Here is a 72,089-nt window from a genome sequence, read left to right as displayed (position 1 = left end):
CGTGTAATACCAGCAGCTCAGGAGGCTGAGGCAGGAGGACTGCAAGTTCAAGGCCTCACTGAGCAACTTAGTGAGGCCCTCAGCAAATTAGGAAGATCTTGTCTCAAAATATAAAAAAAAAAAGAAAAGAAGAAAAGAAAAAAAAATAGAAAGGGGCTGGAAAGGTGGTTGAGTTAGTTAAGCATCCCTGGTACCAAAAAAAAAACAGGAAAAGTAAAAAAAATACTATAATTGAGAGATACTAAGCAAAGAATTTTGGGGGTCTCTCTGTATTATTTCTTAAAACTATAAGTGCATCTCCCATTGTAAAATAAAAAGTAAACACAAAAAAGGCAACACAAAGAGGCACTAAAGACCACAATTCTGCTGACGGGAGGTGAACCATGCATTGGCACAGGAAAGAGCTCAGCTTTCCCAGAGGCAGATGTTTATGAACCCTCGTATGGCCTTTGCTGTGGCTATTCCACTTAAGGGACTTCATCCTAGGGAACACTCTAAAAGAAGGCATGTCAGAAAGGTATGTTGTTTGCCTAGAAAGAAGTTTATATTTCAAAGCAGATGGTTCTTGCAAAGCAAGATATATATATATATATATATATATATATATATATATATGTATGTGTATATATATATATATATACACATATATATATTATATTGTTTATTTAACTGTAATATAATGATATCATTAAAAGAATCTATTCAAAGATTAAATGAAAAGTCGTATATGATATAACATCAAATGAAAAAAGAAAGAGACCACTCACCTCCAACTTAACAAGGCTATAATAAGCACTTGTTGAATGAATGAATGGTGAGAACCGTGAATTCTGCAAAGTCCTGCACGTAAGCCCAAAATGCAGCACAAAATGCGGGAGAGGCCAAGGCAAATGCAACTGTAGCATTTAAGTCAAAAGTTATGTTGGGTGAATTTTTCTTGCAAAAGTATCCAGGATTTTTCATAGAGGAGTGTATCATCCTTGGAGAAAAGGAAGACCGTGGAACACCAGCTCCTTGCAGGGATCCACTCTGTTCCTGAGGATGTAGCCGACTTAAGGGAACAGTGAAAGCCAGTCCAGCTTGGAATTTCCAGGTAAATATTATCTCACAGGACACTGGTTTTTGCTAATGTACACTAGGAATTAGGGGCAATTTGCATTATCTGTAGAAAGCTGCTTTCTTACAGGCACGCCAATTTCCTTGGGTCATACACTGGGACAAAGCAACCTATGTGGATGTGGCTTCTGTAAACTAACCTCTAAGACCCCTCCCAGAGCAACTGGTGCAGATCAGAGCACCGTGGAGAGGGAAGTGCTTGGGCAGATGGCCACCACGGCACAAAGCACAGGAGAGAAGGGAGGAAGGCCTGAGGGCAGCGGACGTGTGGCCACTGGGCTTTCTGACAAGCGCCTGTTGGCTCCTAACCCCTGGATCTTCCTTGTAAGCCTTTCTCAGTAAACCTAATGTTTTATGTCCCATGTCTGGGTGCGTTCTTTGGTGTCTCAGCAACCTATCCCTCTGCCCTAGAACTGAGGAAATAAACCAATATGGTAGGGATTGTTCTGATAAAATGAGCATTATGTTAAGAGAAAACCACCAACACCTTGTTACGATGTGATCATTACATTCCTAAGCAACCTCTTGCTATTAAGAACATATAGCAATCTGTGTGAGCTCCCAACCCTCCTTGGGCAGGGTCCTTATCTGTCTTGGCCTCTGTTGTATCTCCAGCACCTAGAAAAGTGCCTGGCATGCAGTAGATACTTTAAAAAATTTAATGAACAAATAATTTTATGAAAGCAATTCTTTTAATAGAGGAAAAGTAGAAGATGCCTTAGAAGATGTCAGTTTTGCAAGTTTCTTCTAGGAAACTAAACCATAAAGTCACAGTCATGTGGCCTTAACAAAAGAAATACTTTCTTGGAGATATGTCATTAGGTGACTGATTAGTTGTGCGAACCTCAGAGAATACACTTACACAAACCTAGATGGCATAGGTCAATCATTGGATCTGGCTTCTTGTGCAATCAAGATACTTGGTAAACATGAGATGTATGAGCTTCTGCTTCTGGTGTAGCATAGCACAGTTTTATAGCAAACTTTAAAACAAGGAGTTTATTCTAAGAAATGATCAACAAAGTGTAAATACACAAACCAGTAACTAATCATTCAGCATCATGATCCGGTATTACAGTACGGAACGTACTGTGCATAATTGTGTGTGTTACACTTTCAGAGAACTTTCTGCAAAACAGGTTTATTTGCACCAGGACTGAAAACACATGAATAATACATTGTGCTATTACAATGTTACAATGGCTGGTAGGAATTTTTTAGTTCCATTATAATCTCGTGGGACCACTACCATATACGGCCTGTCCTTGATCAGAACAATGTTAGGTGATGCATGATTGATTATATTTAGAACTAAAGTTTGAACATATGTAGCCTCAAACTTAGAGTTACAGTTCCTGACCTTACTGTAAAGTCAAGCATTGGATGATCTTGACTCTTGAGGTTTGGACCTTACACAGATTAGCTAATTTCCTTTACTTAATAACCATGCCAGCTTTTTATAGCTGTGACAAATACCTGGGAAAAACAACTTAGAGGACAAAAGATTTATCTTGGCTCACGGTTTCAGAGGTTTCCATTCCTGGTTGGCTGGCTCCACTGTTTGGGCCTGAGGTGAAGTAGAACATCATGGTGGAAGGGTGTGGTGGAGGAAAGCTGCTAGTTCATGGCAGCTGGGAAGCAGAGGGAGGTCAGGGACATGATAAACCCCTCCAGGGCGCACCCTCAGTGACGCACTTCCTCCAGTTGGGTTCCACCTCCTTCAGTGTCCTCCATCTTCCCATAGTCCATTCTGCCATGATGGATTAATCTTTTGATGAGGTTAGTGCCCTCATGATTCAATAATTTCCTAAAAGCCCCACCTCTCTTCATTGGTGCCTTGTTGACCAAGATTTCAAATACGTGAGTCTGTGGGGGACATTCCAGACCCAAACCAGGACAATAATCAAACCCCAGGCCACTCCCACAAAGGGCTGGGGCACACCTTTTCCCTTGATTAGGCGCAGATTCCCCATCATCCCTACTGGAACCACAGAGGTCTGACTTACATTCTATTTCCTCATTGCTGATGGCAGTACAGTCCACTTGAGCTGTGAAATGTCCCCTGTGAGAGGAAGCCTAGACAAGGGGCTGTTCAGAAGTTTATGTGAGATGCTCACAGGTGGAAAAGAGATACAAGTTTGGTATGAGGCTAAAATCATTTATTTTTGCCCCCGTTTCAACCATGAGACAAATATTTATAGAATGAAGCTTGCCAGGCATTGTTCTAGCTCTGGGATATAGTGTTGAGACCAGGCTGTGTCTGTTGATTATCTTTTGTTTTCTTTTACCCTGATCTGGGCATCTACTTCCTCAAGGAGCAGGATTCCATCCTTCCTTTGATGGGGTTGTGTGTGTGTGGGTGGGGGGACAGGGCCAGTGTATGCATTCAGTGGGATGTCGAGCAGCCAGGATTGCTTAGGAAAGAGTGGGGGGCTCTTTTTATTTGAGTCCTGCACTGAGATGAACTGATGCATAGCCTGGAGTCAACATTGGCAGGCCAAATCATAGAGAAAAAGAGGAAATTAGGGAAAAATGGCCAAGTCAATTTAGAAAAAGGAGAGTAAAGAGAATGATTTTCTACAAGATATCAAGGCATAGTATAATACAAAATCACAGTAATGAAGGCATCATGCTACCCATATAAGCACTAACAAATACACACATGGGAAAGAACAGAAGACTTAGTAGACTTAAGAAGCAGGCTTATTAGATAGTAGGTGATAACACAAGCCAATAAGGAAAAGATGGGTTGGTTAGGAGACGGTGATGTGAAGTCTCATTCAAGATAAGGAGAGAAATAGAGGTCGACCTTGCATCTTGTCTTACACTCTATACACTTCTCTTCAAAATCAGCTTCACCAGAAAAGTTAGTAGGAAGACGACCGTCAGAGAAGAAATGTGCAATATCTGAAAGCAACAAGGGAAGTCTAGAAAACACAAGAAACTCCCGAAAATCCTCAGAAAATCAAAGAGCAGGCTAAGGATGTCAACAGGCAGTTCGTAGAATGAGAAACGTACACAACAAGGTGCCTTTACAATATGTGAATTTGGCAAAAATCAGCAAAAGGGGCAGTGTCTATGGTGGAGGGAAGGGATTGCTCATGTGGGTATCTGAAAGATGCTGGCAACATTCATTCAATTAGACACACGTTTACCCTATATCCCAAGCACCCCAGGTGAATTTCACCCAGAAACATGACAGCACATTTCCAAAGATACACATAAGGACATTCTTCAGAGAATTTATGATGCACCTGTTTTCATTGCACGAAGGTGGATGAGCTAAATATCTTGCATTGATAGTTTGGAGTACTATCCAATAACTTTATATAGAATGCATCATGTACACAGTTAGCAACATTGTGTCATCCTTGGAGAAAAGGAGGGCAGGAAGTGCCCCTCTCCATTTCCCACCCAAGTTAAGGGGAAGGTGAGGGTGAGCCTGAGCTGAAACGTCCAGATATACTTGATCTCAAAGGACACTGGCTTTGTCTTATGTATGCTAGGAATCAGCACGAGTTGGCATTACCTGTAGAGAGCTGCTTTCATGCATGAACGTGCGTGTAGAGTGCCGGGGAGAGTTCGGAAATGAAAAGTTGCTGTTTGAATCTACAAGGCTTTGTGGTGGCTCGGTTATTTTGTGCCCAGCCAGACTGCGGCATTTGGTGAGCCAGCCAGAAGGACAAGGACAGTCCTGTGAGCACCAAGGTGATGAAGGTTACAGCAATTGAAAAGGGGAAATCCACCATCTGGATTCAGCGGTGGGGGACCCCCAGGATGTCCCTTCACCTCAGTGTCTGTGTGTGGGACTGGCAGCTATTATGGATGTTTGTGGGCCACTGTGTGAGGGCATGGATTCCCTGCCCCATGGATTGGGGAAATGTTATTTATAGGTGAGCAGTAGGGTCTAAAATAAAGGAAAGATCTGTGTAAGATTGTAGGAGCTGGGGGCGGCCCCTCCTCTGGCAGTGTGGGCGGCAACATAGGCGGAGCTTCCCTTGGGGCTGAGTACTTGGATGTACTTCCCCCACTGGCGTCAGAGGCAGCTGAGTGGGGAGAAGCAGGGGAGGTCTCCTGAGCCTCTCCCTGGATGGGGCAGAAGGCCCTGTGTGTCCTCCTTCCTTCAGGAAGCTGGCAGCCGTGGTTGAGGAGACCAGGGCTGGGCGTGGGCCCAGTGCATCTGTTCACGCCTTGTGGGTACAAATTGCCCATGGCCCAGGCAATGGCAGCTTGGCAGAGGAATGGACGAGCCACTGCTGGGATGCGGGGGGTGTGAAAGAGGAGGCCAGGTGCTCCCGGCATGGGGGTGCTGCAGTGTTCTCTACTGCTGCCTCAGGCACAGGCAGACACGCACAAACACACGCATCAGGGTACAGAGAAAGTCGTCTTGGGGTGTACCTGTTGATCCCTGACACAGCTGCCACAAGCGTGTAAGGACCCTTCGTGTCCATCCTGGGCATGTTGGGACAAGGTAATTCCTACCGTGCAACTCTGGGAAAGACATTCAAGGAGCTAAATTGAAATTCAGTGGCCCGGATTTTAAGTTTAAAGATAATATAATGTCAATCTCCAAGTCCTTTCTCCATTTAGAGAAAGCAACTCAGTGGTGACACATCTCCAAAAGAGAAGATGGGACATCAACACCTTCAAATTGCAAAGACCTGGGCTCAAGAGGTTGTTGGGTTGGCTAAAGTGACGTCATCTGCTATTATAGATAAAGTCCAAGCTTTCTCTACCCTAACTATTCCTAAACAGTTGCAGACCTTTTGGGGATGATTATGGTACTGGTGCCCCTTCATTCCACATTAACCCAGATATTAAGACCATTGTGCCATTTAGTAAAAACAGGAGGCCCACTGGGACTGGGAATCTAAATGTCTCAAGGCCCTTTTCCAAACAAAACCAATTATCAAGCAATTACAAGCCTAGGACCTATTAATCCAAGAACAACCCCAAGAATCGAATGTCTCTAGCTATCCTGATGAATTTAGGTGGAGCCTAGAGCAATGGCAAGGCAACAGATGAGCTCCCTTAGGACTCTGGTCTCAGCTATGGTAGGGAGCAAGGATGTGGAAAGACTTTTGGGAGTCAAATGATTGTGTCAGGTAGTGGCACAAGGCTATGCTTTTCCACCAGGCAATCAAGAAGTGGATAAACTAGTTGAGTTAGGTGGTTGGACAACATGCCAGTTGAATACACATTGGCCTGGCTATATAGACCATGGGTCATAGGGAAAGAGAAACCCTCTGACCCATAGCAAAGTAGGAGCTCTCAAAAAGATACTTGGATATTGTGCACATGTGACTCTTTCCTTGTCTGTTCTATAAAGCAGTCCGGGATAATGTGACATGGGATGGAGCCTGGTAGTCACTTGCACAATGATGGCAGGTTGACTTCTTTGGGCCCTTGCCACTATCAGAGGGCGGCAGGCTTGCCTTCCGTGTGCAGACACACCTACTGGACTACGCCAGGCATATGCTTACAAAAGGAGGCAGCCATCATGGTCTTGAAATACTTTGCACCATGCATGGCACCGCTACAGACATAAACAGTGACAAAAGAACATATCTACTGGCCCCAGGATGCAAGGATGGGCCAGGAATTGGGACATACGTTGGCGTTTCCTCCTACCTTAAAATCCAACCATAGCAGGACTAATCAAATAAATGAATGGCTTGCTAAAACAACCAAAGGGAGAAGACAGACCCCTGGTCATGTGGACAAAGTGGCTATGGACAGCCATCAAAGCCCTCAGTGAACACTATGTTGGTGCACAACCCATTGCTACCAGATCTTGGTGCAAGGACCTGATAACACTCCTGGATTCAAGCGACAGTACTTAGAGAAGACGCTTGCATTTCACACATGGGAGCACAGAATAATTTACTGTGGAGAGCAGTGACTGGAGCCATGGTTTCATGGCTGCGTTTGCCTGGGAACTGCCTGTGTGTAGGTGCAGGTCAAGATGGCCCAGTTGCTATGGTGATGCCTGGCCAGAGGAGACTGTGTGCGAAGGTGCACAGCTGTATCAGTCAGAATCTTGAGCTTGGGCACCAACTCCCAGGAACAGAGAATTCTGGGCGTGATAGGATGACCTCATGTCTTGCAAGTTTCACTGTGACCTTCAGATTGCTTGCTTTTCTGAAATTTTTCCACAAATAATATTTTGATGAAACCTGTGTAATAAACATGCTGAGCTAGCTCTGGTGTCAGTCGATCCCCATTAGTGCTTGTCTGCCCACCAGGTCCCAGCTTTTCCTCTCTATCTGTGTCTGTTTGTCTTTTCTTCCTTTCTCATCACCCCTCACCAGTTTCTGAATTAACAGTCACGTTGGTTGCAGCAGTTTACTATTGCTGCTGATGCAGGACCTGCCACAAGGGACCCATATGGTCATCTGGCCATGGGATGGCAAGTAGGGTCTTGATGATGTGGGTTACTAGGTCCATGGGGGAAATGACAGAAAAGCCTCCTGCAATTATGCAAGCACCTTCTTCTAATAAAATTACTAACCCAGGGACTTTAATCTCTAAAGGAAGATATGCATCTCATTGTGGTCTCTAACCACCTGACCGCTGTCACACTCTTCTTTGCCGAAACCACAGGGACCAACAGGGCACAGAATGTGGTACTGTAAACCTATTCTCACCCAAAATGATCCAGTTGCTTGTGTAGCATTTGCCTTTGTTAACACCTTCTAAAAATATTTTACATGTTGCCCTTGGAGCAAATCTGTTTGCAGGATAGGTGGAGTCTGTTGTGGAAATACAGAGTGAAACAGATTGCTGGGTGTGAAGTCAGCTGCCTTGCTGTCCTCTACCAGTTTCCTGTGGCACCTACACCTGGCCACCTTGGTGCACTGGATGGAAGTGAATGCTAAGTTAGAGTAACACCCACTGCTCATGAACCTGGCTGAACAAAGGCCCTGTGGAATTCCACTGAAATTTACCTTCTTCTAAGGTCACCAAATATCCTGTCTTTTGCTTGGTACAGAAACAAACATGACCAAGCTCTTTGGGGTGTGCTATGCATTACACCTTGAGGTGGTTAGAGCAACACAGCGGGGAGAGAGAGGGAATGTTCCTCTTTGTAAGGAAAAGAACAACAGCAGCAACACCTCTCTACCCTTTGTTAATATGGGATGGACAATCGATGTCCATCCATTCTTGGCAAAGGTAGGACTCGAAATCTTACTATCTGATTCCCATGGAAGGATTTTCCCTCTGCACTTCATGCTTTGGCCACCTGGAGGCACTTTCACTAGAACAGACCAGCAGGGCATCTAGAGATTTTTTTGGCATCCATTATTATTATTTTTTTAAAGAAAAAAAATTATGTATTTATTTTTGTAGTTGTAGATGGACAGCATGACTTTATTTTATTTTTATGTGGTGCCAAGGACTGAACTCAGTGCCTCACACTTGCAAGGCAAACACTCTGCCCCGGAGCTACAGCCCCAGCCCAACATCCATAGATTTAAGGATGGTGGACAGATTAATCATCCATGTGGATAACCCCTTGTCTGCTTGAAAGCAAAGCTATCAATGGTGAGGTGGGCTAATTATCTTAGGACATGAGCAAAGAAATCAACAGTGCCTGTTGAAATAGTATGCATACAGAGGAAGAGCATCTTTCTATACTAGTGCTTAATGACACACAGTCAGTGGCAAGAGCCCCAGACCTATTATTCATGTGGACAAAGTTCAAATCTTGGTCCTGATATTCATCACTGGAGACCCTGGGCAATATTGGCCTTACTGTACTCAACAAATACCTATTGAAGGCTTATCATGTGCCGTGTATTATCCCATCACATTGGCTACATCTTGAAAAATACAGAGTAAATCCCTGGTCTGGGGGGGCTCCCATCCCAGCAGGTTCCTGGACAGTTGGAGCTATCTCAACTTGGAGATGATGGCCGACGCTGGAGGTGTTACTTTAACTAAATATTTTGCACCATGGGATCCATAGCAATGGTTTCTACTTGCAGCCAGTGGCCACATTGGACCCTGCAAATGCTTTATAGATTTGTTCCCAGGAATTTTCTTTCACAACACCTAATTTCACACAGGCAGGTGCTTCCTCAAACCTACTGCTTCATCAGCTCCATCTGGCCTTTCCCGCCTCAGGCTCGGCTGGCTTGTCCGCGGCTCACCCAGACTTTTTGGGTGCACATTGCAGCTGGCCCCAGCCCTCGGAGCTAGTGGCAGTCAGTTCTTTTCCTTTTGCTCAGGTAGAGCAGGGGAGTATTTTCTTCTGACATTTCTGTTTGCGTGCACATTTTGAAGAACGGCACCTTTGTGGAAGTCATTATCGGAGGCAGAAGTGTGCAATCTGTGGGCTGTGGTCACCAGGCCTCCCTCATGGGAGCAGATTGGTTCTGGGAGCCTACTTTCAGAGGAGAAGGGCCACAAAGGAGCAGTTATGTGATCTTGGCCAAAGTGCTTATCTTGCCCGTGTCACTTTCTCTTTTTGTTGATGGGAAAAATTCTCCCTTCTTTTATTGGAAGTCTCTTCAAGGGGAAAACCAAACACCAAAGGATTTGTCTCCCTTCCTCTGCTGTTGTTATGGTGTGACTCCACGGATTTCACAGGAGGAGTTGGCCAGCACAGGCCCAGATTAAGAGAAGAGGGGCTGGGACTCAGAGTCCAGACAGGAAAGAGCAGACTTACAGCGGTTAATTGTACAGAAGGTATCAAAGAGAAGGTGAGACCAAATAAAGAAGAGATGATCAGACACACACAATCATGTTCTAGATCACCTAGGTCAGGGAAGAGTAAGAGATGGTCAAGTTCAGAAAGTCCAGCCGGGGCAGGGATCAGAAACCTAGCTGGACCACGGCTGGGGAGGAAGATGGTGGTCACTAAGGACAAGTCTAGGTGGTATGCAATGTGTTAAGAGAGAAACTGGAGGCTAAGCCAAGGTATGGCTCAAGGCTGTCTCAAGGCACGAGACTTCTGTAGCCTGGTGGGAGCCAGGACAGGTCTCAGAGCTGTCTGGTGCCCTGAGAAGTGGAGACAGGTAAGTTCATGAATCTAGATGAGGAGCTGGTTCCTGACACATTCATGTGGACATCTGGTTCCACCTGCAGGCCAGCTTGGTGCCCACACCCTATCTTCTATTTCTGGCACCTGTGGGACATCAACTTCCTATTGCTTGTCTTCCCAGAGTCAAGGAACCAGGCAAGAACAAAGGATAGAGAGTTAGTGGGTCAGAAGCTAGGGCTGCCAGAGGAAATCATAAGGAGCCAGTTCTTGGAAAGCAGAGCAGAGTTTCAGGGGCCAGAAAAGCCTCAAATATGAAAGATTCTTAGGACTGTAAAGTGTGCATTGGGTGAGGTGGATAATGGCAAATGGGAAAGAACCTAGATCCAATGCTGGCCTTTATCAGTGACCATTATTCCCTCCTGACCCTGGTCAAAGGATATTCCACATGGGCAGGCCCCAGGCTGCTGCCCCCTACCTGCGCAGGCAGCTGAACTTAAGGTCGCTTGTGTGAATTTCCAGGGACACCAAATAAAACACAGACACACACTTTACCTTTAAACAGGCTTCAGGACGGCTTCTCCACTCTCGGCCTCAGGCTTCCCAAATGGGAGAGCAAGAGAAATTCACGAGAGGCTGGGCTTTTATTGGGCGGACCCTTGTTCTTAGAAAGTTCTATCCAAAAAAAGGCCAGAAGGGGCAGGGTTATAAGGGACAGGTGAGTGTAATTCAACTCCAGGGGTCACACCTACATCTGAAGACATGCCTTTGACTTCCTGAGCTGGGACAATGCCCAAGTCACCACAAAATGTAGTGATCCGTCAGAGCCTCTTGCTTCAGAGCTGGAAGGCGTCATTCAGAGCGGCTCCCCACACCAGGCCAATGACTGGGGAACAGGAACTCTGATTTGCTGGTAATGAGGATGACGAGGGCAAGGTTTTGGGGTAGTTTATTCAAACACAGTGCTCTTGCCTATGCCCCTGTTGGTTCAGGAGGTTGCCTAGAACTTTGGAGACAGACTTGCTTGGTTTGCAATCTTGACCTCATCACTACTCTCTCTGGAACCTTGAGCAAGTCACTTAATCTTTTGAAGATCAATGTTATCATCTTCAAAATTTAGGAAGTAATAGTGTCCACCACACTGGATGGTTGTAGAATTAATGAGCTTGTGTACACAAGAACTGGGGGCAATGCCCTGTGCATTGTAGGTTCTCAATAAATGTCAGAGTCACAAACAATACAATTGACGTCAGCACATCACCATTGCACGTGGATCTGCCTGTGAATTCACTAGGATATTTATTTATTGGGACCTTCCTCCTCATAGTCCTGGAAACTGACTCTTAGCTACTCCTTCAAATAGTTTCCTGTTGCAGGTGATGAGGCTCTTTAATCTCCGATTCCTTCACCGAGGAAGCTCGTTCATCTTCAGACTCTTGTCTTCCCCTGCTCCATCCCAGCAGACCCTCCCTTTAACAATCCAGTTGTGTCAGTAGGAACAAGCTGGCCTTTATAATTTTAATAATTTAATAATTATAATAAGAAGTCATTATGAAGCAGCAACTTCTGAGATGAATTTGAAGCACCCGAACCGGCTCTCCTTAAAAGATAGAAACTTTTTGTAAAACGGAAATGTATCTGGCACCCTGATATAGGGAAGGGAGAAAAGCAAAGCTTTCTTGTTGAAGCATGATTGGAGCTCTACCCCTGACCAGCCCCAGCGCTCCCCTGAAACATAGTCCCAAACCACCAAAATACCCATATCTGGGACAAGACAAAGCTACTGGCCACTCATCTCCACTTCTGCATATGGAAGATCAAGTTTTTTTTCTGTTTAAGTCTGAGGTCTTGGCTGTTGGCTTTTCAATGTACCTGTTTCTCCACAACCATCTTAATCACCAGTTGGCCTGGGGTCCCTGTGCTCTACCCTCAAGAACCCTCACTGCAGTCCTGCCTGAGGTACCACCACCACTAGGTGGCAGTGTACCCCAAACTAGCCGCTTCAATTTCTAAGGAGCAGTGTTTTAAAGGGTTGACCTCACAACCTCAAGTTAGAGGTAGTAGCAGCAAGTTGGAAGATGGAATGAGACACAAGAAAGACGCAATTTGCAAGTAAGTCAGTGTATAGGAAAGGGGAATTTTCCTCACTCAAGGAAGGATCAGACTCCGATGGAAAGGGTCCAGTCCCCCGTGGGATGGCATACAAGCATAACAAGGAAGGCAGAAGGTCATAGGCAAGTTTATAATTCACCCTTTTGTTTAAAATCAGCCATGTGGTGCTGTGGAAAATTACCCTGATGCAATAGTAGCCCAAATACTATCTCACAAGAAACTCCAGAGGTTACTGAACAGCAGAGACTTCAGGTCAGATTCAAATGGTCTAGTCACAAGGTTTAAGTCCATTTAAAACATAACAATAAGCAAGGAGAAGGAGATGAGGAAGTTAACCCAGGGAGGATAAGGTGCCAGGAAGCGGAAAGTTCACACCTGCCCTGGTCTGTGTTATGCAGTGTTCACATGCCCTCTACCCCTGCTGCGTCTCCTTGCCTGCTGTCCGACAGGTAGAGTCCCTGGGCCCACATCCAGCCTGGATCTCCCAGGGAGGTGCAGGGGCAGGAGTACCTGCTGGTGCAGTAGGTCGCTCACTAACCTGCTGAATTGCTATCAATTTTATCTGGAGAGCAGACATGTAGGTCCAGAATGGGGCCATATTGGGTCTTACCAATGGGTGACCAATTTAGGATGACTTAGCTGTCAATCCAGTGTGTCATGCTTATGACTAAGGACGTCATTTTCTGTTCCTTTCTTTCTGTAAATGTTACTCTTGTTGGATTCTATCAGATATTAATGCATTCTATCATTAATCTCTTTAAGCAGTAAGTGGGGGCTGTCTCACTCACTGTCTATATTGAACATGGCACATGCTTTCTTCCTGGTTTCTGGAATCCTTGTTAACTGGCTGCCCATACCCAACACTCCCTAGACATTTTGTTCATATGTCAAGGCCCTGATTGTTTTCCCTTTATATTTGACACTTTTTATGCTCTGTCTATCCTTTTATTTTAAGGGACAGAATAGAATATTCTTAAATAATAAAGCAAACCCCCTGATACAGGCTTCTGTTTTCCACCCTTATAATGGGTAAGAATTTTGCACCACCGGTCTCACAGGAAGGAGCCTTCATTTCTTTCCAAGAGTTGGGTGATAGAAAACCATTAAAAGGAGAGTGAGTGGAGAGATGTGAAAGGAGGGGTGTCCTATGGTTGCTGGAAGCTCTCTGATTTGTGGGCTGTGATGGTTTGTAAGCAGGGGATGGAACTTGCCTTTGGAGTAAGATTTGAATGGAATCAGATTAAAACCAAATTGGATTGGAGTGGATTTGAATCCCAGCTCCATCCACCTCTTGACAACACAGTGTGGACAAATTGCTTCAGTAGTCAGCTTCCCTGTCCTTAAAAATGGCCCCCATAATGGTCTCAGAACTCCCCTTCTCCACCAGTCCTGGGGTCTCTGTGTCCTGGGGTAACATGAAGGGTATGGAGGCTGCAAAATTCAAGGAGATCTGAGTCCAAGATAGTTTCAAAGAAATGAACTTCATGCAGATATATATCAAGTGTGTTTTCTCCACACTTTTAGAAATTCTACCCCCTCTCATTAATACCTCCATCTGTATCTTCAATAAGCATAATTAAAGGAGCAAGAGATGAGTTCTCATGTCACTCTCATTCCAGGTCATGTGCCATCATTATTCATCCATTTGATGAGCATTTTAAAAGTGCCTACAATGTGTGACATTGGGGACACCACAGTGAATGAAATAAGCAATCCTTCCCTTTCTGGAATTGTAATTTCATTGGGGAGTCAGAAAATAAAAGACACCCAAAGAAATACAATTCTTAATTCTAAGGTGATTGAAAGGTGAAGAAAAATGTTGCAGCTTAATCAAGCCTTGATTAAGCTGCAACATTCTGTGAAGTCATAATTAAAAGGCACTGGGGCAGTTAAAAGAATCTTTCTATTAAATCCAATTGTGCAATCTAATTGTCACTCCTTAACTCATCTATTTTATGACTTCCACTTTTTTAAAGGTTTTTAAAAATACATAAAACTGAATATCTAAAATAGGAAATGAAGTCACAAAACATGAATTTGAATAAGTTGTCAAATACCTCAAATATCCCCCAAATCCAGAAAGATGGCATCTATACTATTTCTACTAAATAACTGCCTAACAGGCCTCTATAAAGATTTTCATTTTCCTAGAATTTTCTTTTTGGCTTCATATGTTCTGATCATCTCTCTAGATAACGACCATTTTATTTTTTCCTACAAAGAATTAAAAAGATAAGCTAGATTTTCCTCTAACAGAGTTGATAAAAATGTATGTTTTATTATTCTGAGTTGGAGTGTCTAAATCACACACCTTCAGACACAGATGTACTCATTTATTTTTGCAGTATTAGTACAAGATTGTATTTTTCAAACACAAAATCTGAAAAATCATATTTCACTTAATTCTCATCAATAAAACTATGGTGCATTTATAACTTTAAAAAGTGCCGCAGTCTGGCTGGGCACAAATGCCGCAGTCTGGCTGGGCACAAAATCACGAGCCACCACACAGCTTGTAGATTCAAACAGCAACTCTTTATTCCCGAACTCACACCAGCCGTCTACAATCACGTTCTGGGGAAATCCATGTTCTCTGCCCTAATCCACCCCCACTGGGCTTCTGTCTCCCAAAAAATACTGTCTGAATCCCGTGAGAACTCAAGGGGAACTCAGGCAGCAGGATACGCCCTATTCCCAGCAGGAATAATCTTAAACCTTAAACCTGGAACCTAAACCGGGAACACCCTAAACCCGGATCCGCCCTGGTCCTTGAGCAAGGTCACCTACATGCAATGTCACTGCAAAATGTCCTATTTTCACGAGTCCTTCCACTAAGCAACATGGGGTACGCTGGCAAGGAAATTGTCATACCTACTTGGCTAATGGCTCCCAGCAAAAAAGAGAGACACAAAAGAATAAACAGAGATCAATAGAGATGTGTTTGGGATATGGACTCTCATTAGATCATTAGATCTATTAGGTAATTGGATCATTACCCTGCTGATGTGATGGCCATGCCTGTAATTCCAGCAACTTGGGAGGCTGAGGTAGGAGGATTGCAAGTTCAAGGCCCACCTGGTCAACTTAGTGAGGCCCTATTTCAAAATAAACAACAGAAAAGGCTGGATGAAGCTCAGTGGTAGAGCACGCCTGTGTTCAATCCTCAGCACCACAAAAAGAAAAAGGAAAACAAAACCTAAAGGCCTTGCTATGGCTTGGGTGCAAGGTTGCAGGAACAGGAAGAGTGATGGGTAATTCCAGGTATTCTCACAGAAGGGATGATGGTGCAATTCATGGAGGTGAGGAGGTGTGGGGGAGAAATGGGCAGAAAAGGCATGTTGAGAGGGTTGTTGGAGAGAAAGAGAATGACTCTCAGGGCTGCCCACACTTGCTGTGGCTGACTCAGTCATCACTAATCTCAACAAAATGAAACTTCTGCAGTCAAGCCCTAGGAAATCTTTAACTGCTTGAACCCATGATTATGACATGTACCATTTCCTTTTTCCCTTTTCAAAATATTTGCAGTATAGTCTGTTCATTGGCCAGTCTCCAAAATGGCACCAGCATCATCGCTAGGTCAGAGGTCAGGGATTCCGCTGGCCACATTCCATGCTCCCAGGAGGAGGCAGCCATGGGAAGTGTTCCTCTACCACTGAAGATGGTGACCCCTTTGAAGTGCACTTGGAGAGCAAGGGGACAGGGCAGGTGGACACCTGACCAACCAGCGATCCTAGACGTGGACCGTGGAGTAGAAGTGGAAATCTATACAGAGACTGCAAAAATTGAGCTCAAACCATTGGAGATGGAACTGCGATACCCACCAGACCTTTCGGAATCTATCCTTAACCATTTTACCCACATGAAGAGAGAGGAGATGTGCGACACCAATGAGAATCGATGCTCGGGTCTTGTCTGCCCTGTGCGATTCACCACTTGGAAGGTCTTCCAGCTGTGTGGCTTCTTCAAGGCCAAGGAGTTGATCAAGCAATGCAGCTCCATCTCTCCCCACTCATACCTCAGCCAGTCCTTGGCTGGGATGTGCCTGGCCCAAGGCATCCTACCATCAGCCCCATCAAAGGCACATTGGAGCTTTTCTTCCAGAACTGATCTCATTTGGTGTGGGATGACACCCAACAAGTCAACGAGAGATTCCTCTTTAGCTTGGTAGCATCTGGACTGGTTTTACAATAGACTATTACTAGAGTCACCTAAGACAAAAAATGGCAGTTACCTAGATGAAGTCAAAGCCAGCCCTGGGCTTCCTCCTGGGACCTATTTGAACCACGTTTACTTTCCTTCTTCCACTTGCTCTGGAGCTTGGGTTTTTACTCTAGTTCTTTTATCAAGATTTGTATGGTGATGCTGAAATCGTTTCATACTGATGATTCTTTTGGGGTTTCCCTAAACTTTCTCTTGGACCTTAGCTGAAATGTTTACATAGAGTGTGGTGACATCCTCTTGTAAATTTATGTCTCTTAAAAGGCTCATGGATGTGACTTCTTATAAGAGTAAGCTTGGAACTGTAGACTTCTTAAAGAAAATCTGGGCAGTCAGATTCCTGAGTCGAACACTGTGACGAGAGATCAGATCTGAAGATCTGATGACCATGAGTGGTACTGGCAGCTAAGGGAGAGGAAAAGAAGAGAATGGGATTCTAAGGCCCATCCCAAAGCCCAACATTTGGAAGGGAATAGGGGAGGAAGAAGAGGTGGAGGAGGGGGAAGAGAAGAAAAAGGAAGAGAAGGAAAAGTAGGAAGAGGAGGAGGTGCAGGAAGAAAAGCAGGAGGAAGAAATCTTATCCTTTGATAGTCCTTGGTTTCCAAGGCCAACAAATCCATCTTGGCTAGAATTCTTTGGCCCAAGACCATGTGCACATCTAGAGTAGATGTTACGTATATGGAAACCAAGTATGAAAACAACGTGAGTTTTTCTCAAGAAAGCCATGAAAGCAAAATGTGCACAGTGTGCAAAATTACAAACAAAGGGTTGAGGACAAGGTGAAAACTCCAGCTCTTTTAATTCTAACAGAAAAAAGGCAGCCCCTAGTTTGATTTTACTTTGTTTTTGTGGTGCTGGAGAAGAGAATCCAGGGCCTTGACCATGCTAAGCACATACTCTACCGCTGAGCTACACCCCCAGCCCCAAGTACTTGCTAAGAACTCCTCAGCCTCTTTTCTTTCCTCCTGTTTTTTTTTTTTTTGAGACAGGTCTCACTACATTGCCCAGGCTGGTCTCCAACTTCAAGACTCAACTGATCCTCCTGCTTTAGCCTCCCCAGTAGCTGTGACTTCAGGAGAGCACTGTGGTGACTAGATTGGTAGCCCTTAGTCTAAGGACTGGTGAAGAAGGAAATGGATTCAGAATCTCCCCCCACCACTCCATCTGTACGCTGGCTGCCCAGCCAGGCATTCCCATTCTAGATGACTGATGACTCCCACATTTCTCAACAAGTAACACCTGCTATGGATGATGCTTGGAGGATGGACACATCATCAAATGCCTGGTACAGTGCCTGGCAGGTAGATGGAGGTCAACAGGTGTGTGAGCTTCCTCTCTCCCAGTGCAAGATAAACACGGTTCTGGAGGGTTGAGAGTATTAGTGAGAAGAGAAGATTATGTTTATTATTGGTCTTTGATTCTTCTCCTGATACGCCCAAATCCCTGACATGGCTAATGATTATCTGAATAGTTCCATCATCTTCCTGAAGATTATCTTCCCAAGATCTAAGCCCAGGTCCTCATCTCTTCTGATGTCTCCAGTGAATTATCTTCCAGCTGCCTTACGACCAGCAGAACCATATCTACCATTCCTCACCCCCAGTGCTTTGTTATTAATGGTTTCTGTTTCCCACCTCATTATTTTCCTTTTTTGGAGAGACAATATTTCAAATGACACCCATTTATCTCTGGACATAAGGGCAAAATTAAGGAAGTGGCCGAGCCCCAAATACATACCTGAGAGCTTCAAGAAAAGAAGTTGTGTCTTTGAGGAGGCTGCCTTTTAGGAAGGCAGCATATTTAATGTTGTATTAGTTAGCTTTCTGTTGCTATCAAAAATACCTGAGATAATCAACTTGTAAAGGAAAAGGTTTGTTTTGGCTCACAGTTTTGGAGGTTCCAGGAATATGAGACAGGGCCATAACTTATGTTAAAACCTTTGATCCATTGACCCCATTGCTTTGGGGCTAATGGCAAGGCAATGCATCGTGAGAGGGAGTGGTGGAACAAAACTCTTCACCTTATTGACAGCAAGCAAGAGAGGAGTGGCCTGGGGTCCACACTCCCCTTACAGGGCACACCCTCAATGACCTAAAGACCTCCCACTAAGCCTCAACTCTTGAAGACTCCACCACTTCCCAGTAGGCTATCCTGGAGGTCAAACCTTTAACACATAGGATTTAGGTGGACAGTCAAGATCCAAATGAAAGCAAGGAATCAGAGGAATACTTTAAGTTAAAAACCTGGCCTCTTGTGGTTGATAAAGACGTGGTCCTCCAGTTCCCTGAGCCCTTGTCTTTTGAGCGATGAGCACGTTGTGCTTTGAGATGAGACCAACCACTTAAATAGATGCTGGCGGACTACGGAGGGCCGGCACCTGGCACCACATTGAAGAGGCTTTCATGGCTCCAGCAACACTTTTGTTCTTTAGTAGGTTTCCTTCTCTCGTGCCAAGATTATGACATTGCTACCAGTTTCATAAAGAATCAAGGAGTTTCTCCAAAACCGAAGAACAGCGACTCTCCCTCCAGGATGGCAGGCACTTCTCTCACACTCTAAGACACATCCTGGAGATGAAAGAGGAAGCCAATTAGTCCCCACCTCCTCCAAGTCTCTGGTTGACAAAAATCCTGAAGGCAGAAGCAGGATTGTCACAGCAGTTCAAGCTAACCAATTCTCTAGCTTCTCCAAGTGTGTCCTGGGCCAGCAGCATCAACATTGCCTGGGAGCTTGTTAGCAATGTAGATTCATGGATGTGGACTCACTGTGAGGCGGTTGTGGCAGCCTGGGATGGCTAGAGTGGCGGTTGCCTGGGGGGTGTGGGAAGAGCTGTCTGGAGCCCAGGTGTTGCTGTCCAGCGCTGGAGTCCCAGTGAGTACCAGAGGACTTGACACATTCCTAGTTAAATTATACATTCTGTGCAGAAGGAGGTCAGAGCTTTCTTGAATGTAAAGGAGTTAGGTGGCAGTTAATGTTACAGACACCAAAGTAGTCTCCAGAGATTTATTTTTATACATCAATTATACAGACATTAGTGCAACTCCTAGCTCCCCCCTCCATCTACAGGGGCTGAAAAATGATTAGGGTTCTTCAAGAATACACAGCAAAGAGCCTGCTGCTGAAAAATTCTCACAACCTGCCCAAATAACAGCGAATTCCCTCCAACACAAGATCTAATCTCACCTGAGCCTAACAGACCTTCAATTCATAGAAGTGGAGAGAGGAAATCCCCATAACAAAAACCAGGCTCCAAGCATGAGTAATCATAGGGGAACGTTGGGTCCCCCCCTTTGATATCTACATATATATCAGAAAGAGAGAAAATTTCTAGAATAAAAAAAATCTATAAAATAAGGACACGTTTATAAAAGAGGAAGGGGACTCCACCTCAATTGATGCACAAGTTCAAGACCTCTGAAAACATGAGAAAACAGGCAAACAGGCCTCCTCCCACCAAAAAAACCTCAGAGTCCTCCAAAAAAGGATCTCACAGATACAGAAATGAATCAAATTCCAGAGAAGGATCATAAAAAACTGATTATTAAAATGTTCATTGAACTTAAAGAAGCTCTAGGGAATGAATTAAGAGAACAAATGCAGGAGATAAAATAACATTTCAATAAAGAAATAGCAATATTGAAAAGAAACCAATCAGAACTCCTGGAAAAGAAAGATACAAGGAATAAAATTAAAAATTCACTTGAAAGCATCACCAACATTTTAGATTGTGTAGAAAATAGAACTTTAGCCCTTGAAGACAGAACTTCAGGCCTTGAAGACAGGCTACATGAATTTGAATATACAGAATACAATAAAGGGAAAATAATAGAACATAGCCAGAATATACAGGAACTCTAGGACATCAAGAAACCAAACGTAAGATGCAATGGAATAGAAAGAACATGGAAATACAAGTTAAAAGCATTTAAGAACATTTTCTTTTTGTATTTGAATCTTTTTTTTCTTTTTTTTAATTTATTTTTTATTAGTTGTTCAAAACATTACAAAGCTCTTGACATATCATATTTCATGCATTAGATTCAAGTTGGTTATGAACTCCCAATTTTACCCCAAATACAGATTGCAGAATCACATTGGTTACACATCCACATTTTTACATAATGCCCTATTAGTAACTGTTGTATTCTGCTACCTTTCCTATCCTCAACTATCCCCCCTCCCCTCCCCTCCCATCTTCTCTCTCTACCCCATCTACTGTAATTCATTTCTCTCCTTGTTTATTTTCCCATTCCCCTCACAACCTCTTATATGTAATTTTGTATAACAATGAGGGTCTCCCTCCATTTCCATGCAATTTCCCTTTTCTCTCCCTTTGCCTCCCACCTCATGTCTCTGTTTAATGTTAATCTTTTCTTCCTGCTCTTCCTCCCTGCTCTGTTCTTAGTTGCTCTCATTATATCAAAGAAGACATTTGGTATTTGTTTTTTAGGGATTGGCTAGCTTCACTAAGCATAATCTGCTCTAGTGCCATCCATTTCCCTGCAAATTCCATGATTTTGTCATTTTTTAGTGCTGCGTAATGCTCCATGGTGTATAAATGCCACATTTTTTTTATCCATTCATCTATTGAAGGGCATCTGGGTTGGTTCCGCAGTCTAGCAATTGTGAATTGTGCTGCTATGAACATTGATGTGGCAGTATCCCTGTAGTACGCTCTTTTAAGGTCTTCAGGGAATAGTCCGAGAAGGGCAATAGCTGGGTCAAATGGTGGTTCCATTCCCAGCTTTCCCAAAAATCTCCATACTGCTTTCCAAATTGGCCGCACCAGTTTGCAGTCCCACCAGCAATGTACAAGAGTACCCTTTTCGCCACATCCTTGCCAGCACTTGTTGTTGTTTGACTTCATAATGGCTGCCAATCTTACTGGAGTGAGATGGTATCTTAGGGTGGTTTTGATTTGCATTTCTCTGACTGCTAGAGATGGTGAGCATTTTTTCATGTACTTGTTGATTGATTGTATGTCCTGGTCTGAGAAGTGTCTGTTCAGGTCCTTGGCCCATTTATTGACTGGGTTATTTGTTATCTATTACAGAGCAATAGTAACAAAAACAGCATGGTACTGGTACCAAAACAGGCAGGTGGACCAATGGTACAGAATAGAGGACACAGAGACTAATCCACAAAGCTACAACTATCTTATATTTGATAAAGGAGCTAAAAGCATGCAATGGAGGAAGGATAGCATCTTCAACAAATGGTGCTGGGAAAACTGGAAATTCATATGCAACAAAATGAAACTGAATCCCCTCCTCTCGCCATGCACAAAAGTTAACTCAAAGTGGATCAAGGAGCTAGATATCAAATCAGAGACTTCGTCTGATAGAAGAAAAAGTTGGCTCCGATCTACATATTGTGGGGTCGGGCTCCAAATTCCTTAATAGGACACCCATAGCACAAGAGTTAATAACAAGAATCAACAAATGGGACTTACTTAAACTGAAAAGTTTTTTCTCAGCAAGAGAAACAATAAGAGAGGTAAATAGGGAGCCTACATCATGGGAACAAATTTTTACTCCTCACACTTCAGATAGAGCCCTAATATCCAGAGTATACAAAGAACTCAAAAAATTTAAGAACATTTTCAAGGGGCTGGGGCTATGGCTCAGCGGTAGCGCACTTGCCTGGCATGTGTGAGGCACTGGGTTTGATTCTCAGCACCACATATAAGTAAAATAAAGGTCTATCAACAACTAAAAAAATTTTAAAAAATCTTAAAAAAGAGAACATTTTCAATGAGATAGATAGAAATGAAAAATTTCCCCATGTTAGAAATGAGATGGACATCCACATACAGGAGGTATATACAGGATCCCAAACAGACCCATCAAATCAAATGAGAAATTCTCCAAGATACATCATAATCAAAGTGCTTAACAGAAAATAAGGAAAGAATATTAAAAGTTGCAAGAGAATAACAACAGGTCACATTTGGTGGCAAACCAAAAAAGGCTCATTTCTTTTTTTTTTCTTTAAGCTTCTTTTCTTCTTTTTTTAAAATTGATTTTTTAAAAAAATAAATGACAGGGGAATGCATTACAATTCTCATTACACATATACAGCACAATGTTTCATATCTCTGATTGTATATAAAGTATGTTGACACCAATTTGTGTCTTCATACATGTACTTTGCATGATGATGTCTATCACATTCCACCATCCTTGCTAATCCCCTGCCCCCTCCCTTTCCCTCCCACCCCTCTGCCCTATCTAGAGTTCGTCTATTCTCCCATGTTCCCCTTCCCTACCCCAGTATGAATCAGCCTCCTTATACCAGAGAAAACATTTGGCATTTGTTTTTTTTAGGATTGGCTGACTTCACATAGCATTATCTTCTCCAACTGTATCCATTTACCTGCAAATGCCATGATTTTATTCTCTTTTATTGCTGAGTAAAATTCCATTGTGTATATATGCCATAAGTTGGTAGAGTGCTTGCCTTGCATGCACAAGGCCCTGAGTTCAATCCCCAGCAGCACCACCACACACACACAAAAAGGCTCATTTCTGATTTCTTAATTCTGACCCTAAATCAAAAAGGACTTGGAATTAGATATTCTAAGCTCTAAAAGAAAACAACTGCCAGCCAAGTTTACTATACCCACCAAGTTTACTATACCCACCAAAAAAAAAAAAAAATTCATGAAAAAAATAGACTACAAGAATGCATGACCACCAAGCCAGTACTACAGAGAATACTCAAAGATAACCAGCCCACAAAGGAAATAAAAGACAAATTCTAAAGTTCCTAAAGCTCCTAAATAGAGGAAGATAAATAGAAGAGTAATCTACTAATTGAGATTCAAGATAGTAAATATATATAAAAAAAGGCAGGAAACCACAAACACACATACATTCTAACACTGAATGTTAATAGTCTCAACTGCCCAATCAAACAATGTAAGTTAGCAGAATGGGTCAAAAAACAAGGTCCAAACTATACGCTACTTATAAGAAACTCAACTTATAGGCAAAGACACACAGGCTGAAAAGGATGGAGAAAAATATTCCATATAAATAAACTCTGAAAAGAAGCAGGAGTTAGCTTTTCTCATATCTGACAAGGCAGATTTCAAGCAAAAACTAATCAAAAGAGGCAAAGAAGTCTATTACATGCTGATAAAGGGAACACCTCCCCCAAAAAAGATATAATGATAGTATACATTTATGCCCCAAATGTCAGTGCAATCAATTACATAAAAATGCCCCATGACATTGAATCTCAGGTTGCAACACAATATTGTGTGATTTCAACACTCTCTTGTCACCAATGGACAGTTAATCAAAACAAAATCAATAAAGATATTTCCAACCAAAGTAATACTATAAATCAAATGAACCTAATAGGCAACTACAGAATATTTCACCCTCAGACAGCTGAATTTACCTTGTTCTCAGCAGCTCATGGAACTTTTCCAAAATAGATCATATTCTAGGCTACAAAGCAAATCTTAGCAAATACCAAAATCTGCCTCCTGTCAGATCATAATGAAATGAAACCAGAAGTTAACAGCAAGAGGAATAATATAAAATACATAAACACATGGAGATTGAACCATACTTACTTAAATGGAAAATGGTTCAAAGAAGAAATGAGGGTAGAAATCAAGAAATTCTTAGAAACAAATGATAATAGAGACATAACATATCAAAATCTCTGGGGCAGTATGAAAATGGTTCTAAGAGGAAAATTTATAGCACTGAGAGCCTACATTTTAAAAAGTAGAGAGATAAATAAGCTTATGGTCTACTCCAAGAGCTTAGAAAAAGAACAAACTAACTCTAAAATCAGTAGAAGAAAAGAAATAATTAAGATCAGAGCAAAGATTGGGGAAATTGAGAATGAAAAAATAATCACACAGGATGAATGCAACTAAAAGTTGATTCTTCAAAAAAGATAAATAAGATCAATAAACCCTTAGCCAAACTAACCAAAAGAAGGAGATAGAAGACCCAAATCAATGACATTACAGGTGAAAAATGAGACATCGCCACAGACCCTTCTGAAATCCAAAGGGTCATCAGAACCCATTTCAAAAATTCATATTCCAGGGCTGAGGTTGTGGCTCAGAGGTAGTGTGCTTGCCTAGCATGTGTGAGGCACTGGGTTTGATTCTCAGCACCACATATAAATAAATGAATAAAATAAAAGGTCCATCAATAATTAAAAAATATTTTTAAAAAATTTATATTCCAATAAACTGGAAAATCTAGGAATCATTGACAAATTTCTAGACACATATGACTGTTTAAATTGAACTAGAAAGACATAGAAAACCTAAGTAGACCAATATCATGTAATGAAACAGCAATTAAAAGCCTTCCAAAAAAGAAAAGCCCAGGAAAAGATTCATTCTACCCAACCTTTATAGAGTAACTAAAAATGGTCTTTCTCAAATTACTTTATGAAATTGAAAGAGAAGGAACACTCCCAAATACTTTTTATGAATCTAGTATAACCCTGATGCCAAAACTAGACAAAGATGTGTCAAGGAAAGAAAACCACAGACCAACATCCTGAATTAACACAAATGCAAAAATCCTTAATAAAATATCAGCAAACTGCATTCTAAAACACAAGAAGAAGATAACACATAAAGATCAAGGGGTTTCATTCCAGATACGATTGGTTGGTTCTACATTCACAAATCAATAAATGTAACTCACCACTTAAGTAGAATTAAGAATAAGAATTTTATAATCATATCAATAGATGCAGAAAAGGCCTTTGATGAAATCCATCACCCATTTATGTTAAAAACACTGGAGAAGGCAGGGATCTAAGGAAATTAGTTCAACATTGTAAAAGCTATTTATGACAAACCCAAAGCCAACATCATACCAAATGTAGAAAAACTAAAAGCATCTCTTCTAAAATCCTGAACAAGAAAAGGATGTATACTCTCACCAATTTTATTCAGTGTAGTCCTTGAAATATTAGCCAGAGTGACAAGGCAAGAAAAGGAAATCAAATGGATACAAATTAGAAAAGAAGAAGTCAATCTATCTCTGCCTGACATGATCCTATATCTAGAAGACCCCCCCCCCCAAAAAAAAAAAAACGCTACCAGAAGATTCAATGCAATCCCCATCAAAGTACCAATGAAATTCCTCACAGAATTAGAAAAAAAAATTTAAATTCATTTGGAAGATTGAAAGACCCAGAATAGCCAAAGCAACACTAAGAAAGAAAAGTGAAGCAGGAGACACCACGATATCTGATCTGAAATTATACCACAGTGTTGTAGTAACAAAAACAGCATAGTATTGGCATCAAAACAGACAGAAAGACCAGTGGAATAGAATAGAAGACCCAGAGACAAACTCACATGCTTACAGCCATCTGATACCTGACAAAGACTCCAAAAATATATTTTGGAGAAAAGACAGCCTTTTTAACTTGTGCTGGGAAAACTGGGTAGCTATATGTAGAAAAATGAGACTAGATACCTATCTCTCATCCTGCCTAAAACAAAAATCAAAATAAATCAAGGACTTAGGAGTTAGACCATAAACCTTACAAGTGCAAGAATAAAACATAGAATAAACACTCCATTATGTAGGTTCAGGCACCTTCTTTCTCAACAAGACCCCTAAAGCTCAAGAAACAACATCAAGAATCAACAAATGGGGTGCTATCAAATTGAAAATCTTCTGCATAGCAAAGGAAACAAGTAAGAGCATGAAGAGAGAGCCTACAGAATGGGAGGAAAATCTTTGCCAGCTACACCTCCAATATGGGATTAATATCCAGAATGTTTAATGAACTTAAAAAACTGAACACTGAAAAAACAAATAACCCAATAAATAAATAGACGAAAATGCCAAACAGAAATTTCTCCAAAGTGGAAACAATTGGCCAACAAATATATGAAAAAAATGTTCAAAAGCTCTAGCAATCAGAGAAATGCAAATCAAAACTACACTGAGATTTCATCTTGCTCCAGTCAGAATGGCAATGATCAAGAATATAACAATAACAAATGCTGGTGAGTATGTGGGGGCAGATGTACACTTGTACATTGTTGGTGGGACTGGTGGCTAGTACAATCACTCCGGAAAGCACTATGGAGGGAGATTCCTCAAAAAACTGAGGATAGAACCACCATATGACCCAGCTATCCCACTCCTGGGTGTTTTCCCTAAAGATCTAAATTTGACATACTACAGTGGTACCACCAACTCAATGTTTATAGCAGCACAATTCATAATACTTAAGTTATGGAATCAACCTAGATGCCCCTCAATAGATGAATGGATTAAGAAATTGTTGTATACGTACTCAGTGGAGTTCTACTCATTTTTCATAAGAAAAATGAGATTATGACCTTTGCTGGTAAGTGAATGGAACAGGAGAACACTATGCTAAGTGAAATAAGTCGCACTCAGAAACTCAAAGGTCAAATGTCTTCTCTCCTATGTGGAAGCAAGAGTAAAATAAAGGAAACAGGGAGGGAAAGAGGGAATATAAGATCTGTAGGGTAGAAGGAGATCAAGAGGCAATGGGAAAGGGGAGGCAATGCAGAAAGAAATCTTTTTTGTTGTTGTTGTTGGTTTTTGGTAGTGGCACTGGGGGTTGAACCTGGGGCCTTGGTGTCACGTTGTGCTTTAGCATGCTTTCTCACGATGCTTAATAACACCGAGTACCCTGCCATGTGGGTACTGGCCATGGACGTTCATCCCCTTCTCATGAAGGCGCTCCTTAAGTCTTTGCTCATTTTTTTCTATTCCGTTTTATAGCCTTCTTGCCACGTAGAAGCTCTTCGTATGTTCTGAATATGATCCAGTGGTTGGAAATACGTATTGCAACTCTCTTCTTTCTGTGGGAGGACTTTTTTCTAAACAGTCCTTTGATGAGCCAAGGTCTTCGATCTTCCTCTGGTTCAGTTCATTGTTTCTCCAAGTCCAGGCTTAGTGCTGTGAATGTCCTCTAAGAAATCTTTGCCTACTTCAAGGTGGCCAACGTGCTGTCTGTGTTTTCCTCATCTGTCACATTTTGATCCACACTCCATCTGAAATCCATTTTTGTGTTTATTGTAGTGTTGAAAAGTTCATGCTTCTGCACAGCCCTGCAGACCCATTTTATCAAATATCATGTATGTGTGGGTCAGTTTCTGGACTCTATATTTTGGTACTTTGGTCCTTTGGTCTATCCTTGCACTGATATCACATTTTTAATAACAGTTGCTATCTAATAATTTTAATATCTGATAGTATGAGCCTTCTTGGTTCTTTCTTAGTCTTCCCCTGTAAATTCTTTTTTTTTTTCTGTCTACAAAAGGGATTGAACTCAGGAGCACGGAATCACTGAGCCACATTCCAGCCTTATTTTGTATTTTATTTAGAGACAGGGTCTCACTGAGTTGCTTAGTGCCTCGTTTTTTGCTGAGGTTGGCTTTGAACTTGTGATCCTCCTGCCTCAGCTTTCCAAGCCACTGGAATAACAGGTGTGTGCCACCGCACCTGGTTTTCCCTGTAAATGTTTAAAAGTCAGCTTGTCAATTTCTGTTAAAAAAAGAAAAGATAAGTTTTGATTGGAAATGAATAAAATCAAAACATCAGCTTAGGGAGAATTATTATTTTTCACCATTGAGTTTTCCTACTCACAAAAATGTTATTCTTCCATATATCTGATGGTTCTGAAAGTTCTCTCAATAGTGTTTTACAGTTGTCAGTATAGAGATCTCATGTAATTTTCAAGATTTATTCCTAGGTATTTGAGTTTTCTACATGTGCTGTGATTTGGTTAAGTGTCCTCCTAAGGACCATGTGTTAAAAGTCTTAGTCACCAGTCTGTGGCACTGTTGGGAGCTGGTAGAATCCTTGAGATGGCACCTAGTGGGAGGAATTGAGGTCATTGGTGGTGTGTCCTTGAATTGGATATTGGCACCCCAGGCCCTTCCTGACTCTTTCACTTCCTGGCCACCATGAGGTGAGCAGCTTTGTCCCCCCACATACTCCCCACCATGATCTACTGTCCTGTCGTAGGTCCAAAGGGAAAGGGACCAACTGACCATGGACTAAAACCTCTGAAACTATGAGACAAAAGAAACTTTTCCTACTTTTAAGTTAATGATCTCAGATATTTTGTCACAGTTACGGAGAGCTGGGGATTGAAGGTTTTGCGTATGTTAAGCACGTGCTCTACCAATGAACTACACCCGCCCCCCCCAGCCTTTGTTATGCTTATTTCTTGAAGTACTAAAAATTATTCTGAGGTCTGCAAACAATAATGAAGAATCCTTGATCTATCTATCTATCTGTCTACTATCTATCTATCTATCTATCTATGTACTATCTATCTATCTATCTATCTATTTATTTATTTTTAAGGCAAAGGTCTCATTAAGTTGCCTAGGCTGGCTTCCTACTTGTGATCCTCCTGCCTCAGCCTCCCAAGTTGCTGGCTTTCAGGTGTGTGCTACCATGCCTGGCCAGAATCCATGCTTAAAATGAGCTACCAGTCCCTGGCTTTGAGTGTTTGGGAAGGATGGAAGATTTTAAAGTATTCCTGTTTACCTGAAGGGTTGTTCCAGGTTCTCTAACATGAAACCATTGGAACATTAGCAAGGATCAATAAAACTATTCTGAGGATTTAGCCAGGATGACTCCAGATTCCCAGAAGCCTCCTCCGCTGTTACCTTCTCAGCTTATCTGCCCGTCCTTGAAGCAGGTGGGGCTCTGAGAGGATGCTCAGTTCCCCTTTTCCCAGGTGCCTCGTCAGGAAGGGTCTAGCAACTCTACCAGAGAGACCCTTCCCAGAAAGTTGCTGGGGAGTTAGCATCCTAAATGCTTGTGGGTGAATGGATGCTGGCTAGTTTTGATGCTGCAAACAGAGACACATTTCCCCAAATCCTGCTCCATATTGGAGTTGTGTAGAAGAGGCACCAATGTGTGAATCAGTGGGCCCTCTGCATCCCGGGGTGAGAGTCCTTCCACATGGCCCCCTGCACGGCCGTGCCTGGGAGAGCTCCTCAGGTTTTCCTGTTGGAGAAAGAGACGCCCAAACTGCTGGTCCCCTGACAGCTCCCATAGGCTCCCTCTGAGGCCCAGCTCTGTTGCCCATGCAGACCCCAAAGCAGGCCAGCCTGCAACTCCGTCCTTCAGAGCCCTTTGTCTGGGACTCAGTTCTCTGCCTGTGACTTTCATCTGGGTGTTTTCTGCCTCCATTAAAAAAAAAAAAAATTTTTTTTCAGGAAAGTGCTTGCAGGAAATGAACTTTTAGCTCATTTTCTTTAACATGCGCACCCAACCCTCCTCATCCCCTGCACCCCACTCTGCAGCTCATTGGAATTTTCCTAAAGACTTAAGAGCCCTTCCAGAGGTAGAAAGGGGAAGGGACAATGACCCTTGGTGTCCATTTATGCCACCACCTTTGAAGGCAGAGACAAGACAGAGGAAGGTTACCTGATAGTTTTATGCTCTCCACCTTTTGTAACTTAGAAGGTGCGGAAAGTTAGATTCCCCAGGGTTCTTCCTGCAGAGGATTTTCAATCACTGTCTGCAAAGTATGAGATAAAAATGAAGTAAGGACGCATGTGACCAGAACCTGGAAAATAGGTGGGAGAGAAGAGAGCAGGCGCCTCAGACGCCAGCAGGGGGCGCCTGAAACGTGAATTCTTCCCGGGAGAGGAGAAAACCCTACTGAGTCTTCAGAAGGTGCCTGAAAACTCAAGAATTTTAGAACTGATGTCGTTGAGCGTTCTTACAGACTTTTAAATTTTGCAATAGGAAAGGCAAATTTCCCGTGCCTGTTTCTCGAAGCCAAAGTGGTTTGAAAGGGCGGGCCACCACTGCCCCACAGATGGGCAGAATAACACTCTGACCCCAGGATGGTCACGTCCTAATTCCACAGAACTCGTGAAGGCTACCTCATGTGTCAAAGGCACTTCGCAAAAATGGTTAAATTAAGGATTTGGGGGTAAGATTATTTTGGATTCTTCGGGTGGGACTGATGTCATCATGAAGTTCCTTGTAAAGGGGGAGAAACGATGACAGAAGCAGGATGGGGGTGGGGGTAGGGCCAGAGTGCTTTGGAGAAGGGATCATGGTCCAAGAAATTGGCCTCTAGGAGCTGGAAAAAGGGAGGGACACAGATATGAGCATTCAGAGGAACCAACTCTGTCCACACACCGCGGTTGTATACTTAACTTCTAGAATAGGAAGAGAATAAATTTGTGTCACACCAAAGCACTGAATTTGTGGTAACTTTGTTACAGTAGCATCAGGAAACTAATAGGCCTTACCCCTTCTCCCATGTGAACTTATTGAGAAACAATGTAGGATATGAGGATCTGGAGATCAAACTATCCCAGTGCTGGACCTTGCCCAAGTGCACTCTCTGCCTGCTCTGTGCCCTGGGAAGCTGACGTCAGGGACCCATCCACAGATGCCTTTGACTTTTGCCTTTCCAAAGAGTTTTGGCAGCGGGGAGCAGCAGTGGGGGAGGTTAGGGAGGGAGAAGAGGGGTGGTGGGGTGTTGGTATTAAGCTCTATGGCCCTGGGCATGCAGCATGCCTGAGCAGAAAGAGAGAGAAGTCCTCTCTGCCTAGCACCAGAGGGCAGTGACCCCTCCCTCCTCTCCTCAGGAGTGGGGTGGAGCCCTGCTGTGCTACCTGTGGTGTCTCTTTGCCACTTTTTATTACGCCTCACCCCAAATCATCCAACAGACGAGTGTCCCTCTGTTTCCTGCTGAAGCTGTGATTGCTAAATCACTTTTGATTCTGGTAAAACTGATTGTCAGAGCATGTGGCTCAGGTGTGTGGTTAGCTGATGTTAGGAGCAGGTCCCAGGTAGCTTTGCACACTCACACACCTCTTTCTGTGGCCACAGAGAGCCGGACAGCCCTTCTCTGCTGGCAGACACTTCCCACAGACATCAGGACATGCTCAACTCCTCTTAGGGTCGCACTGGGGTAAGTCACTTCTCCTCCCCTGTAGAGCAGGGAGGGTGGATGGGGAGGGAGTGAGTCTGGAGCTCTCTTCTTCTAGATGTCCCCTCACCCAAGGGAAAGTGCACGTCAGCTGCTTCCTCACTCTTGCTCAAGCAGCAGGAATCCAGGCAGGAAATATGGCATCACAAACAAACACCATTTGGTATGGATAAGGGTGGTGGTGTGGGTTGAATTGTTTTCCCCAAAAACTCATAGGTGGTGGTGACTGTAGGCAGGTGGGCCGTGGCTAGCGGAGGTGGGTCACTGGGGACAGGCTTGGAAGGGCGCATCTTCCCTGTGGCCACTTCCCCTTTCTCTCTCTGCTTCCTGGCCACCACAAGTAGAGCCACTTCCTTCTGCCATGCCCTTCTGCCAGGCTGTCTGCCTCACCTTGGGCCCAGAGCAACAGAGTTGGCTCACGGAGACTGAACCTCCAAAACTGTGAGCCAAAGTAAAGTTTCCCTCCTCTATTTGTTCTTGTCTGATATTTTGGTCACGACAATGAAAAGCTGAGTAAAAGAGAGCCCTGGCAAAAATGACTACAGACAGCTTTCCTAATGACTTTATGACTGTGATAAATAACATGGCAAACAGAACCCACGAAAGAGAAAAACTGCTAGGAAATCAAGGAGACCTATTGAAAACCGAGGCATCCCGAGTACCACTGCAAGGATCTATAGATACCGGGAATACTTGACCTCGGGGGACAGACTCCTAGACAGTCCATGGCCAGGCTTACCGGGCTCAGAATGTCACAGTCAAACTGGTGACTATTCCACGTGCCGATGGCTGGTGCTCAGCGTCCTGCCTCCCTCCTAGCTTCCTTCCTGTGTGCAGGGACACAAGAATGGCATGTCCCAGACTCTCTCGTCAGTGTCAAAACACAAACAATAACAGAGATTCTTCGAAGAATAGTGGTATTTATTTAGGAAAAACATTGCAATAGGAATATGCGCGCCATAGTAAGCTATTTGAAGAAGTTGAAGCAGGGAGTTGTTTTAAAAGGAAGAGGATTATGTAGGACACTCTTTGAATCACCTTGATCACAATGATTAGTGTCAAAGGTGATGCCGGTCTGAGGCTAAGTTGCTGGGCAGATGTCTTTGCAGAAGCATTTTTTTTTTAAATGCAAGTTTGCGGTGGCCTTTGCGCAATGGTGTGGTTTTGGCAGAGTCTTTTGCGATAGTTATTGTTAGGCAATCGTGCCTGAGAACCCTTCCTTCATCATCTCTGGGCTTTATTTATTTATTTGGTGAGTGTTGACACAGTGACTCCATTTTGATTCTGGGAACTGTAAGACCAGCCACGTGCCAGGTTCGATTTTGCCTTGGACGAGACTTTCTGCAGGATTTGGAAAGCAGGCTAGAAGCAGAAGTCATCCCTCACCAGTGGCGGCTGAGGACAGGCACGTGAGTCCCCGCAGACACAAGGTGTGTCGTTGTGCCTGCAGCTTCCAGGGGTCTGGAGAAGCACCTGCTAGGACAGCTCAACAGCAGCCGTTGTCGTCATTTAGTGACACCTGCAGTTCCTGACTGATGGAAAGCCTGTCACTTCCCTGGTCTTCTCTCCCTAAATCCTATCATCCGGGTTGCAAGTTTCCAGTTCCCTATACCAAATCTCCCTGTGCTTGGGAGAAGGAAGGCGGTGTGACAGGAAAGTACTTGGCATTCACCAAACTCCATTTCTTTTCCCTCCTGGGCACATAGAAGCTTGCATTTCCCACACTCCCTTGCATTTTGGTGAAACTCTCATCAGAGCTTCGTGTGGCCCATGGGATGTGTATCTAGGCTGGCAGGGAGACCCCTTTCTACACCCTGGTGTGTCATCTCAGTCTTCCTCAGTTTCCAGACAAGGGACAGAGCATGCAGTGAAGGTGGAGACCCCCGAGGTCCCGGGAGTGGTGAAGCACTAGATAGAAGAAACACGCATCCCAGAATCACCACGTGGGTTGGACGCTCACCAAACTCCCAACGGCCTCTGTGACACGAAAGTAAACACCATGAGAGAAGAGACGTGGGATTTCATTCCATGAAAATTATAAAGACCAGTGCAGAAAACCACATTAACAAAGCCAAACACCGACAGCCCACGGCGTCATGGTGGTGATTCGTAAAGGTAAGCACGAATTTCCTGGATAATTTAAAAAAGAATGTTTTCACAATCAACATGTCGGAATAGCTGATCGATTATTCTTTTCTGTCATTTCAAAACACTTCTCAGGCCCCACACAGACCTGTGACCCAGATGCCTGTTGCGCCAGGAGTGAGTTCTGGCTTAGATTGGCTCCTGCCCGGTCCAGCTTCCCGTTGGGGCTGGATGGTGGACGTGAGCAGGGCACGTTTCCAGAGTTTTCTTTGTTAACTGGAATTTTGAAATTGCATAAAATAAGGGACCTGTGGAGAGCCATCCCCGGACAGGAGGTTCCCCCCTAATCTCCACTTAGGAGTTCTCTAATGTTAGGAAAGCTGTTCAACCTCACTGAGGCTCAGATTCCTGAGCCATTAAATTACCCTAAGAATAGGAGCTTCCTAATGGGTTGATGAGGGGGAGGTACTGAACAAGCGTTGTGGCTCTTCCTGTTACCTGGCCTGAGGTCTTTCTCAGGAGTGTGACAATAGACTCTAGCCCTTCCCTGATGGGTGTGGACATACAGCATCCTTTCATGACCTTGGTGCACAGCCTAATGGCTGTCTCACCTGTGGCCAGGTACGCCTTGTAGGAAGCTTGTTGATACTGGCAGATGCCCCTGTGGTCCTTTTCTGGCCTCCGTCCAGGCTATTCTTACCCTGATGGCCACTTTCGAGGAGAGCCCGGATCAGGGGGAGAGCTCGGCTCAGGTGTGTCAGCCAGGTGAGACATAAAGGAGGTGACTCAACAAAACACGAAGCAATAGAAGTGGAGTATTACCGGTCCCAGGGAACAGAGAGCAGCATGCCTGGCAGGGCCAATAGGAAGAGGGAGCCACCAGCCAGCTGGTGGGACTGCGGGGGTACCTGGGTCCTGGAGCCCAGGGTGTTACTCATGCACTTTCTATGGAGAGTTCTGATTGGTGGGTTCACAGTGAGCAGGCTGAATTCTGTGGCATCACCCTGTGACCGAGAGGAGGCTGTCACAACATATCCACAACGGCCATGGGCCGTGGAGGTTGGAAGATCGAGGTTGTCCCCAGCTGTCCCCCAGGGAGGTGAACCTCAGGAGGGAGTTTGTATAAGGCAGGTGTAGGGACAGACCACAGTGAGGAGCTGGAAGGAGGCAGAGAACTGGAAACTGTGTCCAGAGTGACTAAGCCCTGTTTTTGGCATCAGCAAATTAACCCTTTATTCCAAACGGAGGTCGAGGCGACTCCAGAGCTACAGAATGCACTGTCACACCTGCATATGTTCAAGGGACTCAGCACAGCCTGGGCAGAGAGCAGGGGCCTTCGCTTCATCTTGGAGATGAGAAAGAGGGCGAGGACATCGCCACCATCACCGTCTAGTTGGCGGGCAGAGGCTGCCAAGGCTCCAGGTGCCTGACTTCTGGTCCGGGTTCTTTGTGGGTCCTTGTTCCTCCTCTCAGACAGGGTCAGGAGGGACAGCCCAAGCGTCTGAATCAGCAGCTTTCCTGGGAGAAAATCCTGTGCTGGGTGTTCAGAGGAGAAAAGCAAAAAAGACAAAGGAAGAGCAAGGCTGAGTTAGACTAAAGTTAGACTTTGGGTGGCAGAAGACCTTGGGCAGGGTCACTTGGGCAGTAATACCCCCTGAGGCTGGCTGCTGTGACCAGCAGCCACATCTCTGTAGCTTAATACACCACGTTGGCAGGGTCTCCCCTGGAGGCTCCTGGAGGCTCCTCTTGAAGTATGACAGAAGAGGCTGGACTCCTGAGGAATTTTCAGGAAGCAGGTCTATTGGCTGCAGCAGGCAGATCCAGAGTGTGGCTTGTGCCTGAAAGGTTCTCTGGACAGAGATTTGGAGAAATTTTTGAACTTCATACCCAGTGGGGTGGGGGCTGGGAAGATCACATGACAAGGGCTTTTTGTTCCATCCTGTAGACCAGACACAGGTCTCACAAGTTTTTACCAAGAAAACAGAGGTAATATCTTTTTGCACAAGCAGCTTGCAGACTCTAATTTTATCACGTTTTTGTGCAAACCTGGCATTTAGAAGAGAGAGGACGCTTCACACCACAGCGCCTCCTGCAGACAACCTGCGGATCTGCCAAGAGGAGAAGCTTAATTATGACAAGGGTCTTTGGGGTGAGGGTGCCAAGTAGGCTTCACTCTCCCTGACAGCCCCCTCCAAACACATCAGGGGGATGTGCCGTCATGAGGCTCAGTCCTCGGAAGCTCTTCCCTCCCAGAGATAGAGGCAGTGAGGACTGCCTGGGCCACTGCAGTTTTACACACACCTCACTGGCCAGAACGCACCCGGTAATCCCACCCGGATGCAGCCAGGGCCAGCCCCTGGCCTTCCTGTGTGCCCACAGGGGAACAGGGCATTGGGAACATGCAGAGAGGTCTCGGTGGTGCCTGTTGCCACCTGTAGAGACACACTCGTGTCTTTGGTGCACCCACCAACCCCTGGGGAGGGACTGCTCCTATCCATTCTATGGATTTGGAAACAGGCTTAGAGTGTCCGTAACTTGCTCACAATCAGATGGCCAGCATTTGGCAGAGTCAGGGTTTGAACCCGAGTGTTCCTGGCTGAGGGTTTCTTAGCCTTGGCTGCCTGACATGTTGGACCAGACGCCTCTTGGTTGTGGGGCTGTCCTGTGCCCTATAGGCTGTTTAGCAACGTCCCCAGTGTCTCTCCACCAGATGCCAGCACCACTAGCCACCTCTCACCCAAATGCTTTCAGACCGTGCCAAGTTACTCCTGGGAGGGAAAGTGTCCCCATGGGGAGCCGCGGCTCTACCACCATGGGGTGGGGGCATGGCAGATGCCATGGTGGCTAAGGCTGACAAAGTACCTGGCTAGAGAAGACCGTGAGTGGTGACATTTACCACTGACGACCCGGCCTGGAGAATCAGGCAAGCTCATCTTTTTCCTGTTTTACGATGAAGGGGACAAAGCCTGTCTACTCCTCCCTTCATTCAACAGCACCGCCTCAGCTTCTGTGAGGAACCAAACCCAGATCCAGCCTCTTGGCAAAAAAAAAAAAAAAAAAAAAAAAAATCAGTTCAAAAAACTCAATCCAGTCTTCTCAGAGGTTACATTTTAGAGACATTAACAGACACATGAAGCATGGGGTATCTCAGATCATAACAAATGCCCATAAAGAAGAAAGAAGTGGGGGTGGGGATGGCGATGCCTCACTGAGAAGGTGACATTTGAGCAGCAACCTGGAGGGTGGGAGGCATGGAGCCTGGCTGGTATCTGGGGGAAATGTTTCCTTAGCACAGCAAGTGCAAATGCCCGGAGGCCTCTTTAGCAGGCAAGGGAAAGCATGTGTGGCCAGAGTGGAAAGGGGGATGTGGGAGATGAAGTCTGGAGAAGATGTCCATGTGACTTGGAGGCATATTCAAGCCACTTGTACTAGCAGTGCCAAGACATAAGCTGGAACTTATGTCTTGGCATAAGATCTGGCAATCTTTCCCAGCCAGATCAGGTGGTGCGAGCCACTTTCTCCTCTGTGTGGGCCCTGACCTAGGACCACATCCTCACCTGAGTCTGTGACTCACCTGGGCTGTGCCAATGTTTGCAGGAGACAGGGAGGCGGGGAGAGAAGCCGGTGGTGTATAAGAGAGGAGGTCTCCCAGCCCCAAACCATGTCCTAATGGTCTAAGCTGAGCAAGGTTTCTGTGTGGCCTTCTCCACGGTGGACACAACATGGTCTTCCTGGCATTGACCCTCCTTGCAGCTGCCTGCATGTTCTCGCTGGGGGTTGTGCTGTGGGCAGTCTGCAGCCATTTTTACACTGCAGACATCCCTGCAGGTACCGGCCACCCTGTGAAACTGAGGCTCCTTGGTTGTCTTTTCCAGCTGTTGGTGACATGGGTGAGTCTTGCTCTTTATTTGTTCCCTTTTCTAAGGGAGTTGGGGAAAATCACATATCAGAAGCTTCAAAGTGAATTAACACTGGCATCGTGTGGCCTGCCGTTGAAGCTGATGGCTCATTCTCAAACCTGAATTATTCCTGTTCGCTGGTTCTCAGCCTGGGAAGCTGAGTCGGACTGGGCTAAGAGCCACATAATTCAAACAATGAGTTGCTTTCTCAGGGTGTGAGTCCGTTCTTCATTACTCTAATGAAATAACTGAGATAATCAAACTATATTAAAAAAAAGTTTATTTGGTCTCACAGTTTTGGGAATTCAGGTCATGGTTGGTTGGCCTCACTGCCTTGGGCCTGTGACCGGGCAGCACATCCTGGCAGGGGGCACATGGAACAAAGCAACTGCTCACCTCATGGCCAAGAAGCCAGAGGGAAGAGGACGGGGCTGGGGTCTCACCATCCCCTTCGGAGGCTCACCCCACTGGCCCATAGACCTCTCCCAGGCCCCAGCCCCAAGGGTCCCACCACCTCCCAACAATGCACACAGGGGCTCCTCATCTCAGTATAAGTGATTTATTTAGACACATTCAAATAGGCCCCGGTGAGAATCATGCAGAAGTTGCTGGTGGGGATTTGCAGTTCTTTGCCAGAGAGTTGACAGAATTGAATATAGAAATCTGTTGTTCAATTTCTTACGTGATAAGAAGTGACTGTGCATGGCTCTTCTCATAAGAAACCCAGGATAGAGTCTTCTTACCTCCTGGGCCTGCTTTTTTGAGATGCCACACCTGGGTACCATGGTGTCCCCAGCCTGGACTCTCAGTCTGTCATCCAGCTTCCCAATTACGCTGACTGAATTTCCTCATCTTCAAAACGGGGTGAAATAGCAGCCCCACCCCATGGCATGGGTCCCATGAGGCGAGCCATCTGCAGGCTTATTGCAACACCAGGCATAGAGCGAGCCCTCCATAAATGTGAGCCATTGTCACTATTTATTGTACAAAGACGTGCTGTACAACCGTTGTGTGTCTTGGCTTCAGACTTGGGTTCAATGATGGATGAAAGATGGATTCCTAGGCAGGGTCTCTGTGAACCCAGGGAACTTGGAGTCTCACAGTAGCTGGGGCAACCAAACAAGGAGACACAGCACAATAAAACAGCATCCCCAGAACCCTGTGCTAGGAGGAAAGCACACAGGGACTTGCCCACTGGGGCTCCCTGAGCCCCCAGGGGGACAGAATGCAAAGGGATAGGGTCCAAATCACCGGGTGATCACTCCTAATCTTGAATTGAAGTGTAGCCTCCCATTAAGAAAGAAGGCAACAAACCCCAGCTGGTGAGCAGGGCTGGAACTTTGTCATCCAAAGGAGTTTGTCCTGCAGTCTCTGCGTTCCTTGACACCAGGGCAGTATCTGACAGCTTGCTGGCCTTGCTACTCAGTGTGCCTGTAAGGAAACACATATTAGTGACCTGCCGGCCTCGATAATTCCATGTATTTTATATATTCAAACATGGTCCACAGGCCTCACCAAGGACCACAATGGTTGTGGCACTGAATAGGGCTAGGGGCTATGGGGAAGGAGTCCCCAGGGAGAGCCGGTTTATGTGTTCATGCTTTATTTTGTGCATTTCTAGACACATCCCAAAGGAGGCGGGATAGTATAAAGACGCCCCGTGGATCCGTCCCAGCATTGACATCCTTGTCAATCTCACTTCATCTTTTCACGTTTCTCCCTTCATTCCTGGATTCTTAAGAAAATCTAGGACATCATATTAATTTATTCAAAAATATCCCAGTAGATGTGATCAAAAGACAAGAATTCCTTCTTCCCCCTTTTAACTGAACATCATCACAATAGTTAGAAATGGCTGCATGGGAGGCCTGGGAAGTTCTTCCTGAAGGAGAAGGCATGTCCAGCTGAGGCAGAGCAGGAGTGTTGAGGGAAGGCGGCGTTCCAGGCAGAGAATAGTGAGGGGGTCCAGAAGCCTTTTCTGTTGGGAGATAGGTGGAGGGATGGGGCCTGGAGGAGTGATCTGGGCAGGAAGAGCCTGGGGTGGTTTGATCAGCGCCTCCCTGTTTGCTGGAACTGCTTCATTAACAGTTCTTTAGGATGGGATCCGGGCCTTGGGGACATTAACATTTCCCCAGGTGTTGTTCTGGTTTCCTGGACTCCATTCTCCACAATGGCCTCCATTATCTTCCTTGATATTAGACCCGATTTACCTAACTACATGAACTACCTATCTTTAAATCTGGCTTCATTCCCCCCTCTTATTTTAGGAACTCCTTACTGCTGTAAGGAAAGGGGACGGACGGTCGACCCGTTCTGACTTCTTCATTCTGGCTTCTTTGAGCTGGAAGGGGACGGTGTGGAGCACACAGTTTTGGAGTTCTCGTTTTAGAAATCAGGTCTATGGAGTGGTCCATGGTAGAAGTCCAATTGAGAAGTAACAGGCTGGAGGGCCTTTTGAGTGATGGTGGTCTGTAAGAGAAGCAAGAAGTTGTTAGTACTGGAACTAGATTAATGCCACAATAAACGCCACAGCCTAGGAATATGCCAACGAGTATGATGACAATGCCAGAGACTAACAATGTTTTCCACCAGGAGATACCGGAGAACCAGGAGCTTGTTGGAAGTCATGTTCAGGATTTCCTTCTAATTTTTCTGGGAGGAAGGTGGCTGGGTTTAAATTAGAGCAAGCCTTTATTTGAGTTACAGCTTCATCTAAAAGTAAGGTCTGATATTTTAGAAGGCGATTGTCTGAGAGCCGTAGTTCTCCTTTTGTATTTAAAATCCCTGAGCAATCATGGGAGGTATAGACAATAAGGTCCCTTCCCAGGGGGATTTTAATTGCCTCAGGGAATAGTAAGGCTGCTGCTGCTACTACTCTCCAACAGTGAGGCCATCCTGGAGACACTAGATCAAGCTCCTTGCTGAGATAAGCCACTGGCTGTTGAGCAGGTCCCTTTTGTGTGACCACTCCCAGGGCTATTCCTCTTCTCTTGGTGGCAAGTAGGTTGAATTTTTGTTCAGTGGGTAAGCTGAGGGCAGGGGCTTGGAGTAGGGCTTTTAATGCCTTAAAGGCATTAATCTGTTCTGGTTCCCATATCAGGGAAGTTGTTCCTTGGCGTAGTGTCTCTCTGAGGAGGCTGTAAAAGAGCTTATCCCCCATATCCAGGGATCCAAGGCCTGCAGTGTACAGTTATCCCTAGGAAGCCTCTAAGTTGCCTTATAGTTTGAAGTAGATGATATTGTCCTATAGGGGTTATTCTTTCTGGTTCTAGTTTGCAGGGTCCTTGAGACAGCCGTAATCCTAAATATTGAACTTGTTTTTGGCACAATTGCACTTTTTTCTTTGAGACTTTATAACCCTTATTTATAACCCTATGAAGGTTAAAAGTCCTTTAGTGGCTTCCTGACATTTCTTTTGAGTGGAGGCACACAAAAGTGTGTCGTCTACATATCGTAGGACAGTCAGAGATGTTTTATCTCTGAATTCTGTCAAGTCCTTAGCTAGGGCTTGGCCAAACAGATGAGGGCTATCTCTGAATCCTTGGGGCAATACTGTCCTGGTTAATTGAGATCCAATATCTGGTTCCTCAAAGACAAACAGATATTGTGACTGGGAGTCTAAGGGTATATCAGAAAAAGGCATCCTTTAAATCTAACACAGTAAACCAAGCAGCAGCTACTGGAATATCAGATAACAGAGTATATGGGTTAGGAACCATAGGGTGGAGAGGAACAACTGCTCCATTAATTATTCTCAGGTCCTGAACTAGTCGCCATTCCCCATTGGGTTTTTGTATTCCTAAAATGGGTGTGTTACATGTGTTGCAGGGCACTAAAAGTTTCTGTCTTTTGAGGTTCTGAATGATCTTCAATAAGCCCCTTTTGGCCTCTGGGCATAGGGGATATTGTCTCTGAGGTGGAAAGACAGAAGGATATTTTAAGACTATTTTGATTGGAACTGCACTTTTTGCCCGTCCAATTTTGCCTTCAGTAGCCCACACTTCAGGGTTTATTACATTCTAATAAAGGCAAACATAATGGTCCTCAGGATCCCAAATTCATTGCAATGGACATCTGAAGGTTTGAAAGTAAGTCTCTTCCCAATAAAGGGGTAGGACATTATGGGACAATCAGAAATGCATGAGAAAACATCACCCCGTCCCACTCACAACTCAGCGGGGTAGTAAACTTTCTGGTGATCGGCCATCCAGCGCTCCTTGTACTGTTGTAGTATTAGAGGAAAGAGGTCCGGGGTAAGAGGTGAGCACAGAATAACCGGCACCAGTGTCTAAGAGGAAGTTGACCTCTTGGCTCCCTAGGGAGAAGCATACCCGGGGCTCATGTGCGGGAGCCAGAGTTGAGCCCGGGCCCTGCCAGGCCTGTGTGGAGGAGTCTGGCTTCAAGGACCCATGCCCCTGAGGACAGTCACTCTTCCAGTGATTGCCTCGACATTTAGGGCAGGGCTTTTGGGGTGGTCTCTTGGCTATTGGGCAATCCCGTTTGAAATGTCCTTCCTTTTCCCAATGGAAACAAGTCCCTTTTGTGGACTGAGGAGCACTTGTCTTCCTCCTTTTTCATCCTGGGAACTTACTCCTCTAAGAGCCAATACCAGCGCTTCAGTCCTTTTTCTGTCTCTGAGCTCTTTTTCCTTCTTTTCCTCTTGATCTCTATTATAAAAAACGGAAGTAGCAAGTCACAGGGTGTTATCTAAAGATTGATCAGGGCCATATGCCAATTTTTGTAACTTCCTCTGAATGTCTGGGGCTGACTGAGTAATACATTTGTCCTTTAAAAGTAGGTGGCCCTCTGTGGATTCAGGATCCATGGTGGTGTGTTTTCTCATTGCCTCCCTGAGTTTCTCTATGAAAATAGCAGGGCTTTCCTGGGGGCCCTGAATAATTTCTGAAACCTTAGAATAGTTAATGGGCTTTTGCTTGATTCTCCTGATGGCCTCAAGGACCAACACTTGTAAATGACTAATTTTCCAAGCATCCTGTTCATCATTTGGGTCCCAGTCAGGATCCTTTCTGGGAACTGCTGGTGCTCCAGGTGGATAATTGGGTTTGCTCCCAGTCTGTGCTGCTGGGGCCTGAGCAAGGTGTAGGTCATCCCCAAACTGTTCAGCACTCTTAGGGCTGCTTCCTCCTCATTGGAGAAGTCTGGTTGAGTAACAGCACAATATCTTTCCAGGTGAGGTTAAATACCTGGCCTAAGTTTTGAAATTCCTTAATATATTTATCTGAATCTTCTGAAAATTTCCCTCAGTCTGTTTATATCTGTCTTAGGTCTTGAAGGGAGAAGGGGGTATGTACTTTGATTGGTCCAAATTCTCCTCCGGGCATCTCCTGGAGGGGTAATATATTTGATCTGTCTATTGGGCAGATGCAGAGAGGCCAGGACATGGGGGACAGGAGGACCGCTGCTGCCCATCAACAGGGGATGGAGACTTTGTGCGTCCTCCTGATTCTTTCTTCGCAGTAGGTGATCCCTTAAGATTTTCTCTCTTCATGGCAGATATCATAGCTAAGTCTACTTTACATTGTTGCGATAATTTGGGGTTTTCCCTTAGGGCAAAGAAAACCTGGACGTATGGCACCTCACACCATTTCCCTTCCCTTTTGCAAAGTTTATCAAGCTGTAAAGTTGTATTAAAATTGATACTTTCCTCTGGTGGCCAGGATTCTCCATCAGGGAGTTTGTATTGAGGCCAGGCCTGGTGGCAGAAGAAAATGAGGCACTTTTTCTTGAGCGTCTGTGGGTCAAATCCCAATTTTTCAATATGCAGGTTAGTGGTACACCTGGCATATTGGAGAGAGAAGCTCCCATTTGAGTGAGAAGAAAACAGGACTCAGGCGCCTGTGCTGGAGAAAACTGTTCTCATTAGGGACATCTCCCTATAGGCTTGAGTTTCCTTACAGTCTAGAAAACCCCTCTCTCACCTTGCTTTGCCAAGGGTGTTTCTGGTCCCCTTTGGCAAAGTGCTAGGGTCCCAGTTTGCCCTGTGCCACAGACCCCGGGAGGATTCAGACTTAAGGGTATTACTGCTTTCCTCCCTGCCACTAAAAACCCACAGCAAAGAGAATCGCCCACTCTTGTTTGCCTTTTTGCCCTGTGGACTAAAGGAATCTCCTGAGGGTGAGGGGTATCTACCGGTTGTAACGCATAGAGCACTTTCTATCAGAGGGACTCTTGGGAGGGTTGATTTTAAAATGCCTCCCTCTGGCAGCTTAAAGAGAACACAGCACATTTTTAAGCATTGAAATGGGAAATTTTAAAACAGCTAGTGAAAGTTACCTATGCGCATGAGGGGAACCTGGGCACCATTTTACTAATTATCCCACATCTTTCTCAGTCCTACAATCTGAATTGCTAGTGCTTCTGACCCGCAAAGTAAGGGGAGCATCCAGGAGGGAATGGATGCAGGGTTGGGAGTGTTGTGTAGCCCACATGGAGGCAAATGTAATTGGGGATTTCCCTCAGTTCCATTCATCTACCGATCACCCTAAATACCCCTTAGGGCTGTCAGGAGGGGGTTCAAGAGAAAGGAACTTTACGGATATGTCTGAGTGTAGCCCAGACCGTAATTCCGCAGTTGTCCCAAACTCTTTCTTCCACCTCCATGCATCTAAGGATTAGGGACACTGTTTACTCACGCCAATTGTTTTCCAGGCCCAGACAGAAAAGTGGGAAGTGGCTTTGGCAGAGCCCAACATGCCTGCTCTGTATTGAACAGGTGATTGAGAGCTGCCTAGGCCGGGAAACCTCTCACCCGAGTCTTGAAGAGTGGCGGCTGCACTAATTGTGCCCACGTCATCCTCTAGAAAGAAATACAGAAAAGATGTACCTCAGACAGATACGGGGTGCATGGAGAGGAGCTTACCTCAGTGTAGATCTCAGTGGGACCTCCAGTCTGTTATCGCTATTTATCAGTGACAGTCCTTGCTTCCCCGAATGCTGAAGTATAACACCAGAGAAGCATGCCGAGGCAAGGGTAGAGTGGAAAGTGGAAGGATTTATTAAAGGACAGCAGAAAAGGCTTCCTCCCAGAGGAAGAAGGGGACCTGAAAGGTAGAATCCGTGGAAGGGGGAGGTCTTCCCTTTTTTCTAGCTAAGGTCTTCTTTTAGTCCTCCCACACTCCTGTCCTTTATTTCCCTCTGTCCTGAAGTGATAGAATGCAGGTGGGAAGGCCAAAAAGGTGGGAGATAGGTGGACTGATGGGCCAGGGAGAAGTGATCTGGGCAGGAAGGGCCTGGGGTGGTTTGATCAGCACCTCCCTGTTTGCTGGGAGCTACTTCATTAACAGTTCTTTAGGATGGGTTCTGGGCCCTTGGGGACATTAACATTTCAATTTCCCCAGGTGCTATTCTGGTTTCCTGAACTCCATTCTTGATAATTGTCTCCATTTTTCTTTATCTTACTCGATTTACCTAACTACACAAACTACCTATCTTTAAATCTGGCTTCCAAGTGCAAGGTGTCTGGGTGCAGTGGGTTGAGAGAGGCTGGCTGGCGCTGGGGCCATAGGGGACTGGGTGGGCGTACATTTCACTCCAGATGTGATGGGGATATTGAAGGGGCCCAGCAGGGCCCAGACTGCTCTTTCCTGAGTCTTTTCTCACCACCTTCAGAGAGCAGGTGTGGCAGCCAGACTGCAGGGGGCATGCGAGATGGCCCATGCAGAGCACCTTTTCTATCCACCTTTTCCTCTTCTCTCTCCAACAGGGTGCAGTTTTTGAGAAATTGAGGATCTGTTCTTTACCCCAATTTGTCAGTTTTGTGCATGATCTGCAGCCACTGAAGAAGGATCCGGAGGTCACGGTCAAAGACCTCCGCTTTGGAACGATCCCTGTGAAACTGTACCAGCCCAAGGCGCCCTCCTGCACCCCAAGGCCTGGTGTTGTCTTCTATCATGGTGGTGGAGTTGTCTTGGGGAGCTTGAGTAAGAGGTCTTCCCCAGAGCTCCCAAAGGATTGGCAACCTGCTAAGGGAGCGCCAAAGAAGGGTCATCTTCTGAGATTACAGTCCACTGTTGTGACCAGGGACACTAGGACAGTTCATGGATCCCAGACCATTTAGGAAGTAAAGGAGTGGAATGCATTGACCTTTTCTGGAAATAAGTGTGCACACATGCACACGCACACACATGCATCCACAGATTTAACCATATGTTGAAAATATTTTAAAAATTGTGTATCTATGTGCGTATGCATATATATACACATATGTATACACACAGCCAATGTATGTACACACCATGTTCCTTAGGTATCCATGGGGGTTGTCTCTAGGAATCTTCAGTGATCCCAAGATCTACAGATACTCATGAAAACTACTCATATCCTACTTTAAATTATCTCTATGATACTTTTAAAACCTAATACAATGTCAGTGCTAGGTAAATAGATGTCATACTATTATTTAGGAAATAACAACAAGAAAAAAGCTTGTTAATGTTCAGTATGGGTACATTTTAAAAATATAAATGTTTTAAATATATTTATTTATATATATGTATATTTATATTTATATATTGGTCTATCTATAGGTGGTACTAGGCATTGAATCCAGGGATGTTTTATCCCTACCACTGAGTTCCATCTTCAGCCCTTTGTATTTTGTTTTGAGACAGGGTCTAACTAAGTTGCCCCAGGCTGGCCTCAAATTTGTAATCCTCCTGCCTCAGCCTCCTGAGTTGCTGGGATGACAAGTGTGCACTACTGTGCCTGGCTCGGACACATTTTTTTACTAAGTCTTTTCGATCCAGCATTGGTTGGCTCTGTGGAGGCATAACGTCCTATATGTAAGGACCACTGTATATACTTATCAAAGTGAAAGCATTTTTTGAGATGAAATTCATACCACAGAAAATGAACCATTCTGAAGTAGCTGTCTGTGTTATGTAGCTCGCGCTATGCAACTGCCACCTACATTTAGTTGGAAACAAGAATATTTTGAATGAAAACAACTAAAACACATCATTTTGTTTCCCATGAGGTATTGCCTGACACAAATTCTGGTATGGAAACAGGAAGATCAAAGATTTAAGGAAAATTAATAAGAGGAAAAACTCCAAGTGGAGACAGTTTTATTATCTTAATTCCTGCCCGTAAATCAGAGAAAGGATGTCTTTATTTGGTTTCAGCTGGGCTTCATAATCTGTGGGATGTTGGACCTCTCATGGTGGCCTTTGAGAATAAGAGGTTTAGTCAGTCAATGGGGGCTTAGGTTTGGTTTGTATTATGAATGATAACAACAGTATTTATTAATAAGAACATTTATGTCATGGGTACTGTGGAAACCCTGCATGTGCAATATCTCACTGAAGTCCTTAGACTTTTTTGGAAGCTAGATAGTATCAATATCCCCATTTTACAGATGGGGAAATCAAGCCTCAGAGAACTCAAGCAACTCTCTGGGTAGTATTTTAGCTCAAGCTAAAAAGGAAAAAGGAGTCCAAATTGGGTTTTGAACTCTGGTTTGGGGGAATCCCTAGATCACACCCTAAACTTCTGTGCCCTATGACCAAAACAGCTTCTCAGACGTTTTTCAGGAATGGTTGGAGGGACCGGGTCTGGCCATTCTGGAGACAGTCGTCCAGAGGAGGAGGAGGAGCAGTGAGGAAGTTGGGAGGAAGGCTACTCAGAACTGGAAGCAAGTTTGCAAAACATAGAGCCCACCCCGGTGGTGCTCTGTCAGCAAGCAGCAGACAGCTAGCGAAGCGAAGCGCGTCTTCCTAGTGAATGTGACAAACCTTTTGTCTTCCAGAGACCCACCATCCTGTGTGTTTGCGTTTGTCCAAGGACAGTGGCTCAGTGGTTGTGGCAGTTGGGTGAGTGAAGGGGAGGATGGGGGGTGGTGAGGGCAGCCAGCTGTGATTTGGAGCGATGCGGGGGCAGGTGGAATCGGGGGGCAGATGGGAGAGTGGAGAAGTCCAGGGGTGGGGCTGGGGCAGTGAGGAGCCAAGGAGGAGGAGAGGGAAAGAGAGAGCGCCAGACGGAGGGGCAGAGGTCAGGACCGCCTTCCCATGCCTGCAGCCCTCCTCCGAGGTCCAGCTGCAGCCCATCTTCTGGAAGCTGGTGGGAAGTGGCCTTTTCTGTGCAGATCAGGGGTGGGGCTTCCCCAGGGGCACACTTCGGTGGAGGAGCTCTTTTTTGAGAGAAGAACCTGGAACATTACAAACAGGTAAGACCTCCTCTGCTAAACACCAGCAGCAGTGCCCGTGTCGTCTCCCAGACAACCCCAACACTGCCACATCCATTTCCAAGTGCTCCCTGAGAGAGGACCCCCAAGGAAGGGAGAGGAAATTAACAGATAAGCAAACAAACAAAACCCACTCCCTCTCCTAGCTCACACAACCTGGAATCTCTAAGGGGGTAGCAGACACTGGGCAGGGGAGACATAGGCCAGCCCCTCCCTGGGCCTCCCGTCCTGCCGTCCAGTACATCTACCAAGGATTTTCCTGTGGCTTTCACTTAAATGCACACGTACTTAAGAAATATGACTGCCAAGATGTCTCATGGGACACATGTTCTAGCTCTCTTGTGGCAAAGGTAGTTGAGGAGAATAAAAAATGAGAGACAGGGACAGACAGAGACACCAGGACAAACGCCTCACCCTATAGCCCTCAGCTCCAAGTGATAGCTCGGCTGTGGGCCCTCTACGCCTTACTGTTCTGGTTGTGCCAAACCAAGACATAATCAGGAGAATATTCCAGCAAATCTCCACCTGAACATTAGGTTCTGTCCCAGCCCCAATTCCAGGCAGCCTGGAATGAGGATATGGGAGTGGAAATGGCTGGCAGAGTGTTTGTTGCTTAAAAAACAATGGTGACCAGCATTTAAAAAATGGTGACATTTCTGATAAGAATCCAGATTTCCAGAATCTCTTGAACAACGGGGAAGTCTAAGAGTGCCAGGTGGATGGCCCTGTGTGACAGCCTCGGTCTAAAGTGGACATAGCAGATTTGAACTCCTCCTGTGATCTGCTGGCCATTGGTGGGATTGAAGTCTACCTGGTCTCCCCACAAAACCTGTGGGAGGGGAAGGAGGAATTACAATGAAAACCCAAGTGAGCCAGGAGATGCCTGAATTATAAGACAGGAGGCAGCGGCAGCTGTGGACCAGGGGAGCAGTACCAGGCAGGAGTGGAAGTATGGGCTAGTGCTGTGCTACCCAGTGGTTGTCCAGTGGGTGGATGGCAGGGCTCCTGTGGAGGCCCTGCTCCCTGGGGGGCCGTGAGCCCTTGGGAACAGCAGCTGCTGGCTCCTGAGCTTGTGAGCTTGGTACCAAGTGCTTTCTGTCTACCATATTGTTCAAGCCTCACACTTACCTCCAGCTGCCAAGCTTTCAGAAAGGGACATTAACAGGAGAAATTTGGGCTAAAAGATGCTACAGACACAGCTACTTTGGGCTTTCCTGGGATGATGAGCATAAACTGTGTTCCTTGATTTCTTTTCAGGTACCGCAAGTCACCCAAGTATAAGTTTCCCGTGATGGTCAGAGACTGTATTGTGGCCACCATCCACTTCCTGCAGTCCCTGGATGCCTATGGGGTGGACCCCGCTCGGGTTGTGGTCTGTGGTGACAGTGTGGGAGGGGGCGTGGCCACCATCATTTGTCAAACCTTGGCCAGCAGTCGGGGTCTCCCCCGGATCCGCGCTCAAATTATGATCTACGCAGCTCTCCAAGGCCTGGATTTCCAGTCTCCTTCCTATCAGCAGAACAAGAATGTCCCTCTGCTCACCTGGACATTTGCCTTCTACTGTTTGTGCTGTTACCTGGATATCAACCCTTCCTGGCAAAGCACCATGAAGAAAGGTGCCCATTTGCCTCCAGAAGTCTGGGAGAAGTATAAAAAGTGGTTGGACTCAGAAAACATCCCAGAGAGGTTTAAGAAGAGAGGCTACCACCCTGTGGCCCCTGCGCCCTTGGACGAAGCTGCTTTCTTGGAGACAAACGTCCTTCTGCATCCGGCGTGCTCACCCCTGATTGCAGGAGATGATGTGGTGTCTCAGCTCCCAGAGGCTTGCATCGTGAGCTGCGAGTATGATCTTCTCCGGGACCACTCGCTCCTGTACAAGAAGAGGCTGGAAGACCTGGGGGTGCGGGTGACATGGCACCACATGGAGGATGGTTTTCATGGCGTGCTCAACACCCTTGACCTCGGCTGTTTGCACTTCCCATGCTCTGCAAGAATTCTCAACGTGATCACCCACTTCATCAAGGGACTGTGACCCTGCTTCCTTCCTGCTGGAGTGTCCCCACACAGAGCTCTCTGTGGCTACCTTAGGTGGTATTGGGTAGGGATAAGTGATTGTCTCCTTCCTCCTCTGGATTCTACAATCAAATAGTGCAAAGCAGAGGTAGGTTTGGGGCTTGTGTTCACGTTCACTACTGGGAAAGTTGGAGATGACCATCTTTAGTGGCCATTTACAAGAGTGAATCTGCAAACCAAGGTTTCTCATGTCCTCCTTGGCTAGAGTTCAGACTGTCTAGGCCAATCTGGACTATGTGACAGTGGGGCCTGGTTGGCCATACCCAGGGAAGGTCCAAGGGCACCATCTGAAGTCTCACTGGGCTTTTCCAGTGGAGCTCTGAGTTCTGGGGGCACAAGGTGCCTTTTCTTGCTGTTGCCCAGATTCCGGGCTCAGAGCAGCCTTTACGTTCTTGACTGCAGCTCTCTCTCTAAGTCTGAGTTGCTTTAGAATCAGTTACTCTAGGCCCCTCTTTGAATGTACCGCTGAGGTACACAGCTGACTCTGCTCAGGGGAGAGGGTACCCACCGACCTTTAAGCCCAGAGTCAAGGATGGAAGACCCCAGGACTTCCCTAGAAAGATCTGCCAGTTAGCTCAGGGCTAGTGTGATATTCTAATCCTTTCAAGCCTGTTTCTTTGCATTTACATACACAGATATATACCCACAGAAAACATAGAGTATTATTTGGGGGATGACTTTGCCAAATATTGTATTATTCTTCACATGTTTGTGGACAGCAGGCTGTGCCCTGCTCTGAGCTGCTCCATGATGTAGGGGCTTTCAGGCTGTGCCTAAGCAGTAGCCTGCCATGACTTACTCCATTTTGAATTCAGTGCTAAAGTGGAATGACTCTATATCTTATTTACACAAGTAAACAACCACCATCTGCCTAGCCCCGTCGTGAGGCACAAACTGATAAATAAAATTATCGTGCTAATAAAAATGACCATCAGGGGACTTACTGAATTGATCAGAAGCACATGGATCCATGGGGGTATTAAACTCATTTTGGGAAACCCAGGCCCATGAGCATACGGAACAGAGCAGACCACCAAATGAAGCAGCCCCTCACCTGAGGCCCACAAAAGCAGAAGCACCCTGAGACTGGATGTGGTGGCACACTGACCCTGTCACCTGGTTACTTGTCATGGGCTTTGCCCAGGAAAATGGGCACAGTGATGAGCCTCTGGTTTCCTATGCCATCAGGCTTCAGCTGAGTGCGGTTTCTCCTGCCTGTGACAACCACGCGTGGCCCACTCCAAGCTGACTCTCTGAAATTGCCACCCTTCTGGACCTTGGCCTAGAATAAGTTCCTGCGCTTTGACAGCTCTGCACTCTGAACAAAGTCCTTGGGCTATTTCCTCATCTTCTCTGGCCACCTTCTGTGACTTCTGCCATCATAGGTTCTCCCTGCCTTTGTTCTCAGCTTGGTCCCCTGAGCCCAGTGGCTACCTTAACCCTTAGCCTTTCTGTAACGTGTGTGTGTGTGTGTGTTTTGTGTGATGTGTGACTTGAGTGCTACCGATATTAGTAGTGAAGAATGGAATAAAAGAATCTGGCTTATGACTATCAGGAGACCCACAAGTAATCCATGAACTGCCACCAGTGAAAGTGGTGTAGCCTGTGAACGTGTTGTTATTCAGTAAACTCTGACATGGTGGAAAGAAGCAAATGTGTCACAGTGTGCGCATGACAATGTTGTGCATCTTGAGTTTTTTCACTCAGTAATATACCAGAGGAATCTAGCCTATGAAGTAGGTTTATTTTATTCTTTGTAGCTGCAGCATGGTATTAGAACAGGGATGTAGAGCCTGCTTTTCTCAAAAGCACTGAGTCTTCACTTGGCCTTGCAGGCACCCAGTGGGTAACTAAGAGCGGGAGAAGAGTGTGGCATCTGTGCCTTCGTTTTGTCTCTGTTTCCTTTGTTACCTTAAACTTGGGGCCAAATCGCTGCTCAACTCTGCACATAGACATGTTGATCATTTAAGGAGTATTCATCTAAAGCTCCTAGTCCCCCCCTTCAAGGATGGAAACAGCAAGATAGGAATAACTAAGGTATTTTCAAGATCTTCAGGGACAATGAATTGCTAGATTTTTATAATATCCTGTTTCCAGACCCCTGGAATAGAGCCTAGAAGTCTCCAGTCACTGTCTGCCACCTCCCAGGAACAGCAGAGCCTTGCAGGCAGATCACCCCATCACCAGACTGCCCTGCACCCCCAAGCAGATCAGTCAGTGATCTCCCAGGAACCAAATCGCCCCCTCCCAGGATTACACGGTAGATAGATAAATATCCTGTGAGGCAAATGGAGATTCCCATTCAAGTGATAAGGACTTTTCTGGAACAACCTTGCAGAACCAGAACTGGATAAAGATCAACCAGGAAGCAGTTTGACTAAAGCTGTTTAATTACGCAAACCCCTCATTCCCTGCCCCAATTCTTCCTCTGTGTGAAGCTAAGTCTCATGTCAGAAGCCCTAAGACAGGGCTGAGATGCTGAGCTACTTGCTTCCCATGGAGGCCAGGTTGATTCTCGTTCTTTTCCTGCTTTATTTTTTTTAATTTAATATTTTTTTAGTTGTCAATGGATCTTTATTTTATCTACATGCGGTGCTGAGGATCAAACCCAGTGCCTCACACATGCTAGGCAAGCGCTGTACCGCTGAGCCACCACCCCAGCCCCTGTTTTATTTTTTTACCTTCCACCAATACTTTTTCATTTGTTTTTTTTTTGGGGCAAGTGGCTGGACCTCATTTATTGGGCACCCCCGGAGTCAGGCTTTGGTGGAGGACTCTGGTAACAGTGTTCCTTGGTGTGGCTACTTGACACTTTTCAGCTATTCTCTTTATTGGTGGGCACATTTGGTCTGTTCCCAGGTTTTCACTGTGACAAATTCATAATGGACATTTCTTTACCCTCTTCTCTTCTGCTTCAGGGATAGATTCAAAAATGAGAGCTGTTGACTGGGCACATTTTATTTCTTAATTAATTCATTTTAAAATTTATTTATCTATCTATCTATCTATCTATTTATTTACCGGGGATTGAATCCAGGACATTTCTACCACTGAGTTCCATCTCCTAGCCCCGCCCCCCCCCTTTTTTTTAAATTTTGAGACAGGGTCTTGCTAAGTTTCTGAGGCCAGCCTTAAAACTTGTGGTTCTCCTGCCTCAGCCTCCCAAGTTGCTGGGATTACAGGCAAGTGCCACCACACCTGGCTGGGCACATTTTAAGTGTTGATGGATACAACCGAAATGCCTACTGTATTCCAGCAGATCTCAATTTGTAGGGAAGAGGACTGTAGCATCCAACCCCCAAACACAAAAAGAAAAATGGTTGTTTTGACAATTGGTAGAGGGGGACAGAGAGGGTATGCCATGTCTGTATTTTAAAAGGAAAGATCCTACCCTCAAAGAAGCCATTATTGGGTTTTTGTCTGATATTTTCGCCTCTGTCTTACAAAGCAAAGGATGCCAGAGTCAGCAAACTGGCTCCCGATTCACAAGCTGTCAGGCTTGCTCTGTCCTCAGGCCAGAACACCAACATCCCAGCTGGCTGGCTTGCCAATGCTGCCCCAGGTTGAATCAGGAAAAGTGGTGCTGGCAGTTGTGTTTCAAAGCATTTCTTTTCATAGAAAAACCCTTAAGGATCCTGCCTGTGTCATCCCTAAAGGACATAAATTGAAGTTCAAGAGACGCACTCTGGGCTCCTGCCTCTGTTTTTGCAAAGCCTTCCCTGAGGCAGTGATGAACACACAGTCCAGAGCAAACCAGAGGCCCGGGATTTACTTAACCTCCTAGTCCCTCTGTTTTCTTATCTAGAAGCAAGGCTCATCATGCCTAATGCCTGCAGTTATCCCTGTAAAGAACGCACAACAGGGGTGAGTACACGTTTTTCACCATCACAGGGGTGCTGTTTATCAGAGTCACAGCAAACTCCCTGGCGGGATGAGCAAGCTGTTCTCCTATGTAAAAATCCTCTGTTCAAAGAGAATTGAGAATTATTCCTCTTGGGGCTTTTCTGTCCCAATTTCCCAAATATACTCCTCTAACTGTAGGGAAAAGAATACATTTTATTACTAAGATAAACTTGGTTTAGGCACAAAGGGAAGAAAGAACCAAACACCTATTGACCTTCTAGATGTGACCAGCACTTTCCCAGGCACCGCAGAGGTAACAGCTCATGGCGTTCTCACCATCTTATGAAGTACATAGTATTTAGTCCCAATTTACACGTTAAGAAACCAGCATTGCTTTGGCCAGGGAACTTGGTCAAAGTTAAATGGCTAGTAAGTGGTGGAACTGGAATTTCCAGTAGGTCTGTGTTCCAAATGCACCATCCCACAACCACCCGGTTCCCTCTGCACCAGCTCATGCTCATTCATCATTTCCTAAATTGCTGAGTCTGACCTGAAACTTGTGATCCTCGCGCCTCAGCCTCCTGAGTTGCTGGAATCACAGGCGTGTACCACCGTGCAGGCTTGTCAGATGTTTTCTTGAAATGAAGTAAGTTTATCACTTTCAGGAAAAACAAAAAAACTTAGAATAGTTGCCAGTGACAAAATTTTGTACTTTCAAAGGTAAAACTAGGACTTTGGAAAACTATTACCTACCACGGGGAACTGTGGATAACAACTTCCTAAACACATGCTTTTTCTGATGAGATTCGCATCGATACTAACAAATATGATTTTTAAATAACATCAACACTTGAAAGATCCACACAGCTCAGGAAACTAATATTTTCCAAATGACCTCTGCAGTGTGACAAAATGATGAACAGGTAAAAGATTTACTCAGAGCACAAAATGAGCCAGTGGATTTTAATGCCACAATACAACTCTTTAAGAGTTTTGATGTAGGATCAAAGGCACAACCCCTGTGATCTGACTTTTCCTTGTAACATTTCTGACACTAGAAGTATTGGATTTTCCCCAGCACACCAAGCAAGTCTCCAGTCCTCTTAAGGTACCAACTGGGTGTCTGACAATCTAACTGAGTTCTGACGCTAAGTCATGCAGACCTTCAGGTTAGGGACTCAGGCCCGTAAGACTGCCCCCTCATTGGATGCCAACCAAGTTGGGGGTCTCAAGTTACCCACACTTCTGCCTGCCTTTGCTATAAATCTATAAATCAGAGATTCCTGTGGCCCCTCCTTATGTTCAATAATTTACTATAATGGTTCACAGAAGCCAAGGAAACTACTACCCGTTTGTTATAAAGGATGTCACAAAGGATACCAATGACAGTCTGATGAGGAGTACATGGAGTGGGGTCCAGAAGACCCACGCACAGGAGCTGTGGTCTCTGTGATCTTTGGGGTGTGCTGGATACTTTTGCCAACACAGAGGCTCTCTGAACCCCTTCATTTAGGGTTTTACAGATACTCTATTCCATAGGCATGATTGATTAAGTCATTGGCTATCGGAGGCTAACTTCAGCCACAGTCCCTCTCCCCTACAAGGAGGTCAGAGAATGGAGTACCTTTGACAAGCAGCCCCATCCTGAAGCTACCCAGGAGTCACCAAGAGTCACCTGATTAGCAGAGACTCCCTTATGGTTAAAAGGGACTTGTTAACAATTGACAAAAGGTGCTCCTTTGTCACCTATTACTCAGGATATTAAAGTAATTTATAAGCTCTGTGCCAGGAACTGGTAATGTAGCTCAAATATGTTTTTCCTGTTATGTTACAACATCACAACAGAACATCCACAGTTCACATCAAGAACTATTTAAATATTCCCTTCTTTTTTTAACTATAGATATATATGAGGCTGTATTTTTCTCCTTTAAATAAAACAATAGAGCTGGGGGTATAGCTTCAGTGGTAGAGCTTTTGCCTAGTAAGCACTAGGCCCCAAGTTTGACCCTCAGCATCACAGACACACACACACACACACATACAGACGCACACAGACACACACACACACATAGACACATAGAGACGCACAGACACACACACACACAGACACATAGAGACGCACACAGACACACACACACAGAGACACACACACACACAGACGCACACAGACACACACACACATACACAGACACACAAAGTAAAAGAGCAATATATCCAACAGCGTGAAGGCAGTCAGATGTACGAATCTGTCTTTATCAGTTTAGACATGAAACATATTTGCAAAAACATAAAACATGCCATTCTTTTCACCAAATTTTTGTTTTGGAAAACAGAGTTACTTTTCATTAAAAAATTAACTATGTTAACATGCAACGAGTTTTGCAATTTTGGAATCAATAAACACACTTTGGATTTGTTTGAATTTCTAATACGGTGACTATTGATGGAACTAATTGGTGTCCTGAAGGTAAACTGGCTCTCTGAAAAAAACAAACAAGCAAAGGGAAACACCCTGATATGTATACAGCAGTAGCCAATTCCATGGTGTAAATATCTCCACCATGACAATTGGTTCACATGACCTGATAGGACATGGCTCCAGTACCACTAAATTTAATCCACATTAAAAAAAAAAGTGCCCTCTGAGTCAGGTGCAGTGGCACATACTTACAATCCCAGTGACTCAGGAGGCCGAGACAGGAGGATTGCAAGTTCCAGACCAGCCTGGACAACTTTGAGAAATCTAGCCTCAAAATTAAAAAAAATAAAAGACTGGGGATGGGGCTTAGTGGTAGAGCAGCCCTGGGTTCAATTCCCAATATGGGGCTGGGGGAAGCAGTTTCTAGGAGTTCTCCAGTCTTTTTACAAGACTGAAGAGGTCCTGAGACCCAAACGTTTGACAACCTCTGATCTAGAGAAGGGGCTACATCTGGTCACTGGGAGAAGCATATTATGCTGCCATAGCAACAGCAACTAGGTGCAAGTTGGGAGGATCAAGATCCAGTCATTTGTCAAACCCTAATAAAAAGAAGTTGACGCCCCAAGATGGGCATCATCCTTGCCCACAGAAAGATGGGCTCTCCCACACATCTGTCCAAAACAAGAATATCACAAGAGACTGCCAGACACAACCTGGCAGTTAGGGCCACTTCTGTGAGCTCTTCTTTCCAGACACAGCCAGTTCTAACCGCACCCTTGCAAGCACCCTTAACAATCCACAGGCCTGCAGTCCGGTTGCTTCTGGGAAGACCCTCTCAGCTGTGGCCAGGACATGTCACTTCCCATGATCAACCCCCATAACCAGCAAACTTCTGTTTCCAAACAACCTGCAGCACCTCTTTCTCCTTTTTGCCCACTGCCCCAACCTCCCTGGATGTGCCTGATTGATCACAGCACGCACATCACAGATTATAATATAATAATTCCTTGAATTCTTGAGTTTTGCATTCCATTACTGAACTCCCAAGAGGAAAAAATAATTTAGCTTTTGGTGTAGTATCAAAGATAGCCCTTTCTGTTATTATTTGAGGTCAACAGCTACCTGCAACATGATTGAAACTTAAAAGCACTAACTACATTGAAGAAAAGAGAACCTAGACTCAAATACATATATACCATGAGATTATATTTCTATGAAACCAACAAACATGCAAAACTAAATGCTAGTTTAGTTTGATCTGATTTTTTTTGTGCTGGGGATGGAACCCAGGGCCTCCTGTGTGCTAAGCACACACTTTACCACTGAGCTACACCCCCTCCCCCAGCTTTACATTAGCATTTAGGAAGATAGACTTTGGTGCTGGGCATATAGCAATAAACAGGGAAGCTATTGTCATAAAGCCAGGATGGTAGTTTTCTTGGGGGGTGGAATGGGTTTGAGTGGCAGGAGGCGTGTGGAACACTGTGGGGTGTGGGAAATGTTTCCTTGACCTACTCAGTGGTTTTGTGAGATTTTGCTTTTCCAGCATATGTATCTGTAGATTTATTTTTACTGAAACTGTTCATGTTTAAGTCACATTTTAAAATGAAAGGTTTTACAAGTGGAATTACACAGAATACATGATCCCCTGGAACTTTCATTAAAAAGATAGGACCCTGTCTTCCTCACATCAGCCATGCCCACACTGTGACCCCTGACAGAGGCTTGCTCTGCTCAGTGACACATCTTCCTGGTCTTCAAATTTGGCATCAAGATGAAACCAGCAGTTTCCAGGAGTTCTCCTGCTTTTAGTCAAAGGCAGTTGGAAAACACTTTCTCCCAATCTTACTGAAATCCAGTGTTTCCATTTGTAGCAAGCAAGCCCACAGCAGCAGGGTTCTGCTTCTTCAACTTAACCAGCGTTACAGGCATCTTCCTGCATCAGCCTTCTTAATAGCTGCAGAGAATTTAATTATATGAGTGCAGCACAGGTTATTGAACCAGCCCTCGGTCAATACACATCTAGGTGGGTCTTGACTTTTTTGTCTAACAAATTGGCAAGAGAGTGGCCTTCTTCCTGCTGAACTGAGCTCAGTTAGAGATGTATTCGTGACTAGACCTGGGGGCTCGGCTGAGGTCTAGTCACTAATACATGGAAGCTGTAGCTCCGCACCAAACATACAATGTGAAATGACTGTGGAGTGAATGAATGAAGACTGAGCGAACCATGTTGTATCGATACAAACACAAATACAAGATTCTTCACTGAAGCCCCTTGAGCAAAACTGCAGACAGGTAGTGAATGGAACCCAGGGGTTTAAGCTTAACGTGATGGCTGTGTGACTTTAGATAACTGCTTGATCTCTCTCTGCTTCAGTGTTCTCATTTGGAAAATGGGTACAATAGTTGCACCTGCCTCAGAAGCTACTGAGACAGAAGACATGTCAATATCTCAGCCTGGGTCTAGCTCACTGATTGGCACTCATTAAGTAGCAGAATTCAACTCACCCCATTGGAGAAATGTGGCAAGGCTGATGCCCATTTTGGGGTGTTAACACAGAAACCAGGTCTTTCCACTACTGTTTCTGTGGTGAGACTTGTTGGTTTGGTTTATTTTTATGGGGTCAATTTTGTGCCTGCAGAATCAGCTGTTCCCTGAAGGAGAGTATTTATACTTGGAGTCTGTCCCCACGGAGACAGTAAACAATAGAGAACCCAGATCCAGTCCTTCTCCCTGGAGGCTGAAAGTGAACTCTCAGAGTTTTTTTTTTTTTTTTTTTTTTCAATTCCACTCAGGAGGGTGACTGGGAAGATAGTGCGGCAACTCTGTAATTCCTCTGCCTCCCCCTAAACCCATCAAATCCAAGGAGGCTGGGAGAGATCCTTACCATGGTATTTTTGGGGGTGGCTCCACAGTCGTTCTCTACTCCAAGCTGGCAGATTGAGAAACAGTATTCGACCAGAGTGCTCACTGGAAACTGGCTGGAAGAGAGGGGGAAGGTAAGGAGGGGGGAAGGTAAGGAGGGAGGGAGGGAGGGAGGGCGGGAAAGGCTGAGGGGGGGATGGGTAGGGAGAGGTAGGAGGAATGTTCATTGTTATTTTCAAATCAAAGGCAGCAGGTGGTTGCAACTGAAGAAACTGTCAATAGGGTCTTTGTGCCCTCCATAAGGAATTTCATTCCAACAATCAACAAGGCCCCTTTACGGCTTGAAAACACCACAGCAGAGGTGCCAACGCGGTTACTTCTCTCAGTTGAGTGTTTCTAGGTGTCTGGATAGTCCCAATTTCCTCTGCACTCTTGTTGGAAGAACGTCCACTCCTCCTGAATGTGGCCTCTTCCACGGCAGGCCAGGCCCACCCTGCAGGGACGTCCAAGGTTGGGTGCTCCTACCTTCAGGCACTTGAGCCACAGTCTTGCCCTATAGGTCTATTTCAGTTTTTTACTTTCAAAACAGAACAAATGGGCTCTTGGTTATCCTTTGTGCTTTCAAAGCCACTGGGAAATAAATTGCCTCAGTGGGCTGACTTGGAACTGAATATCTTCATTTGTGGCCAGCACATTTTAACTTTTTTTTCCCCCAGAGGAAAAAAAGTTACTTACTTTTTTTTTCTTCAGAGAAATCTAGACATTCTCAAATCTTCTTGGGAGATGGGCAAGGAAAAGAGGATGCATTAGTCTGCTTTTCATTACTATGACCTAACTATGGGTCAAGAACAACCTTAGAGTAGGAAAAGTTTGTTTGGGCTCATGGCTTCAGAGGTTGAGTGTGGTCAGTTGACTCCACTGCTCTGGGCCTGAGGTGAGGCAGAACATCATGGTGGAAGAAAACTCATTAGAAGCAAAGGCAAAACTTAATCCTCAAAATCATACCCCCTCACCCCGTGACCTACTTCCTCCAGCCATGCCCCACCCCCAGTTACCACCCAGAAGTCCATTCATATTATTGATCCATCAAATGGATTAATCCACTGATCAAGTTACAGCTCTCATAATCTAACCATTTCACCTCTGAACGGTCTTGCATTGACTAACATTAGCGTTCGGGGATACCTTGTATCCAAATCATAACAGTGGATAAGATAGAATTGGCAGCTTTGGTGCAAGGAAGTTTGACAGTGACATCTGAGTACCAGAAAGGGCTGTTTTCATGAAGAACATTAGCAGTCACCATCCCTCTGGCCAGACACAAGGACTGTGGCCATCATATTTCAATGGCACATGGCTTTCTTGGGAAAGCAGGTGTGTATAAAAGCAAGAGCAAGGAGGACAGACTGAGCAATAAACTCAGGTATGTGTGGGGGATGCAGCACTCAGTGATAGTGTGGTCTGCTTTCACACCTAGGGGATATTAAATAGGAAGCGGAGTTGGGGTGATGTCAGGAAGATGGTGGACTAGGAAAACTCAGGGCCTCATTTCTCATGGGAACATTTTTTAAATTGGTCAAAATGTTATAGGAGCTCTTGAAAACAATCAAAGGTCTACAGCAACAAATTGATTACTGAACCAAGAAAAAGAGACATTCAAATGAAAAGAATTTCTGTGAGGTTTTTACTTGACCTTTTCCTACCCCCTTCCCAGCATGGCATGGTGCAGTCTGTAATCTCGGGGGTCTAGAACCCAGTTTACACTTCCTGCCCTCATATCTGAAGGAGGGGAGCAGCGTTCTAACCTGCCTGGGAGATTGGCCTCTGTTTCACTGAACTTGGAGCCCAGATGGCGAAGAGTAGCCTCGTTCACAGCCCAGGCTTGGAAAAGCCAGGTAGCAGGCATAGCTAGTGAACTGCCAGGGGACTACAAACCTGGATAAGCCTGGGGCAACAGATTGTGGATAGAGTAGAACACACAAGGCCCCAAGAAGAAGCAGGGAAGGGTGAGACTCTTTGGGAAATTAAAACATCTAAAAGGAGAAACATATTTGGGGGATCTGAAAAGTATGTACAGACCCCTGCAAGTTGTGTGCCAAGAAAAGGCCTGAGGATACTTGCCGGGTTTCTGTTTGCGACTAAAAGGCTCAGGGGTCACTCCAGTTAAACTGGGCTAACTGGGCTGCACGAAATAACCACAAAGAGACACAAATACCTTTGTCTTTGGGGTCGCTGTGACGGCTCCTCTGACCTTAAGGGTCCGCAGAAAGAGAGAGAGAGAGAGTGAGAGCACGTGCTGACTCCCTTTATTGAGGGAAGCTATTCAAATGAGGCAAGGGGTCAGATTTCAGGGGGCTGAGTATCTTCATGATGTCCACTGTCAGCAGGTTGACTGACACCTGGGTATGCTGCACCCAAGGGGTATGCTGCACAGTAAGAGGAGGGGACACACACAAGGCACTTCCATGGAAGATTCTAACCTAAATAGGGCAAGGGGTTATATTACAAAGGAACAGGTGAGCATAGCTTCACCCATGGGGCTGTAGCAAGACACACCCATGCAAGAGACACACTGACCACATTTCTGTGACTGAGTGCCTCAGCACCCAGCCTGGGAGTGTGACCCAGTCATGTGTAAGGTTGGTCTCCCACAGATACTTCCTTCATGAAGGGCTGACCTCAGTCTCAGAACATGACCTGCTAGTTGAAAAAGGTCTTCCCTTGCCCAGATCCCGGCTATGAAGATTGAGAGGGTTTGCAGTTTTTTCAAATGCCCAGGTTTTTCAACTTTCACATTGAGTCACATTATAATCAAACAACAACAAACTGATAGACATACAAAGAAACAGGAAAACATGGCTCAGTTAAAGCAACAAAATACAGCATTAGAAGTTCTGAAGAGGGCTGGGAATGTGGCTCAAGCAGTAGCACGCTCACCTAGCATGCGTGCGGCCCTGGTTCGATCCTCAGCACCACATACAAACAAAGATGTTGTGTCCCCCAAAAACTAAAATAAGAAATATTAAAAAATTCTCTCTCTCTGTAAAAAAAAAAAAAAGAAAAGAAAAAGAAATTCTGAAGAAACACAAGCATCAAAGTACTAGGCAAAGGCTTTAAAATGACTCTATTAAATATGCTTAAAGAGCTAAAGGAAAGTATATTCAAAGAATGAAAGCAAGCTGGGTGTGGTGGCACATGCTTGTAATCCTAGGGACTCAAGAGGCTGAGGCAGAAGGATTGCAAGTTCAAGGCCAGCCTCAGCAACTTAGTGAGACCCTACCTGAAAATTAAAAAATAGAAAGGGCTAGAGATGAGGCTCAGTAGTTAAGCACTCCTGGTTCAATCCCCAGTACAGAAAACAAAATAAAACAAAATAAAACAAAAAATAAACTACAGATAGTTAGGTGTGATAGCACATACCTATATGCAAAATGATGTGATCTCAGCTACTTGGGAGTCTGAGGCAGAAGAATCAAAAGTTTGAGGCTAGTGTCTCAAAATAAAAGATATAAGGGCTGAATACGTGTTCAGTGGTCACGTGTTCAGTGGTAGAGCATCACTGTTTTTAATCACCAGTACTAAAACAAAATAAAAGTAATTTAAGAAAACAGTATTTGAACGAAATGAGAATTATAAAAGAAAAGAAATAAATTTTAGATCTGAAAAACACACAAAAAATTAATTGAAAAAAAAATCAATAGATTTTTTTTCAACAGCAGGCTAGAAAAGACAGAAAAAAGAAGCAGAAAACTTGAAGACAGTGAATGGAGCCCAGGACATTGATTTGTGGGGCCCCATCAAGTAGGTAAATATATGCCTCAAAGGAATTCCAGAAGGAGAAGAAAAACAAAAGTATAAAGAGATTATTTAAAAAATTAAAGACTGAAAACTGCAAATTTGAGTAAATACATGGCTCTACAAATCCAAGAACCTCAGTGAATTCCAAATAGGATAGATTTAAAGAGTTCCACATTGACCCCCATTATAATCAAGCCACTGGAAACCAAAGTCAGAGAGAATCTTGAACACCAAAAGAAACGTAACTTGTCAAAGATAAAGATGATCAGTGGTTTATTCAGGGGACGCTTTGAAGACTGGAAGGCAGTGGGATGACAAAAAAAAAAAAAAAAGAAAAAGAAAAACCAACAACTGAGAATTCTATATCCCACAAAACTGTCCTTCAAAAATTAGGCAGAAATTAAGATATCTCCAGATAAATGAAAGCTGAGGGAGTTCATCTTCTGTAGACTTGCCTTATAAGGAATGCTAATGGGAATATTTCAAGTTGAAATGGAAGAATGTTAGAAATTTGAACCACAGAAAAATATAAAGATTCTCTAGTAAGGGTAAATACATGAACGAACATAAAAACCAGTGTCATTATAATTTTGATTTGTAATTCTACCTTTTACCTTATGTAGAATTTAGAAGATAAACATGTAGAAATTTATAAAACTTATGTAAATGGATATAGGGCAGTATAGAAAGATGCAATTTGTGACATCAGTAGCATAAAGGGAGGCAGAGCTACGAAGAAGTAGACATTTGTAGAGCCATGTATTTACTCAAACTTGCAGTTTTCAGTCTTTATTTTTTCAAATAATCTCTTTACACTTTTGTTTTTCTTCTCCTTCTAGAATTCCCTTAAGCATATATTTATGCAATTTCAGCTGGTATCAGTTTAAACTAGATTGTCATAATTTTAGGATGCCATGTGTAATCTCCATGGTAGCCACAAGGAAAATATCTGTGGAGTGTACAAAAAAGGAAGTAAAAAGGGAATAAAAACATGTCACTAAAAAAAAAAAAAAATCAGGACTCGGGTTGTGGCTCAGTGGCAGAATGCTTGCCTCACACACGTGAGGCACTGGGTTTGATCCTCAGCACCACATAAAAATAAGTAAATATAATAAAGATTAAAAAAAAAAATCAACTAACACAAAAAAGGTACTAAATGCTGGGGGTGTAGCTCAATTGCCGAGCACCTGCCTAATGTGTGCAAGGATCTGGGTTCAATCCCCAGCAATGCAAATAAATAAATAAATAAACAAGGAGGAGGAAATAAGGGACAAAAATCTACAACACACACAGAAAAACAGCAAAATGGCAAAAGTGAATCCATCCCTATCAGTTCACTTTAAATGTAAATGAATTAAAACTCAGTAATCAAAAGGCACAGGATAAAGGAAAGGATTTTAAAAACAGGATCCAACTCTATGCTGTCCACAAGCACTGACTTTAGGTGTAAGGACATCAAGGGTTGAAAGGGAAAGGATGGAAATATAGTCCATGCAACAGTAGCCAAAGGGAACAGGTGGCTGTAATGGTGTTAGGCAAACAGACTCTAAGTTAAAAACTGCTATGAGACAAAAAAGGTCATGAAATATTAACAGGAGGGCCCACTCACCCAGTAAGTGTAATAATTATAAATACATATGCACCAAATATCAGAACTCCAGATTATATGAAGCAAAAAGAACAGAATTGAAGGGAAAAGAGACGGCTTTAAATTAATAGTAAGATGGACCAGTACCTCCACTTTTTTTTAATAGCAGGGATTACACCCAGGGGTGCTTAACCACTGAGCAACATCCAAAGCACTTTTTTTATTTTTTATTTTGAGACAGGGTCTTACTAAGTTGCTTAGAGCCAGCTAAGTTGCTGAGTCTGGCCTTGAACTTGTCATCCTCCTGCCTCAGCCTCCTGAGTTGCTGAGATTACAGGCGTGTGCCACCATGTCCAGGCCTCTTTTTAAAAAAAATATTTTGTTTTAATTGTAGTTGGACACTATACCTTATTTTATTTTTATGTGGTGCTGAGGATAGAACCCAGTGCCCTGCACATGCTAGGCGAGCGCTTTACCACTGAGATACAATCCCAGACCCGAGACCCCATTTTCAATGTTGGATGGAACAACCAAGCAGAAAACCAATATGGAAACAGGGGACATGAACAACACTATAGACCATTTGGAATGTATGTGTGTGTGTATATATATATATGTGTGTGTGTGTGTAAAATAAATATATATGTAAATATAAATGTATATATATTTATATAAAACTATATGTAAAATAAAATATATATGTAAAATAAATATATATGAATATATATATATATATATATATATATATATATATATAAAACAAATCACAGGAAAAGTAGAAAAAAAATCTTGAGACAAATGATAGTGAAAATACAGCATACCAAAACTTATGGGATACCATGAAAACAGTGTTGAGGGAAATTTTTAGCTGCAAATGCATTTTAAAAAGAAGTATCTCAAAGCAATGAAGGAAATAATTAACATTAGAGATAAATAGAATAGAGAATAAGAAAAGAAAATTTACAGTGAAAGCAAGAGCTGGTTCTTTGAAAAAAAATCAACAAAATTGACAAATTGTTAGCTATATTGACTAAGAAAAAAAAGGAGAGAAAAGACTCAATAACTCAAATTGGTAATTAAATCGGGGATCATTATCAGTTTTCCTAAATAAAAGGATTATAAGAGAGTACCATGAACACCTGTGTGCAAAAAAATTGAGTAGTGAAATGGACAGATCTAGAAATATACAATCTACCAAGACTGAATTGTGAAGAAACAGAAAATATAAACAGATCTATAATTAGTGGAGAGATTAAATTAATAATCACATTTTTCTATGTGAATACACCATAGTGAATCCCACCATCATGTACATTCATAAGAATGGGGTCCTAACTAGAATAAGATATACTCCATGCTGGTACAATTATAGCAAAATAAATTCTATCATAAATCTGTAAATAGAACCAATTTTTTAAAAAATGAAAGAAAAACTGAGAACTAGATGACCTACTGATGAATTTTATCAAACATTTAAATAAAGAATTAATACCAATGCTTCTCCAACATTTCCAAGAAACTGAAGAGGAGAAAACACTTCCTAAATCATTTTATGAGGCCAGAATTACCCTGATGCTAAGCCAAAGACATCACAAGGAAAGAAAGTACAGGCAGTCCTTCTTAAGAATATTAATGCAAAAATCCTCAAGAAGACACTACCAAGCTGAAATTGATCAAATCGTGAAAGGATTGTTCATTATTCATAACCAAGTGGGGAATTTTCTGGAATTTCTGGAATTCAAGGAGGGATCAATACATGATAATCAATCATTATAATGAAGAAAAAAACACATGATCATCTCAGTTGGTGCAAAAAAAGCATTTGGCACATTTCAAGTCACTTTCACTCAACCAACTAGGGACAGAAGAAAAGTACTCAACATAAAAAGACTTTATGTGAAAAGCAAGCTAGCCTCATACCAGTGGGGAAATTCTGAAAACTTTTCCTGCAAGATCAGGAATAAGACAAAGATTTCTAATCAACACAGTCCTGGAAGTTCTAACAAGAGCAATTAGGAAATGTAAAGAAAAGCATTTGAATTGGAAAAGAAGCAGTAGAGTTATCTGTTTTTGCAGATGATGTGATTTTTATATGTAGAAACCCTAAAGATCCCCTTGTCCTCTCTCCCTCTCTCTCATGTGAAATCAACACACAGTGAAATCAACTAATTGAGCAAAGTTGCAAGATACGAAATCAACACACAAAAGTCAAGTTGCATTTCTATATATGAACAATGAGAAATCGGAGAAGGAAATCAAGAAAACAATTCCATACAATGGAACACTGAAAAGAACAGAATACTTAAGATGCCAGTATTGGGCTGGGGATGTGACTCAGGGGCAGAGCACTTGTCTGGCATGTGTGAGGCCCTGGGTTTGATCCCCAGCACTTAAAAATATTTTTGCCAATACTATACAAAGAATCTAGATAGATTCATTGCATTCCCTATGAAAATCACAGTAGATGCAGAAATAGGGAAAAAAATCCATCCTAAAACTCATGGAATCTCAAATAGCCCAAACAATTTTGAAAAAGAGGAACAAAACTCAAGAACTCACATTTCCTGGTTTCTATGAATCTACAGTGATCAAGACAATGAGATAATGGTACACAGATCAATGGAACACAAGACAGAGCCTGGAAACAAACAGTTTTATTTATGGTCAAATGAGGTTGCCAACTCTGTTCACTGGAGAAAGGATTCTTCACCATGGGGAACTGGGAAAACTGGATGTCCACAGGCAGCACAGTGGGGTGGGACCCTTACCTAACACCAGATAAGAATTAATTCAAAGTGGAGCAAAGACCCAGAGGAGACCTCAAACTGTAAAACTCCTGGAAGAAAATATAGGGGGAAAGTTTCATGAGACAGGATTTGGCAGTGGTTGTGTATAACACCAAAAGCACAGGCAACAGAACCAAAAACAGTTAAGTTGGATGTCATCAAAATTTAAAAAAAAAGCCAATATGAGAGAACACTAATAGCAAGAGACAAATGGCAGCCTACGGGATGGAGAACATATCTGCCAATTACACATCCAAGATACAGGTAAGGGCTACCTACAACTCAACAACACAAATCCAAACAACCCAAGTTAAACATTGGCATTGGACTTGAATAGTCAAATGGCTATGAAATAAGCACATGAAAACTGTTGAACACCAGTATCATTAGAATAACACCAATCAAAACCACAGTGAAATTACCACTCCATACTCACTGACAAATAATGGGGCTGGGAGTGGCTCAGTGGTAGAGCAAGGGCAAGACCCTGGGTCCCACCCCCAGCAGCATGGGTGCATGTGCATACACACACACACACACACAAAAGATGGAAGAAAGAAAGAAAGGACAAGAACAAGTGTTGGTGAGACGACATGGATACGTGGGAACTCTAGTGCATTATGGTGGGAATGTGAAAGGGTGTAGCAAAAATTAAGCACAGGATTACCATATGATCCGGGAATTCTCTGGATCTGTAGAAGATGGTGAGCAGGGACTCCATGTTCATAGCAATGTTATTCATAGCAGCCAAAAGTGGGAACAGTCCAGGTACCCATTAATGGGTGCACAGAAAAAAAAAATATGGCATATATACACAAGAAAATGTTATTCAGCCTTTAAGAGGAAGAAAACTCTTAAATATGCAACAAGATGAATGGATCTTGAAGACAGCATGCCTATAATCCCAGCGACTCCAGAGGGTAAGACAGGAGGATCACAGGTTAGAGGCCAGCCTCAGCAACTTGGTTGAGCACCTAAGCAAGTTAGTGAGACCTTGTCTTAAAATAAAAAAATAAAAAGCACCAGGGTTGGGGCTTAGTGGTTGAGCACTCCTGGGTTCAATCATGGTACCAACCAACCAACCAGCCAACCAATCTAATAGCATCTAAGTGAATAAATTGGACACAAAGGATAATACTGTAAGATTCTGCTTACTTGAGGTGCCCATAACAGGCAATTTCATAGAGACAGGAAGTAGAATGGCTGGGGAAGGAGAATGGGGAGGGGGTGTTTGACAGGGGCAGAGGTTCAGTTTGGGATGGAAAGTTCTGGAGTTGGAGGGCAGTGATGGTTACACAGCAACGGGAACACACATAACGCCATTGAAATGCCATTAAATGGCGCAAAGTTGTAAATGTTTAATATCTGGCCACATTAAATTTTAAGAAAACTAATTAGAAAACATGATACAACAAAAAGAGAGACAGTGGAGTTGGGAAGAGTGAGGAACAAAGAAGAAAAAAGGAGAAAGAGAGGAGGAGGAGAGAGGAGGAGAGAGGAGAGGAGGTGAGAAAGGACAGAGTGAGGCCGAGAGGCAGCCGGGGAGCAACAGCTGCTCTCCAGGGGTGCTGAGGGGGTGCTCAGTCCCCGAGCGTGTCTTTCCTGTGTCACGTGGAATGTCCTGACTTTGAACTTTGTCTTCCTCGGCCCATCTTCTGATGGCCCAGGATGTGAGGGAACTCAGCAGAAGGTTGAGAAGCCACATCTCAGATATTTTCTTGAATATTTTGTCTTTTCTAGTTCATCAAAGCCACTGAGAAGACACCCCAGAGCCTTCATAGAAAGGAGTACGTCCCCTTCCCCGGCCACAAGCCTGATCGGATCTCCAGGTGGTATAGGGAGAGGAAAAATGAGGTAAGAGAGAACGCACCCCACATTTAGGAGTGCCCCCTCCAAAGCTCGGGGGGCTATCATTGTGCTCTGGGAGCAGGAAGCAACCTCAGGACACATGCCAACACAGGGGACATCTGAGATGCCTCAGGGGCACAGAGATCCTGGCTTCTCCAGGAACAGCAGGGAGCCTCCTCCATCAACCTCTGTGGGCGTCCCTGCCAGGCATGCCCCTTTCACCCACCAGCTCTATCATGCTCAGAATCCCAAGTGACTTCTTTTGCCAGCCTTTCAGCTTGGCGGTCATCTTTGTCTCCCACTCTCTGAACCTTGACCTGCTTGAACCTGGATGGGGAGGCCTGGAGCACGGTGGTGGAGGTCTGTCACAATCAGGGCCTTTTAGAGCTCACAGGGACCAAGAGATGGTTCCGCTCAGTACACAGAGGTGGTATCTACCAAAGCGGGGAGGCTGATGGTTAGGGGACAAGCAGGTGGCTGCTCTGTAAATTGGGCAAAGCAACCACATGTCTTCTGCACCTGGGGACCCATGTCAGGATAAATAGTGTCAGGTTTTCAGCTCTCTGCAGGCATCCCTGGGCCACAATGACACCCCCAGGCCCTGTGGGCACCCCTGAATCACACGGCATCTCTAGCTGAGGATGCTGGCATCTCCAAGCCGTGCTAACACTCTGCGGCTGCTGGCTGTCACCATTAGTGTACATGGAAGACAGAAGTGCCCCTTAACCTCAGCGGATCACTCTCAGAACCCACCATGTGGGGCTCCCAGTCCCCTCTGCCCACGTGAGGGGTCAATTTTCTCTCAACACAGAGCACCAGGAAGCCTTTCCTAAAGACCTTTGGACCCACACAAACCTAGACTCAAGAGCTTAAGGAAGTCTGGTTAAATAAAAAGCCCCCTGAACCCAACACACATTAATAGGAAAACAACAACAACAACAACAAAAACCATCGTCCACTCATTTCTAAGTGTATGGTCGCCTGTCTGTGTGCCAGGGCCCTGGGTGTCGACGCATTGCCCCAAGAAGCTCCTTCATTTCCAAGCTTCATTTAGATCCCTCCTCCTAGGACAGCGTCTTTCTTCTCTGCCACCCCCACCTTACTTTTCTCCCTTTTTAGGCAAATTCTATGGTCTCCAAAATGACCATAGACTGTGGAGTCATTGCCCAGGGAGGGCCCTCTTCCCGACCCCACCCCCCCCCAGCAGGTGTACTAATCACATTTTAAATTGCCTGTATTTGATGCTGGTTTGACATCTCAGGGGCCTTTTGGATCCTGGAGAGAGGCCCCGGGTTAGCTAATTCCTAACTCTAACAAGCAACTTGCTTATGAGTACACCTCTCGTACATCTCTCCTGTGGACACCAACCACCCCACGCCCGCAGCCCCACCTCCCCTACTTATCTAATTCTTGCACACCAGGTCAATATTTCCTCTGCTCTAATTCAATCCAGGGCTGGAAAACTAGAGACCACTCCTGTGTCCCAGAGCTCTCTGAACTTAAACTATCCAATCCTAAACTTGCTTGAAGGTGCCTACCCTGCCTAGCTGCCTCCCTCCCACAGGAACCCCAGAGGCGGCTGGGGTCCCCCACACCTACCTGCTGCCTTGCCCGGTGCTGCCCCCCAGTGGCCCTGCATGGTTATGGCCTGTCCCCTCCACATGAGAATTGGATTCTTTATTCAGAGGTGGTTGTTCCCATGTCTGCCTCCTTTTCATACCTGATTAAAACAAGCCACAGTGAAGCCAGCAGGCCACACCAGAACCAAACGAAGTGTCCAGAACCCCCACTGTGGCCTCTCCTTTCCCTGCTCTGGGGCCTCCTCTGCACTCACTCTGTTGGGGGGACCCCCTCGGCTCACTGTCCTGGCACTGGAAATACTCCCGGGCACCTGATGGTGTACATCTTGGGAACCTTGCTTAGTGTCTGTGCCCACTGTCATTTGTCCCCTCTGGTATTGTGATCTGGCTTATTTATGGAGCCACCCCTTGAACTCTTGGGTGTAGCCAACCGTGGCCGACTCAGACCTCCCTCTCTGCTCCAAACAAGAGGACACACATGGAAATCCACATTATCACCCCCCGTAAATCATCCCAGTTCCCCAGGGTTCCCTTCCGGACCGAGGGGACTCTTTCAAGAAATCCACTGACTCAGTCAAACCTTCCATCTCCGTACGAATTTGGTCTTTTTCTCCCCGTAAATAACTCCCCACCAAAGAGTCGGAGCCCCTGCTTCCTAGCTGAGGGAGCTGTAAATCCTTCACGAGGGAAGGCAATTTACGGACCCCCTCGGGTTCTTCCCACGGTATAACTGACTGAATTGTGAGGCACGGCCATCAGGCTGGCACCCAGCATCTGCCGCTGGCCTTGGAAATAGGCACTTGGGTGGGTGAACTTGAGACAAATCAAAGGGTGTAATTTCGGATCACGAGGGCGCACAGTGAGCGTCTGAGTCTTCCCGCTCACCCAGGGTCCTGACTTTAATCCGCCACCATCGCTCATTCCAGGGATGAATGGGCTTGGCATAGGCTGCCTGTGGCTAGCTGGGACATGTGTTGGAAGGAAGGCCGCATCAGAGGGGGACAAACACTTGTATTTCCCATTTTGGGGGCCTCTGCGACTTACTGCCAACCGGGGTGGGGGGCTCCTCTCCATCAAGGCCACAGCTTCATGAAGGGCTGCTCCTACCTCCGTCCGTGGTCAGGTGGACACCTTGCTCTGATGGCTAATGTGCCTGCTCTGTCTAACCTTCCAGGGGATCCCGTACAAACACCTGATCACCCACCACCAGGAGCCCTCCCACCGCTACCTGATCAGCTCTTATGACGACCATTACAACAGGCATAATTACAATCCGGCCTTGCCCACTCTCCGCACCTGGAGTAGACAGAAGTTGCTGTGGCTTCCAGAGAAGGTCGACTTCCCTCTTCTTGGTACTTTCAAAATTCAGAATCCCCCCCCCCCCGTGTTGGCCTGGAAAGGGTCACAGATGCACAGGGCTTGTGTAGGAGGATTACCTGAGGCCTCTGGCTCAAAGCAAGCAGCAGGAGGAGTCCTATCATCTGCTCAGGGCCTCCACCTGCTCACTCTTCTTGAACCTGGGGACATGCTCCTAATGACACTCACCTGGGCAGCCCAGGCGGCATTTACCTGGAGCCCAGGTGGCAGGAAGCCTCCCCATGGTCATTCTCTCAGCAAGCAGGGACTATTTCCCCACTGGCATTATCTTGTAGTGGCACCTGGGGACACAGTGGTGACAAGCACAGAGGATTTCTGCCCCTGGGGAGGTGACGTTCCAGT

The 72,089-nt window shown here is 44.7% G+C and overlaps 2 protein-coding genes across 2 annotated transcripts in view; both read left to right on the top strand.

Moving 5' to 3' along the window:
- Nucleotides 1-33,477: 33,477 nt before the first annotated feature.
- On the top strand, nt 33,478-51,175 carry Aadacl3 (arylacetamide deacetylase like 3). The gene is made up of 5 exons (XM_046424873.2): nt 33,478-33,496; nt 34,088-34,218; nt 45,089-45,305; nt 47,132-47,195; nt 48,824-51,175. The coding sequence occupies exons 1-5, from the start codon at nt 33,478-33,480 to the stop codon at nt 49,596-49,598; spliced, it is 1,206 nt and encodes a 401-aa protein (XP_046280829.1). The 3' UTR covers nt 49,599-51,175.
- Nucleotides 51,176-58,653: 7,478 nt separating this feature from the next.
- Nucleotides 58,654-72,089, top strand: part of Cfap107 (cilia and flagella associated protein 107) — a 14,014-nt gene continuing 578 nt past the window's right edge. The window contains exons 1-3 of the mRNA XM_046424796.2: nt 58,654-58,904; nt 68,683-68,796; nt 71,545-71,722. Coding sequence (XP_046280752.1) covers nt 58,794-58,904; nt 68,683-68,796; nt 71,545-71,722 — 403 coding nt within the window. The 5' untranslated portion in view covers nt 58,654-58,793. The remainder of the gene's footprint in view (nt 58,905-68,682; nt 68,797-71,544; nt 71,723-72,089) is intronic.

This window comes from Marmota monax, unplaced genomic scaffold (genome assembly GCF_021218885.2).
Source record: "Marmota monax isolate L192 unplaced genomic scaffold, Marmota_monax_Labrador192_F-V1.1 WCK01_AAM20220418_F8-fsc00080, whole genome shotgun sequence".
Taxonomy (NCBI): Eukaryota; Metazoa; Chordata; class Mammalia; order Rodentia; family Sciuridae; genus Marmota; species Marmota monax.
The sequence above is the reverse complement of the archived record's forward strand: the minus strand, read 5'-3'. Positions and strand labels throughout refer to the sequence as shown.

Excerpts from the sequence above, each read along its gene's own strand:
- Aadacl3 (XM_046424873.2), top strand. Across the intron at positions 45,306-47,131 it reads AGTTGTCTTGGGGAGCTTGA|AGACCCACCATCCTGTGTGT; the intron begins GTAAGAGGTCTT and ends TTTGTCTTCCAG. Across the intron at positions 47,196-48,823 it reads TCAGTGGTTGTGGCAGTTGG|GTACCGCAAGTCACCCAAGT; the intron begins GTGAGTGAAGGG and ends ATTTCTTTTCAG.